This window comes from Spea bombifrons, chromosome 5 (assembly GCF_027358695.1).
Source record: "Spea bombifrons isolate aSpeBom1 chromosome 5, aSpeBom1.2.pri, whole genome shotgun sequence".
NCBI lineage: Eukaryota > Metazoa > Chordata > Amphibia > Anura > Pelobatidae > Spea > Spea bombifrons.
Window position 1 is genome coordinate 107,781,612 of NC_071091.1, and position 70,521 is coordinate 107,852,132.

The window sequence follows — 70,521 nt, forward strand, 5'->3', positions numbered from 1 at the left end:
GAGCATTAGTAACAGTACTTTGCTGACTGGTTGTATCCTCCTGTGTAGTATTAGTTACCAGACTGGCAGTGAGTGAAATTGAAGTATTAGGTGGCAGACTGGAAGTATCTTCACTTTTAGTGCCTGTTACCAGACTGGTGGTGGGTACAGTCCTGACTGGAGTCAGTCTACCAATCAGACTGGAAGTATTTATTATGAGACTAGTAGGAGGTATAGTAGTAGCTCTGGTTGTTGGAAAGATAGAAGCCCGACTTGTTGCATTAGTTGTCAGGCTGCTATTTTGTATAGTTCCAGTACTGGTGGGTAGTAAACTAGTCACTGCTTTAGTGGTTGGGTTAGTTACTGGCTTGGTAGTTGGTACAGTTGTAGTACTGGTAGGTATCAGACTAGTCACTGCTTTAGTGGTTGGGTTAGTTACTGGCTTGGTAGTTGGTAGAGTTGTAGTACTGGTAGGTATCAGACTAGTCACTGCTTTAGTGGTTGAGTTAGTTACTGGCTTGGTAGTTGGTAGAGTTGTAGTACTGGTAGGTATCAGACTAGTCACTGCTTTAGTGGTTGGGTTAGTTACTGGCTTGGTAGTTGGTAGAGTTGTAGTACTGGTAGGTATCAGACTAGTCAAAGGTTCAGTGGTTGGGTTAGTTTCTGGATTGGTAGTTGGTAGAGTTGTAGTACTGGTGGATAATAGGCTAGTCAAAGCTTCAATGGTTGTTTTAGTTTCTGGTTTGGTAGTTGGTAGAGTGGTAGGTATTAGGTTAGTTGTAGTTTGAATGTGTGGATTCGTTTCTGGATTAGTAGTTGGTGGAATTGTAGTACTAGTAGGTTTCAACATAGCCAGAAATTCAGTGATTGGGTTAGTTTCTGGATTGGTAGCTGGTACAGTTGTAGCACTGGTGGATATAAGGCTAGTCAAAGCTTCAATGGTTGGCTTAATTTCTGGATTGGTAGTTGGTAGAGTTGTAGTACTTGTAGGTATCAGGTTAGTCGTAATTTGAATGGTTGGATTAGTTTCTGGATTGGTAGTTGGTGGAATTGTAGTACTGGAGGGTTTCAAGCTAGTCAGAGATTCAGTGGTTGGGTTAGTTTCTGGGTTGGTAGTTGGTACAATTGTAGTACTTGTAGGTATCAAGTTAGTTGAAGCTTGAATGGTTGAGTTAGTTTCTGGATTGGAAATTGTTAGAGTTGTAGTGCTAGTGGCAATGAGACTAGTCAACACTTCAATGGTTGGGTTCGTTCTTGGATAGGTAGTTGGTACAGTTGTAGTACTGGTAGGTATCAGACTAGTCACTTGTTTAGTGGTTGGGTTAGTTACTGGCTTGGTAGTTGTTAGAGTTGTAGTACTGGTAGGTATCAGACTAGTCAAAGCTTCAGTGGTTGGGTTAGTTTTTGGATTGGTAGTTGGTAGAGTTGTAGTACTGGTGGATATATGGCTAGTCAAAGCTTCAATGGTTGTTTTAGTTTCTGGATTGATAGTTGGTAGAGTTGTAGTACTGGTGGATAATAGGCTAGTCAAAGATTCAATTGTTGTGTTTGTTTCTGGATTGGTAGTTGGTAGCGTAGTAGTACTGATAGGTATCAGATTAGTCGAAGCTTGAATGGTTGGGTTAGTTTCTGGTTTGGTAGTTGGTAAAGTGGTAGGTATCAGGTTAGTTGTAGTTTGAATGTGTGGATTCGTTTCTGGATTAGTAGTTGGCGGAATTGTAGTACTAGTAGGTTTCAACATAGCCAGAGATTCAGTGATTGGGTTAGTTTCTGGATTGGTAGCTGGTACAGTTGGAGCACTGGTAGATACAAGGCTAGTCAAAGCTTCAATGGTTGGCTTAATTTCTGGATTGGTAGTTGGTAGAGTTGTAGTACTTGTAGGTATCAGGTTAGTCGTAATTTGAATGGTTGGATTAGTTTCTGGATTGGTAGTTGGTGGAATTGTAGTACTGGAGGGTTTCAAGCTAGTCAGAGATTCAGTGGTTGGGTTAGTTTCTGGATTGGTAGTTGGTACAACTGTAGTACTTGTAGGTATCAAGTTAGTTGAAGCTTGAATGGTTGAGTTAGTTTCTGGATTGGACATTTTTAGAGTTGTAGTGCTAGTGGCTATGAGACTAGTCAACACTTCAATGGTTGGGTTCGTTCTTGGATAGGTAGTTGGTACAGTTGTAGTACTGGTAGGTATCAGACTAGTCAAAGTTTCTGTGGTTGGGTTAGTTTCTGGATTGGTAGTTGATCTAATTGTAGTACTGGAGGTTATCAGACTAGTCAAAGCTTCAGTGATTTGGTTAGTTTCTGGATTGATGGATGGTGTAGTTGTAGTACTGGTGCCTATGAGACTAGTAACAGCTACATTTGTGGTCTTAGTTTCTGGTCTGTTAGTTAGTATTGTTGTAGCACTAGCAGGTGTTGCATTCCTGGTAGCCTCCTTTGTGACATTAGTTATATGATGATTTATACTCTTACTTGTACCAGTCACTAAGTTGCCTGCAGCTGTAGGTGCATCATTAGTAAGCGTGCTAATAGTTTGATCATTGAGAGTGTTAATAATAGGACTTGTCTGGTGTTTAGCACCATTTGTCATATTATTAACCACCACATTTGGACTGATTGGTACACCGGGTGTCCCACTGGGGGTGTCCTCAGCTGCGGCTTCAGTTAATAAAATACTGAGGTGTTCAGTTATTTTAGTAGAAGGATTGTTAATCTCGGTACTGGCTTTAGTCATTGCACTAGCAGTGGGCTTAGTAACAGTGGTAGTTACTAAGAGAGTTGTAACTTCAGTTGTGGGGTTCCTCATGTTCTTTGTGGTTGATCCAGCTGTAGTATAACTGACCAGGCTGCTAGATGCTGATATAGTTTCAGTTTTAGATGCGGGTTTAGTTGTATCTGTTGGAGAATATGTCATTTGCATTTGAGTAGCCTTATCAGCACTACTAGTTACCAGAGTACTAGTAATTTCAGGTGTAGTAACAGTTACTTTAGTTTCAATTGCTTTATCTGTAGTAGTATCTAACAAAATAATAGTGGCTTCAGTCATAGGACTAGTAATTTGATCTGTCGTGTCTTCAGTTGAGCTACTAGTAACTAAACAATCAGCTTCTTGTGGAGTAGAACTAGTTACCAGGCTAATAGTACCTAAAGTTGCAGTATCTGACACATCAGATGTAACAGTAGACATTAGACCATCGGTAGCCTGTGGTATACTACTGTTCTCCAAGTTGTAATTCACTTCTGTTGCAGAATCAGTTAACCGGTTTGTTGAAGTTTCAGGTGTAGTACCAGCCGAGTCCTTAGTAGTAGCTAACGTTTCTATATCTGTTACACGATCTGTTCCGTCACTTGTTAAGTTAGATGGGGGAAAGGTGGTGAGCGTAGTAGTGTAGCTAGTAGATGGTTCCATTGAAGTACTATGCAGGACACTAGTAGTGGCTTGAGTAGCCCGAGTTACAACGTCCATTTCAGGGCCGTGTCCTTGAGCTGTTGTATCAATGATCAAACTGGAACTAGTTGGCGCTATAGCATCAGGTGACAGACGAGCATTGCTTTCAGTTGTAGTGTCCACTACAGGTTCTCCTGGGACATTGATTAATGGGATGGTGGTAGGTTCGCTTGTCCTGTGAGTTACAAGGTTAGCCTCAGTTGTGGTTCTAGTTACTAAATAAGGAACTGGTGTCTTGATTATTGTACTGCCAGGCTTGACAAAATTCTTAGTCACTTCAAGCTTGGTACTGATTTCCAGTGTGGAATCCATGAGCGCCTGTGTTGTATTGGTTTTTGTATTATTACCAGTAGCTGGAGCGTCAGTTTCCATGGTGTCACTTGTTTTCATTGTGGAGGTATGAGATACAAAGTTATAAGTCTCGGTGTTGGTGTCTCGTGCTGTCTCTGATGTCAGGGTTGACGCAGTGTCAAAAGTTCTATCGTTTGATGTTGTAGCTGTGGTGGGAACTATTGTATCTGGCCCTGTGGTAGTTCTGCTCTCAGATATTGTTTCGCCCTCCAAAGCTGGCTTAGCGGTGCTAGTCTGTGGAGTCCTATCTGGTGATGTACTGGTTCTTGCTGTGGCTTCCATGTCTGTTGTAGTAGTACCAGTATTGATTGCTGTATCAGGCTCCATACCGCCACATTGTTTGGCCTCTGTGGCTACAATGGCACTGGCCTCAGCTGTATTTGGTGCAACAGTTGTACTAGCGTTGGTTGGCCTGGCAGGTACTATAGTGGTACGGGTACCAGATGTGTTACCAAGCGCCACAGCTATATTGTGATCTGTTGCCATGGTTACATCTGGATCAGTTGTTGAATTAATAGGGGCTTCCATGGTCATGCCAGCATTAGTTGTTGAATTGGTATTGCTTGCTATGGGTATGTCAGCAGAATTTGTTGAACCAGTTGCCATGGTTGCACCAGTGCCAGTCACATCCATTTCTGAAGTGTTGCTGGTGTCAGTTACCACCATAAGATCACTGTCAGTCGTCTCAGAGACATTGCTGTCACTTATTGTAGCTGTTGTCATGGTGCTACTGCTATCACTTGTCGAATCAGTTACCATAGTGATACTGTTGTCACCTGGGGCATCAGCTACCATAGTAACACTGCTGTTGCTTGTGGGATCAGTTACTGTGGTGAGAGTGTTGATACTTTTGGCATAGGTTTCCATGGTGATAGTGCTGTCACTTGTAGGATCAGTTGTCATAGTGATGCTGATGTCACTTGTTTCATCAGCTGCCACGGTAATAGAGGAGTTGGCTGGGTTTTGATTTGCTACAGTGATCTTTGTGTCAGTTGTTTTATCCATTTCCATAATGATAGGGTCTTCAATAGGTTTGCAAGTTACGATAGGAATACCGTTCTTAGTTAAACCAGTTGTCATAGTAATAATGATGTCAGTAGTTGTATCAGTTGCCACAGCAATGCTGGTGTCAGTAGCTGTATCAGGCAACACAGTGATGGTGGTCACAGTAGCTAAATCAGTTACCATAGTGATACTGGTGTTGATAGCTGTGCCAGTTGCCATAGCAATGCTGGAGTCCGTAGCTGTATCAGTTCCCATAGCAATGCTGGTGTCAGTAGATGCAACTGTTGCCATAGCGATACTTGTGTCAGCAGCTGTATTAATTATCATAGGAGTGCTGGTACTGGTAACTTTATCTGTTACCATAGTGATGGAGGTGCCAGTTGCCATAGCAATGCTGGAGTCCGTAGCTGTACCAGTTCCCATAGCAATGCTGGTGTCAGTAGATGCAACTGTTGCCATAGCGATACTTGTGTCAGCAGCTGTATTAATTACCATAGGAGTGCTGGTACTGGTAACTTTATCTGTTACCATAGTGATGGAGGTGCCAGTTGCCATAGCAATGCTGGAGTCCGTAGCTGTATCAGTTCCCATGGCAATGCTGGTGTCAGTAGATGCAACTGTTGCCATAGCGATACTTGTGTCAGCAGCTGTATTAATTACCATAGGAGTGCTGGTACTGGTAACTTTATCTGTTACCATAGTGATGCAGGTGCCAGTTGCCATTGCGATGCTGGAGTCAGTAATTGTATCAGTTGATCTAGGCATGCTGGTGTCAGTAGCTGTATCAGTTAACATAGGGATGCTGGTGTCAGTAGTTGTATCAGTTACCATAGCAATACTGGTATCAGTAGCTGCATCTGTTGCCATAACTATACTGGTGTCAGTCGCTGTATCTGTTGCCATAACTATACTGGTGTCAGTCACTGTATCTGTTGCTGTAACTATACTCATGTCAGTCATTGCATCTGTTGTCATAATGATGCTGGTGTAAGTAGCCATAACTGTTGCCCCAGTAACACTGGTGTCAGTGGTTGTATCTGTTACCATAGTGATGCTTGTGTCAGTTACTGTATCTGTTGCCATTACTATACTGGTGTCAGTATCTGTATCTGGTACCGTAACTATAATGGTGTCAATAGCTGCATCTGTTGTCATAGTGATGCTGGTGTCAGTTACTGTATCTGTTGCCATTACTATACTGGTGTCAGTAGCTGCATCTGTTGTCATAGTGATGCTGGTGTCAGTGCCTGTATCTGTCACCGTAGTGATGCTGGTGTCAGTGCCTGTATCTGTCACCATAGTGATGCTGGTGTCAGTCACTGTATCTGTTGCCATTACTATACTGGTGTCAGTCGCTGTATCTGTTGCCAAAACTAAACTGGTGCCAGTAGCTGTATCTGTTGCTGTAACTATACTCATGTCAGTCGTTGCATCTGTTGCCATTACTATACTGTTGTCAACAGCTGCATCTGTTTTCATAGTGTTTCTGGTGTCAGTCGCTGTATCTGTTGCCATAACTATACTGGTGTCAGTAGTTGTATCTGTTGTCCTAGTGATACTGGTTTCAGTAGTCGTGTCTGTTGCCCTAGTGACAGTGGTGTCAGCAGTTGCCATAGTGAAACCACTCTCAATCACTGTATCAGTTGCCGTGGTAAAACTGGCATCAGATTCTGCATCAGATGTATTGATAATGCTGCCGGTTGGCTCAGCGAGCCGTGTGTTACCGGTCTCCATGGCTACAGCTGTTATGCCTGGTGCCGTAGGCCCGTTATTTGTAATTTGTTCTGTAGATGTATTATCTGGTGTAATAATCAGACTGTTTTCAGTTGTTGTATCAATGGCGGTATTGGTACTGGTGTCAGTCCTGGTGACAGGGGCTGTAACTCCTGCTGTATCAGGTGCATCAGTTTCGGCCAAGCTGGTAGCTGCATTTTGTCCATATATGGGCATAAAGGCTAAAGAAAATTGAATATATCGATATATTAATCAGTGCAATATTTCTCAGTTTCATACAAGTAACTGTACTGCTGCCTCATGCTAAATACTACATGTGCCCTTTGCCTACCCCGACCCCCCGTAAATACCCAGCATGCAGTATAGTTTAGGTTCCATGAAATGAAGTAAATCCTTCTGTATTCGTCATTTAGATATAAGAGAAGAAATTAGCCTGGATATCATCTCAGGAGCTTACATGGTTTACAAGCACCATGCCAGGCTCCAGGTTACTTTAATAAAGTTCCTACAGCTGCCACCTGGCCAGTTCTTTTGCTTCATACTAACCTTCTAGAAGCAATAACCACTTTTGTTAAAGGTGGCAGCCTTATTTTTTCTATATCTAATGTCTTGGACATACGGTGGAGTAGAGGTCTACCTAAAAACCATAATTTCAGCACAAATTACCCAGTGGAACTCTCACCCAAAACAGAAGATGGTAAAGAGGAACCTTGGCAGGTCTTGGCAGGTCTCAGCTTGAGGACACCTTAGAAGTTCCTCAAGCACTCCAATGTCTAGGACGTCCTTTCTGTGCTACCCCACCATCTAGTACCCTTCACAACACAACTTCTTTTTCCTCCATATCAACTAATAACCATTGGCCATCTTTAGCAAGGTTCTGAAAGAAGCGTAATCACCGTAGAGCTCTACTCCAGTATTGCTCCGTGGCTCGAGTCTCTACAGCAAAAAGGTGGACGGATTTCTTCAACAAACGTTATTCTTCCTTGTTTAGTGCACAAATTAGCACAATCATACAGGAATTACTAAATTACAGGGTGTCTTGCTAAATTCTGGTGGCAACCCTAGTGCACATGGAAGGACCACTAACATGAAGGGTTATGATGTCATGCTGTGTGTCCATATAAGGGAATCTGATGAGGACATCACGTGTCCAGTGATGAAATGCAACATTTTAATAAAACATTTAATGTAATGTTCCTGGAATTGTCCCCTAAGGTCTAATCTAACCCATCATAGGTCTAAAAGTTCCAAGAAACCATTTTTTTTCTTTTATATTGTTTAAATGTAGAAGTAAGAAGTTCCTACCATAATCAATGCCATTATAAAAAATATCAAGTAAACATTTTATTTCATTAGTTATAATTAGGAAGTAATATATTAGGATCCATAATCTGAAATAAATACTTTAAGCATGCTTGGTTTATGTTCCTATTGGACTAAGGACATAAAATGAGCCGCATTCATGCTTGCGCATGCTGATGTTATGTATATATATATATATATTTGCATATACTTGTATTATTTAACCCCTTAAGGACAATAGGGGTTTTTACTCGTAGTATATTGTGGGACAATGGCTCTTTTAACGTTTTTCAGTGTTACTGTTTAGCTGTGATTTTCTTCTCTCTCATTTCATGCTCCCACACATATTATATATTGTTTTTTTCAGGACAAACAGGGCTTTCTTTAGATACCATTAATTTTATCATATCATCTAATTTACTATAAAAAAAAATGATAAAATATGGGGATTTTTTGTTAGAAAATTACTTTTTCTCACTTTTTAAACAGAAAACTTTTACTCATCTGCAAAAACGAAAGAAAAAACCTGCTAAATAGATTCTACTATTTGTCCTGAGTTTAGAAATACCCAATGTTTTTATGTTTTTTTGCTTTTTTCTGCACGTTATGGGGCAATAAGTACAGGTAGCGTTTTGCCATTTCAAAACCTTTTTTTCCAAATCTGGTAATTCTTCCCCCCATGTGCCATTTCGGGTATCTTTGAAGCCGGCCAATGAAATTTACCCCATCAAATCATATATTTTTAAAAACTAGACACCCCAAGGTATTTGAAATGCTGGTATTTTAACCCTTTCAATGCACTAATTTTACCACTACCCTTTGTGAAACTTTATGGTAGTAATTCTTTTTGTATTTTTTTCACACATGTTGTATAAATTTATCGCTCCTGGTGTATGTCCGTGTCACACAACACCCCAATATGTGTTCAGTAACATCTCCTGAGCGCAGCGATACCCCACATGCATGGGTTTGTAGGGTTATATGGGAGGTAAAAGGCCGCCTTTGTGAGGTGTGTATTTTTTTGCCATTTAGACATCTGCCCCATGTCCCATATTTGGGACATCTTTGAACCCGGCCAATTCAATTTACCCCATCAACTCATATATTTTTTAATACTAGACACCCTATGGGCATTTGTAATGCCAATATTTTAACTCTTTCCATAATGGAATTTTTGTAAAGATATTAGGACATATTTTGTAAAAATTTTAGGACTTGCTTATTAAAAAATTTTTTTTTTTTTGGTGACAGTGGGGATTTTTACATGTTACCATATTTTTGACATTTTTTTGAAACATTTTTTAAATTTTTTTTTTTTTTTTTTTTTTTTTTACTAGTCACTCTCACTAGTGAGCTGCATTACCTGCATTCAACCTGCAGGAGGAGCTCGAGAGTTCTCAAGAGGGTCTGGATAGACCCTCTGTGAACTGATATCTATTGTTAATGCCATCCTGTGAATGACGGCCATTTTTCTTCCGGGGAGGGCTGCCGAGGGCTGCCCTCCCCGGATCCACGGTCAGCCTCACTTGTGAGGCTTCCGTGGATGCTGCAAAGCCGCCGATCGCGGCGCTGCAGCTATTTAACGGCAGCCCGTACATGTACGGGCATTGTCGTTAACCCGTTGCACGGCAACCCCGTACATGTACGGGGATTGTCGTTAAGGGGTTAATGTCTTTAGTTGGTGTCAGTTGGTCCCTGGAATTCTAATATGGATAATGATAATGCGAAATGCGGTAACATATGCCTTATTTCTTTGACTGAGTTCAGTGACCAACTGCAACAAGGTAGACATTCGGGGTGGAACAACTCAAATGAACACATTTCTGTGCATATGTACAGTCTGGTCATAGCTACCAACAGTCATGCATTTTGTGAGCTGTAACGTGCTAGAAGTTCTCCTGGCCGATAAGATTTATTTGGTGAGCCCATGCTGGGGCTGGGAGGTGTTTCTTGTGGAATGATAGAAACGACTGTGTTATATATTGTTACATGTTGTTTTATTATTAGTAGTAGCATTATATATTATTATTATTATTATATTTTATTTACGCAGCGCTTCTTACGATATATATATTTAAGGGGTCAAAACTAGAACTGACAGACTAAGACAAACCGATAAATTAAGTAGAGAGGGCCATGCTCCCGAGCTTATGTATATATATATATATATCTATATATATAAAACACTTTCAAAAGATGGTCAGCACTCCAGGTCTTTAAATTGACAATTTCATTTTATTCAAAGTCAAGTCGACGTTTCAGTCATTACTGAATTTCATCAGGACCTATATATATAATGTATACAGTACTGGTGTGAAAAATGCTGTAAAGTAAGAAAGTATGCGAGTGAACCTAGAAGAACTGATGCTGTTTTGAAGGCAAAGGGTGGTCTCATGTCTTTTATCATTTTTATAATTTTATATTTTCCCCCACACCTGCCTATAACTTTTGCACAGTGTGCTGTGTATATATATATATATATATATATATATATATATATATATATATATAATATATATATGTATCGCTTTACAGCCAGTATTGTGTTCGTCCACCAGGTGGCGCTGTACCATATTCCGTAAATCTGTGGATTTTAATTTCATTTTAATTCCAATAATTGGACATTTTTTCAATTTTTTTGCTTATAATCTTGGTGTATCTGGGCTGTTTCCAGAACATATTTTGCTTACAAATACAAATAATAATAATAATAATAATCTTGGCTCTGTATAAATGTCTCAATTATATTCAATGCCAACACAATAATAACTCTACCCGGTCTTCACGCTTTTTTATCACATTTTATCTTTAAGGACAAAAAAACTACATAAAACTACTGGATTTGCCCTAAATAATGCAAAGTATTAAAAAAAAACTACAGGTGTTTTCAGACTTACAAAAAAAATCTGGAACCGTAAAAGCTTCATCATAACTTTCGGGGGGCTCTGACCCCCACTAGTGTTTTATGCACCACTCAAACCCTAAATCCATTATATTGTTTGTGAGCAGAGTATTCACTAAACACACCTCATTCCCACAACTTCTACGCACATTAAAGAAGCAGTTCCACTTACTCTGCTGAATTTAATCTGTCATTTAAGGCAGCTGAATGTTAAAAGTTGCCCCCTTCATTAATGACTTAATTATTACACCACGTAAAAGATGATTCCATCTGATTAAACTCTGAGGGTAGTAGATAAATAGAACCGCCTCCCAGCAGAAGTGGTAGAGGGTAATCCAGTGAGGGGATTTAAACATGCATGGGGTAGGCATATGGCTCCAGACTAAGATGGGCCGAATGGGCCAGCAGATACTATGTTTCTATGTCATTAAGTAACAATAGATGTTAAACTTACCATTAAGCGCCAGAGCGATCACCGTGAACCGGTAAGCTATGGTGGTTCTCCCACAAGCCATGGCGCAGAGGTCCAAACTGACCCAATGGAAGCCGTCCTTACGATGTCCTCATCAGACTCGCTGCCGTCCGATCGGCGGACGCCCCAAACAGCCCACTACCTCGCACATCGCTGCGCTAACTGGGAGACAAAGGAGGCTTCGCCGTGACGCTGCATTCTGCGAAGGGATAGAGAGGAGATGATCCATAAACGGAATGAATGTAATTCTATAAATATGACGTAAAGAGGACACCGTGGTGCGGCCGGGCGGGACGGGGAACCTGCTGGGAGTCTTATATATGATCACAGCAGGGGGGGAATAGGAAGGAGTCACCTCCAGACTGTGTGACCCCGAGAATCTACCCCTCCACCCTGAGATTGGGGCAAAAACCTGAGACTCCGGGTCAAACCCTCAGAGTTCCGAGGTATGCGGTACAGATACTGAATGTTATGAGGCAGCTTATATTTTCAGATTTCAGGAGTTCCTTTACTTCCTCACAAAACGATATTTTATTAGGGCAGCTCTGGAGAACGCAAAAAAATTACCCAACGCGTTTCTTGCCTGAGGGTTATATTACTGTATACAGCGCTGGGGGTTATATTACTGTATACAGCGCTGGGGGTTATATTACTGTATACAGCGCTGGGGGTTATATTACTGTATACAGCGCCGGGGGGTTATATTACTGTATACAGCGCTGGGGGTTATATTACTGTATACAGCGCTGGGGGTTATATTACTGTATACAGCGCCGGGGGGTTATATTACTGTATACAGTGCTGGGGGGTTATATTACTGTATACAGTGCTGGGGGGTTATATTACTGTATACAGCGCTGGGGGTTATATTACTATATACAGCGCTGGGGGTTATATTACTGTATACAGCGCTGGGGGTTATATTACTGTATACAGCGCTGGGGGTTATATTACTGTATACAGCGCTGGGGGTTATATTACTGTATACAGCGCCGGGGGGTTATATTACTGTATACAGCGCTGGGGGTTATATTACTGTATACAGCGCTGGGGGTTATATTACTGTATACAGCGCCGGGGGGTTATATTACTGTATACAGTGCTGGGGGGTTATATTACTGTATACAGCGCTGGGGGTTATATTACTGTATACAGCGCTGGGGGGTTATATTACTGTATACAGCGCCGGGGGGTTATATTACTGTATACAGCGCCGGGGGGTTATATTACTGTATACAGAGCTGGGGGTTATATTACTGTATACAGCGCTGGGGGTTATATTACTGTATACAGCGCTGGGGGTGTTATATTACTGTATACAGCGCTGGGGGGTTATATTACTGTATACAGCGCCGGGGGGGTTATATTACTGTATACAGCGCCGGGGGGTTATATTACTCCCTGGGTGTTTTTGCAGAGTGGGTTTAGTCACGCGTCACGTAAGTCTTCTTTTGTGAATATTCCCCGTCTGCGGATTCTCAGACACCCCGCCCGCTCCGCTGAACGCCCGTTAAACGCGTCTGAAGTTCTCTCCTCCGCCGTTCTGCTTGAATAAAGAGCTTTGTTGCCGTTTCTTTGCATTCCGAACGTCTCTGTCCGCACTTTGTCTAAATCAGCTCAGCCGCCAGTGGAGGGTTGTTTAGATTTTCTAACCCTCTTTAACCCTTTTAATACCTGTGATGTCAACACCATACAACAGAAAAAATTGTATTTACTAATATGTCGCTTTCTCCCCAAATCCTACATTTTGCAATAATATACAGTAAATGGCCCCACGTAACTGAGTTTACAGACCTCTGGTTAATACGACGGGTTCATGGCTCCATGCTGACGGACGACGTGTAACCTGCAATACCCTCCTCCATCTAACCCACAACAACCGAAGCCCAAGCAAACCTCCATACTTTGCTAAAAGGTATACAGACCGGACCAAGAGATCTCCATAATTACCGGTTATTGTTTTCTGTATTGTTATCATCATTTTCCTGTTTCTGTGCCCTTTTCTGTCTATCTGTGCGCGACGGCCTAGAATGCCCTTACTGGGAGTTGCAGCATTTTTGTCACTGATTGTTTTATTTGGTAAAATTTATTTCATGCCGGTCACTACTTAAGTGTGTTATATTTTACTTTCTATCTTTCTGCTCCACTAACCCCTTATCTCCTATATCTGCCCTCTTACTGCCCCCGTCCACTTTAACCGTATTTAACCCTCTCTATTACAGCCCTCAAAGCCTGCAATACACTCCTCCATCTTCCCCACAACAACTGACTTTTTGCCTGCCCCTCTCCCACCCGCCCCAGTGTTGTCCTAAGATAGATAGATAGATAGATAGATAGATAGATGGATAGATAGATAGATAGATAGATAGATAGATAGATAGATAGATAGATAGATAGATAGATAGATAGATAGAAAGATGACAATTACCAGATCTATGTAAACGCGCCAGTAGAGGGCACCAACTCTTTGGATCTCTTTAGTACCCACTTCTCCCCATTAAACCAAATCCCATCCCTCTCCATCTCTCTGCCATCACAGCTATCCCAGCACCTCTACACTAACCTTTATATGTGAAACCTGCCTGTGTTTGCTCTGCTACTCCCGTCCCCCACATAATCCTCCCTATTCCTATCACTCTCAACCAACATGCACAACCTAACCAATCTTATTCCCATTATCTCCAACCATAAACTCCCTCCAGTCCTTAACTGTTCCCTAACAAAGGCTCTCCTCCTCACTCATCACCTCTTCCTCTTCCCGTCTACAAGATTTCACTCGAGCTGCCCCCATATCTCTGGAATCTCCCCCCGAACCTTCAGCTTTCACCCTCCCTCCCGACATTCAACAAAAATCCCAAAACCCACTTCTTAGCTGCTAGAACTTCCTTGTCATCGATACTCCCACCACACTACCTCTCACACGTCACTGATACCCCCACACTACCTCTCACCCCACACTACCTCTCACCCGTCACTGATACCCCCCGCACTACCTCTCACCCTTTCTCTGTGCCTTATACCCCCCACACTACCTCTCACCCGTCACTGACACCCCCCACACTACCTCTCACCCGTCACTGACACCCCCCCACACTACCTCTCACCCGTCACTGATACCCCCCGCACTACCTCTCACCCTTTCTCTGTGCCTTATACCCCCCACACTACCTCTCACCCGTCACTGACACCCCCCACACTACCTCTCACCCGTCACTGACACCCCCCCACACTACCTCTCACCCGTCACTGATACCCCCCGCACTACCTCTCACCCTTTCTCTATGCCTTATACCCCCCACACTACCTCTCACCCGTCACTGATACCCCCCACACTACCTCTCACCCGTCACTGATACCCCCCGCACTACCTCTCACCCTTTCTCTATGCCTTATACCCCCCACACTACCTCTCACCCGTCACTGATACCCCCCACACTACCTCTCACCCGTCACTGATACCCCCCACACTACCTCTCACCCTTTCTCTGTGCCTTATACCCCCCACACTACCTCTCACACGTCACTGATACCCCCCGCACTACCTCTCACCCTTTCTCTGTGCCTTATACCCCCCACACTACCTCTCACCCGTCACTGATACCCCCCACACTACCTCTCACACGTCACTGATACCCCCCGCACTACCTCTCACCCTTTCTCTGTGCCTTATACCCCCCACACTACCTCTCACCTGTCACTGATACCCCCCACACTACCTCTCACCCATCACTGACACCCCCCGCACTACCTCTCACCCGTCACTGATACCCCCCGCACTACCTCTCACCCGTCACTGATACCCCCCACACCTCTCACCCGTCACTGATACCCCCCGCACCACCTCTCACCCTTTCTCTGTGCCTTATACCCCCCACACTACCTCTCACCCGTCACTAATACCCCCCGCACCACCTCTCACCCTTTCTCTGTGCCTTATACCCCCCACACTACCTCTCACCCGTCACTCATACCCCCCGCACCACCTCGCACCCTTTCTCTGTGCCTTATATCCCCCACACTACCTCTCACCCGTCACTAATACCCCCCGCACCACCTCTCACCCTTTCTCTGTGCCTTATACCCCCACACTACCTCTCACCCGTGACTAATACCCCCCGTAAGCTTGCGAGCCGGGCTCTCTCCACCTAATGTATCGGTTTGTCTTAGTCTGTCAATTCTCGTCTTGTCAGACCCCTTGAATTTATGGATTGTATTAAGCGCTGCGTAAACTGTTGGCGCTATATAAATAAAAGATAATAATAATAATAATAACTGCGCTCAGCCACTTACACTCCGAAGAAAGACTAAACGATGTAAAAGTTTCCGGGGATCTTTGATGACCCCACGTCCTGCCGGCAGATCACAGCGACTGATCAGCAACGCGCTGCTATAGAGCCTTGCAGGCATGGGATAGACATCTAAGGATCCCCTCAAAGGTTAAAAGGGCGACCAAATGGGATGGATTCTGTAGGTATGATGGACAAAGTTCCCCTTTAAGAGGCAGAAAAGTCTGTTCATTCCTGCAGCTATCTTCTGGCACATAGACCTCCCGACAGCTCAGACTGCCGGAGAATGATTGGAATTAATGAGAACAGATGTACCGTTACACCTGGCCAGACACGAGTGCCAGAAAAAGCCATTCCCAGTGATATTCTAACAGCACTGTGCAAAAGTTATAAGCAGGTGTAAAAAAAAGCCTGTAAAGTAATAATGTTCATTTTTAGCATTTAACAAAATGCAAAGCGAGTGAACAGAAGAGAATCGTAAATTGAATGAATATTTGGCAGGACCACCCTTTTCCTTCAAAACAGAATCAATTCTTCTAGGTGCACTCGCACAAAGTCAGGGATTTCGTAGGCATATAGTTAGGTGTCTGATTAAACAATTACACCAAAGATTGCTAGCTATCATCAATTTAATATGTAGGTTGAAACACAATCATTAAGTGTAACTGAAACAGTTGTGTAGGATGAATGAAACTGAGTGAGGAACAAACAAGATGAGGTTGCTGAAGATTGCTGCTGTTAAAAGTCATACACCATGGCAGCACTCAGCACAGCAACAACCCACAAGGTAGGGATACCTCATCAGCACGGTCTCTCCCAGGCAGAAACATCAAGGGAGACAGGCGTTTCCAGATGTTCTGCCCAAGCTTGTAATGTTTGTAATGTAAAATTCTGCATTCATAGCATTAGGCACCATCGCTTCTCCACAGCTTTATGCCCGGTGAATGAATTGGTTCAATATACTTGGGCTAAAATCACAGAGGGCCAGCTTGGCTCCTTAATGGTGGCAGCCCTTAAGTAATTCGCCAAAGCAAAATGCCCCTCGTTTTACCCCTCTGTCTTTTATAAGGAATTGGGAGAGTATTTCAGAACTTGATGCACTTGTATCCTTCAACAACTTAAACGACTAACGTTATGTTAGGAATGTTAAGGAAAATATAAACTTATATAAGAAAAAAATATTTATTTCATAACCAAATATTACCATGGCAACCATAAGTGTTTTTTTTTTTGTTACAACAGCCCGATAAATAATTTAATCCGTGGAATTTCTTAACTCAGATCATGCATAACACCGTCCTCTCCACATCTCGTTACAGAGGTCCCACACAAGATCTCTCTCAAGCACACTAAGTTAAGACCACCCAAAAAAATATACATTAAAGAAAAAAAAATCTCATGCAGTCGACCCCTGGCTGACAATTGGTTCAAAGTCCATGTTTATGTCTGGATTGATACTTTGTGTCTCCCCCTAAATCCATTCCTCCTCCTCCTAACATCTGGATGTTGGTTCTTCACACCGTTTCACTGGACTGGTAGCACCGCAGAGTAATACCAGTGACCAGAAACACCTTTTGGACCGGGCCTATCCCGAAGAGGTCTTCTCAGTCATGGTTTTTCCAGCCCATGCTGAGAAAGGAAGGGGGTTTCGTGAACACAATAGGCAGTCTGTTTTTATTTCCAGAAGACAACGTTCCAGAGTTGCAACCAGCAAGGATAGGTGAAGAATGCAATGAACGGAAAGAGCAAGGAACCGTAGAGGTAGTGGTCCAGCATGCCCCCTGCGATGGCCTGGAGGAAAAGCTGCCAGCACTCTAGCAAGGTGACGGGGTACTCTATGAGCTCCCGGTACAGGAAGATACTTCCCAGCAGGATGGTGGCTGGAGTGACCAGGACGAGAAGAATCGCATGTAGAAACCTGCAACATAAAGCGATGGCATAACGTGGCAATTCAAAGGCTTTTCTGAGTTATACAGGAGCCCAAAGTCACAAAGCGCTACCCAAAACCCCTTCATATAAGTGATTCCTACCGCCAGCCTTAACGTTGTATCCATCTACAATTTTATAACCACACATATCAGAAAAATTACAGCTATATCCCGATCCACATTCTGATAACTCACTGATAAGCTGCACAGCTCCGATTCCTTCTATTACAGGATGGGGGTACCATGCTTCATACAGGGATGGGAACACTTACTTGGGTCCACCGGGTTGGACTACGGCTGCCACGGGGACAATCGTCACAGCCAGAATAAAACCCAGGGAGAAATTTATCACAGCAATGCAGCCCAGCTGAATGGCCAAGTACAGGAGAGAGATTAATTTCAGGGTCATCCAGCCTTGATTCGATCCGGCTCCCGTCAGAGCCCTGTAAAAAGAGAATCACCAGCGATCAAATTCAGCCACAGCTTGCGCGATGCATGGATATAGCACCTATACGACATCCACGGCCTGATTTTATCCTAAAGAAATGGGTGCTCAGCCAGGGCAATCAGCCAGGATTGAAGATAAAAGCAGGCCAATAAAAGACAAGAGGAGGTCCAAGGAAAAAAAGTTTTCCTCTTTAAGTGTTGTATCCAGTAATGCAGCGCAAAAGGAAAGCATGTTTTTTGTCCCAGCAAGCCCGTTATCTGCTGACCAGGTGGCCACCATTATCATTTTGGGTGTCTTTCCCCGTTTAAACACCACACCGAGCTGATGCTTTATGGCAACGACAACGAAGTCCGTCCCTCGGTAGACTTTCAATAGTCAGAGTACCTGGCTGGTTTACTACAAGGCAGTTTAAGTACTGAGCGCATTTCTCTAGTGGACTGGACTAATTTGCAGTCGTCAAAACACATTGTATTATTTAGAAATTAAATTGCTTTCAAACAGAAATTACAATATTTTAAAAGCTTATCGCAATAATAATTAAAAGAAATGTTGGGGGGGGTTTCCTATACTCAGCCAGTGTTGTTACATGCGTATAGAATCCACAGCTAGTGCTGCATAGTACTAGCTTCGAATCAATTTGTACGAGGGATGATAAGAGCGTGTAAAGGGTAGCAACCGAGTTACTTTAGTACCTGTGCGTGTTGTGCGGCAGGGCCAGACCAGCCACATATATAGCAATAGCGATGAGAACAACAGCCTCCGACTCGGAGACGGGAAAGTGGTCGGTCGCCATGTCCTGGCTCAGCGTAGGGAGGTAGTAAAGGCTGAGACCCGTGGCGTGGCAGATCACGATCGGGGTAGCCAGAGTCAGGAATCCAGGTCTTGAGTCCTAGTTTCATGATGTTGGGAGAGGAGAAGCAAGACAGATATGAAACCTTAACTCACCTTTTATATACTATAAATTACTGTTCTTTAAGGCAATGCTCCTGAACCGTCTCCCTCATGGCACACCTAACAGTCCAGGATTTAGGCATTACACAGGTGTGTAAACACAAAAACACCTTAGACACACCTGAGCGATACCTGAATCCTAGACTGTCAGGTGAGCCTTGAGGAAAGGGTTAAGGGCCACTGCTTTAAGGTTTGCATCCATACCTGCTCTGCTCCGTCCGCTGCGCCGTCTTCCGTCGCTCCTTCGGATCGGCTCAGTTTAATCCACAGATCCAGGGAGTGATCACAAGGTTAAGGATGACATAGGAAAGTTGTGGCGGTTATCACTTACACATTCTAATGCTGGGACCGCGTGGCGAGGAGTGCGATGCTATTTCACAGGACAAGAAGGATTCAGAATTAACTTAAACTATCATCTAAACGTTTGGGGTCACACAGCTGTTTTCATGAAAAACAAGGACATTTCTGGCTGTAACATAATTACAAAAAGGGTTTCTAACCAACAATTAGCCTCTTAAACTTAAACTTGGATCAGCGAACACAACGTGCCATTGGAACACAGGAGTGATGGGAGTGATAAAGGGCCATTGGAACACAGGAGTGATGGGAGTGATAAAGGGCCATTGGAACACAGGAGTGATGGGAGTGATAAAGGGCCATTGGAACACAGGAGTGATGGGAGTGATAAAGGGCCATTGGAACACAGGAGTGATGGGAGTGATAAAGGGCCATTGGAACCCAGGAGTGATGGGAGTGATAAAGGGCCACTGGAAAACAGGAGTGATGGGAGTGATAAAGGGCCACTGGAACACAGGAGTGATGGGTGTGATAAAGGGCCACTGGAGCACATGAGTGATGGGAGTGATAAAGGGCCACTGGAACACAGGAGTGATGGGAGTGATAAAGGGCCATTGGGACACAGGAGTGATGGGAGTGATAAAGGGCCATTGGAACCCAGGAGTGATGCGAGTGATAAAGGGCCACTGGAAAACAGGAGTGATGGGAGTGATAAAGGGCCACTGGAACACAGGAGTGATGGGTGTGATAAAGGGCCACTGGAGCACATGAGTGATGGGAGTGATAAAGGGCCACTGGAACACAGGAGTGATGGGAGTGATAAAGGGCCACTGGAACACAGGAGTGATGGGAGTGATAAAGGGCCATTGGAACACAGGAGTGATGGGAGTGATAAAGGCCACTGGAACACAGGAGTGATGGGAGTGATAAAGGGCCACTGGAACACAGGAGTGATGGGAGTGATAAAGGGCCATTGGAACACAGGAGTGATGGGAGTGATAAAGGCCACTGGAACACAGGAGTGATGGGAGTGATAAAGGGCCACTGGAACACAGGAGTGATGGGAGTGATAAAGGGCCACTGGAACACAGGAGTGATGGGAGTGATAAAGGGCCACTGGAACACTATACTGATTAGATTATCTCTTGAGCTTTTTATTCTGAAGATGGTTAAAACAAGTAAGTATTGGTGATGATCTCGTTAGATAACCTCCGCCCCGTGCAGATCTCACGGACATCTATTTTCAAAATTAAATCATTTGCTGGTAATACGAGCTGCTGAGAAGGATATTCGTAAAATCAGAATGAGGATGATGAAGCCGATGGCCGGCATGTAGATTCCAATGGACACAAAACGAGACAGGGACGGGAGGAGGTAGAAGAAGTAAGACTGGTGTAAGCGCTCCGAGAGGTTATTTAGTTTGCGGAACATCCCTTCGAGAGTCCTGCAGAGAACACAGAACAGGACAACAAAACTATTATCAATATATTATTGGTTTATTATTTGTATAATTATTCTACACAACTGGTGGCAGAAGCCCACATTAAAGGAGTCCTTTCTTACGTTAAACACGTATCGAAGCCCATCTCCCATGGACTCCTCTCACACCTATGCTGAAGCACATGTGAGACTGGCAGCTGCTTCAGAGACTTAAACGGGAGCGCTACGGAGCATGCGCAAGTCAACATACTAATGTATCCTGGCTTGTGTATACGCCAGCCAGACGAGGAGGAAAAAGAGACAGAAGTCTCATTTTTTATATCTAATAATTAAAGAATGCATGCAGTAACCCATTCTGCATGCATTTAACAGGGAAATAGGGCAGGGTGCAAAATACCATTTAGAGCAGGGGCGTCCAACCTGCGGCCCCCCAGCTGCTGCCGGACTACCCATAATGCTAAGCTAAGGGGCTGGCTGAGAAGGATGGGAGATGTAGTCCCTCATTGAGTTTGAGGATCATGACAAAGTTTTCAGCTCCCGGCTCTTCTTCTGATCTGCTTTGTAACTCTTGATTGCCGTCTAGTTTGGTATTAGGATGAGCAACAAAGCCTGATACAGTAATCAAGAATGAAGTGTGAGAAAAGAAGGACTTACTTTCCCACCGTACTCATGTCGTACTTGTACTGGCGGAAGCTGTTGATGCCGCGCAGGGTGATGGCCTCTATGTGGTATCTCAGAAAGAGCCCGTGGTCCCCCTGCGGCCGTCCAGAGCCCTGCTTGAGAACCATAAGCAGCATGGTCTGCAAGTTGTGAACATAGCCCGGGAAAGTGTCGTAGTCGTTGCGTTGCAGCTGCAAGAAACAGGCCCAGTAGTGTATTTACTAAACAGTAAGTTTGCAGGAGAATGAAGCATTTCAGGGGCGTACTAAAATAAACGGGGATTTTCCAGGAGAGATGGGAATTTCATCTCCCTGACGTCACTGTAAATGACAAAGGATCAAATTAAATAAGCTTCTCTTGCAGGAAGGACTGAGCCAGCCCTGTATAATGTATTGTTAAATGAGTGAGATTGTACGGGGTCACCTCAGTCCTTCCTGCAGGAGAAGATCATGGTGTCGATCCTACAGGATGCACAATGACATCCGGGAGATGGAACGTTCCACTCTCCTGCAAACCCTCGGGTAAGTGAATACACCCCTAGGATAAGAAAAGCAGGAGAGAAATAATGGGTTAATTAGAGGTAATCTACCTTGCCCTGGATGGTGCAGAGGAGGGCGTTCTTCATACAGAAGGCGTTGAACAGATTCACCATATCCAGGTTGGGAAGTTGCCCGTTTAGTCCCTCCACCACCACATCGAAGCTGGTGATGACATCACTGTTCAGCTCGAGGGAAACGGCAGCTTGGATGGCGCCAGCTCGCCCCATCATCACCGAGGACTTTATCTCTGCAAGAAAGACGTACCCAAGGTCAGAGTCCAGCGCGGCAGCTGCGATGGAGTCCGAATCAGCATCGTTAATTGAACCCACGGTTCCATTATTAACAAAAAACACCAAACATATTTTTGGAAAAGCTTTGGGACGTTCAAGAAGAATAACTTTTTTTAAGCAAGAGGACGCAAAACAGCACATTTAACCCCTTCCCACCTGGTCATTTGTACAGTTTACTAAACGCCTCTCATGCCACTCGAGCTGATAAACTGACTCTGTTGAGCATTTGTCTCTCGGTATCGTTACCTGTCACGTTCACGTCATGATAGCCCTCCAGCCAGGCCTCCATCCCAATCAGGTCGTGCTCGTTCACCAGGAAAATGATGTCCTTTGCCCAGTAGATCTGCCCTGAAGGTGCACAAAAGCCAGCGAAACTAAGCAAGTCAGATTATGCCGTTCATATGGGTCACGTACCAATCCAAATGCACCATTTGAGCCAGGTGTTTTCTCTGGTCCACAGAGCTTACAATCAGCACAATAGAAGCTGCATATGTTTGGTCTGTTAGTCAATGTTAAAAAGGGATGACTACATGAGCATGTGGTGTTAGCGTGTCTGTAAGCGTATGTTTGTGTATGGTGTTAGAATGAGTGTGTGTAAGTGAATGGTGTTACGATGTGTGTGTCAGAATTGAGCCCAAGGTTAGCGGCGGAGGGGCCGGAGACTGATGAATGTGCGCAGCATGGGGGGCATTCAGCATCACGTGACCCACGCAAGCACGAAAGATACACAGAACAGAAGCGGCAGGCGCAGGTAGATTCATATTACTTTATTGATGTTTAATAACGTACTAATGCATTTATCAATTGCATTGATTTTTCTCCATTTAATGTATTTAGCAATTTATTTAGCAAGGTAAAACTTACCAATTATTAACTTGATTTACCAATAATTTATTAGTTTATCAGCTTATTAAATTTAAATAAAAAAATAGTGTTTTGCTGGCTCCTAGATCCAAAGCAAATTTGCCGAACCCTGTACCAGTGATCTATCATGGAAACAGCAGAAAATGGCTTTATAAATTAAACTGTGTAACTTTTAATAGGAGGGGTATCCTAATTCCTCACCTCGGAAATAGGAGGCCAGAGCCAGAAGGAGCCCCGCAGCCTGATGGTTGTTCTGACCCTCACTGCAGGGGACGCTCAGGACCAATGACTCGGTGCTGGCTGTGCGGGGGGCTCTCAGGATCCCATAGACATTTGTACCTTTCACCATCTGCAGCGGAAAGAAAACCCAAACAAATAAAGCGGATGTGCTAATTTAAAAACCACTTTAATTTAAAATAAATGACAGTAAGTGTATAGGTCAAAAGATTTCTGCCTGTATATAACCAACACCAGTACCGCTGTCTTTACAGCTGCAATGCCGCCTATATGTCAGACAACAATGTCAAAAAAAAGTCATCTGTTGCACTCTATGAACTACAGCGACAGCTCTGTGAGTGAACTCAATGGATAAAATCTTACAGAAAAAATGTATAGAAAATAAAACCACAGGTAAAATCATTATTCTCGCCGTGACTTACATATCTTTCTGTGGCTTCGTCTGGGAAGGGCAGCGTGCGGACAAAGGTCTGCGTGTAAACCTCCAAGCCCAGGCTTCGCATGGTCCTCTCCAGCCAGGCCACCGGAGAGCCCCTGAAGACAGAGAGACACTCAAGGTAAATTAAGACGCAACAACAAAGCCTACGCCGTTGACTGGAGCAGGGGACGTTTTTGTCTGACCCAAGACAAATGTTTGGGCTGATCGTTAGCTTTAACCTTGCTTGATACACTGAAGTCCTTCGATCTGCGCAGCTACAGGGGGAAATCATGTTACCTATCCAAATTTCAAACCAAGAGTATGACTGCCGCGCTTTACAAATACCTTTTGCTTTTAAACCCAAAAATCTTAAAAGACTATATGGGAGTCTATATTTGGAATTACTTGAAGATGGAGGTACATAGAACCTTTCCTCAAAACACTCTCAGCCAGCATCCTAATCAAGCCATCGACCAACTGCCTGCACAGTTCATCCTGACTCGGCCAACTCATCCCCATCCAAGCCGTCCTGTCCTATTGCTTCACTTCCCCCTCAACCGACTAGATTGTAAGCTCACAGGAGCAGGGACCTCTTCTCCTTTGGTACCGGTTTGTTATTGTTTGAGATTTTATCCTACCGATAAATGTAATGGCATGTAATACAGACACAGACTCAGCTAGGTTTTGCTTACATGTCTCTAATGTTTACCCCAATCCTTACCACTAGGTGGCAACAGTGAGAGCACCATGCCTTATTTTTTACCCACAGCAGCTAATCATAGTCATCTATATACCATATTTGATTGATTATAAGATGACCCTTTTTATAAGACGAATATAAGAGGACCCTATAGGTACATAAGTGTACGGGTAGGTAGAAATGCGGGGTGGTAATTGAATATATATGTCATGAGTACAAAATCTTGTATCCTCACCGTCCCATCAGTCAGCGGCTCAGTGATAAGCAACACACCTTTAGGAACAACATGTCCCATGATGCTCAGTCAACCTTAAGGCAGCCTGAGAATCATGGGATATGCAGTCCATACAGAGTTGCTGCTATTTAAACCAGTTCCTCTCAAACACTTGGGAAGAGGAGCACAGACTAACAGGCAGGACTGTGGGAGACGATGCTGCGTTATGCAGCATACACTTTGTGAAGATTGGGACTTAGCGGGGGTCGCGGGGGTGCATAGTTTCTTGCAGTTCAGAGTCTGGCAAGTCTTTGGATGCCCCCCAAGCGTGCGTATAATGTGTCCGCAGAAGTACGGACAAGGTCTTATAATCGAGGAAATACCTTTTTACAAAGATGAATATCCCTAGGTTGTGATCTTTGACACGTCTCGCTGTTGCCCATAAATCACCCTGCCTGTTTTGCAAGCAGTCACTCACCCAGCTGCCTTCTTGTGTGCCGCAAACTCTCGGGCGTACGAAAGAGCCCTTTCTCCCGAAACAAACTGCTCCTCCACCATGGTGGACCCCATTGAGTTCTCGGATATATAAGAGCGCAGCGTGAAGGGATGAAACGCCAGGCCTAGGAACCAGCCTATGCCAATCAGATAGCTGATGATACTGTAAGAGATGGGAAGGAAAAATATTAATATTATAGATTATTGGAATTCTGTTGACTGTATCCTTATGGCAGAATGTGTTGCAAGCAATGATGGAATCAGGGCAAAAATTCCATATCTGAAATTATATTTCAAAGGGAAATCCCATCAATTTTTGTTAGTAGTTCCAGGTAAGAAATATGGTAATTTTTTTTTTATTATTCTAGTTTTTGCATAATAAAATATTTTAAGGCAGCTGCACATTTGTTCTCTCTGTTATCTGACCCCAATCTAGTAGACAAACACCCCGACTCCTTATCATACTGTCTGTGGGAAACAATAGAATGGCTCAGTCTTAATCACCCAGTCGGACTCTCTGACTAATAAAAGTCTATGGAGGAATGGACTTCATTAGCATCACCATAAAGCTCAGCTCAGTGTGGTGTTTGAGCCGGGAAAGTCACCCAAAATATCACATGATTGACAGCGATGGCGGCTCCAGGTCTGCAGATAAAGGGGGTTTATTGGAACAAAATGAAACCAGGTTTTTTTCTGTCAATGCTGACACAATATTGAGACGTTTTCAGTCTGAGACATTTACTCACCAAAGAGGAGTGTTCAGCCTGGTGACAATCCGGGACAGAGCCTGTCGGCGGTTTGGGTCAGAGAGGAGCCCCATAGCCAGGCTGTCTCTCGAGTCTCTCACAGGAGTAACAGGAGAACTGGAAAGTAGAGGTTCAACGTGGGTTAATCCGATTGATAACATGCATTAAACATTGCTGCCTGATGTGAACCAAAATGTCTTATTTTAGCTCATTTTAATCAAACAGTAAAATAATAGCAGATTAGATTACGCTTCTAAGAGTAATGCAGTCATTTGTTTCAAATTTTACCAACAAATTCCTTCATGACGCCAAAAGCCAATCTTAGAAGAAGCTCTTAAATATTAATGTGTATTCTATTATTTATACCCCTGTATGCTCTGCTTTTACCCCTTTTTGGAGGCATCCGTTGGATCTGTTAGAACCTCCTCTCTCTTGACAGTGGATTCTTTATCTTTACGGCCCTCACTGTAAGGAATCCCTTCCTTTGCGGTGTATGAGATCTCCGCTCTTCCCGTCTCAGAGGACGACCTCTTGTTCTTGGTACATTTCAGTCAATGAACAGATCTCTAGAGAGCTCTTTATATCGGCCCTACATCCCCCCCCCCCGTCTCATAGTCATCAGACCATGCATTGTGAGAGACATGGTATACATTTTGTCTTAGGGCGTAGCCTAGAAGTGTAACGAACCACCAACGCAGAGGTTTATTTGGTAAAGCAGGACTAGGGCTAAGCTGGGAGCGATCGCCATAATTAGTAAATGCTAAATTTCAGTTGTCTGTCCTAAATTTATGATTTGGCTGCCAGCATTGCCCGATGGGGGCATTTAGATAACGAGCCGTTGTATTGTCAGGACAGATCCAAGGCTCAATAAATCCAAGAATTGAGGGACAAAGCGTTGAATATAACGGTAGCCTCCACTGCTTCAGCTGCAATAAGAAATCAACCCACATCAACCTCAGCAATGCCACCACAGCTGTAATGATGGGGGTCTTAGTCTCTGATCCCATCTCCATATTGCTCGATGCCCAACGTCCCTAGTTACTGACACCTATCCACGCAAGCCCTGTGGCAACCAGACTACATTCATTCATTCCCACGGTCCTCATTCATAGAGATTAACCCTTGGGGTGTCAGCCTGTACAGAGGACGATATATGATACTCTCTATGTAACCCCAGTGCCATGTTTATATGAATGAACACCTATTATAGCAGGCATTACTACACCGTCTGTATTAGTAGATAGAATAGACAGATGTGCTTTGTGTATAATGACGCACTGTGTATTACCTCACGGCACAGGGCACTCCCTGTATAAGGATGAGCTCTCTGCATTAGCAGGCAGGTCACATGGTCTGTGTACCGGGACACGCTCTCTGTGCGAGGAGGCCGCACGCTCACTCTGTATTAACACACAGCACGGGGCTCTGCCGGTACACACTCTCTGTATAAGCGCACAGGTAACACTTACCGCCTCTCGCTGCTGTCACTGTACCTGCAGCGACTTCCGGATCATAGAGCGCGAGCAGTAACAGCACAGAGCGGTACCAGAGAGTGACTGGGAGGCTGGCAGCGACACCTGCTGTCCGGCGGAGTCAGCGCAGGCTGTAGGAGAATAGAGACTTATGTGGCGACACCTACAGGCAGCTGTGGGTAATGCAGTCTGGGAACCCCGGTCTGTATCGTCTCAGATGGAGCCCCAGCAGTTATGTTACCACAGGGAGGGTCTTCAGCTGGATCAATCTAATCAAGCACAGTAAGTGAATGCAGATCGTGATAACTCCCAACATTCAGAGCCAGCCGACAAATACGAAGGTGGCGATAAGGAAAGAACTGCATTATGCAGGGTTTGGACCCATCCACACTTTGGTGAATAAACCACAATCTCTCCATCCTGGTTACTATATCTTTAACGGTGGAGAAGATGCCAAACGGGTTTATTCAGAAAAGGGAGAGCTTGAAGGGCCAACACCGGCAGGTTTCTCCAGCAAGGCTGAGCCGGCCCTGTACAATGTATACTTTAATGGATAACGTGACTGGGGAAAAAAAGATTTGAAAAAAACATTCTAAATGCAAGCACCACACTGAGCTGATGCTTTATGGCAGAGCTTATTTAGTCCCTTAGTGCAGACCTCCATTAGTCACACAGTCTCTCAGGGTGATTAACCATTTCTCTAAAAGAAATATATATATATATCCATGTCAACATTCAGAAGACATAGCAGGTCCTGCTTTGTTTGCAGAGACAGGGAGATCTCCCCAGCGCTGCGTAAAGTATCAGGATAATGACGGTCTGCACTCTCCGGGTCCATGCCGACAGCTCGGTATACTTTACTCCTCAAACACCTGATCCTACGATCAAAATCCAAGGCTGGAGGAGCGCTGATCACCGGCAGATTCCCCCTACTACGCGATTGGCCATTTTCCTGCCCAGCTCCTTGGCTTGGGAGGTGTTTTGGGTTAAAAATTCAATTTAGACCATAAAAACTGACCAGCCTGCTTCTTCAGCAGATGAAGGAATGGACCCCTGCGTGCAAATATATACATGCTTTATTATTATTATTGCTTAATAGAGCACCAACATATGCCGTAGCGCTGTACAATGGGTAGACAGGACATAAGTAGTATATAACAAATATTTGACTTACAGAAACAGATCAGGAGGGCCCTGCTCAAAGGAGCTTACAATCTATGTTGAGACGGCTGTCTTCCCCCCCCCCACTTCCTCTGGTGACAGCAGGAAGCATACTGAAGTACACTTCCTGCATCTGACCTGTGATACCCCCATTTAAAGGAACAGTCCAGCATCCATGACATACTGTAGAATACAGTACTCTGATTAACCCCCTTTACCTTTTGTTTCTGTACGTCGTTATGTTATACACTACATTATGTCCTGTTATCCCATTGTACAGCGCTGTGGAATCTGACGGCGCTATATAAATCGATAAACGCGAACGAATCCTCTGTGAGTACTTCAATATGCATCCTGATTGGCTGCTTAAGCTGTCAGTACTTTCAATGACACCAGTGGGAGTTTGTAGAGTAACTGATTGACAGCTTAAGCAGCCAATCAGCTGCAGGAAAGTGCTACCATTTAAATCAATGGTTAAAATGCAGTGTTCAGATCTGCAGAACGCCTCTCTTGCAGGGCATTTAGCTGGGGTGGGGGAGGGGAAACGGGGGCAAACGCAGTTAGGTGGATTCTGCAGAAAGCAAAAAAGGACCACACAAAAATTTTAAGGGACCCCGCACTTATACGCATTAAATAACGCGTCCCATTAAAAAAAGAGCGACAGACAACTGCATATAGGCCGGCCGAATGCTTTTCTACCCCGCCGCTCTGCTTCAAGCAAGTATTCTTTTTAACTCCCCCCCCCCCTTGTCGTTAGACCCCTCCAGAGCAATAAAACAGAAGAAGGGGATCCGGTTACTTAATCCAACCTAAAGGCGAGTATCGCTAACCCACCAGAGGCTTTCAATGCAAAATCCTTAAAAATAAAAAAAATTCTTAATTTTTATTTTAAAAAGAACATTTATATGCAGCTATAGTATAAGAAAACACAACAGCGTAGGAGGAGGGGCTCCGAGTCCAGCATGAATAGCTTTTGATATTTTTTTTACAGCCGTTTAGAGATAAACGCCTCCTCTCTGCCCAGTATGGTCGTTCTTCACTTTTAATTTTTTTTGGTCAGTTTGGCGAGTCCCCAACGGAGCTTCAGCTTCTCCCACACAAAGCGCGTGAAGCCGCTTGCCGGTCTCCTCTTTGGCAGCACTCCTTAGAAGATAGCTGGGTTTGGTGGCCTTCACACGGTTCCTCGGTCTCCCACCAGCATGCTGACCTCCTGAAGGTGCTCTCTCACGGCCTGGTCCAGCACGGTGTAGACATCCTTACAGGCCTTGCTCGCCGCGTCTATCACTCGCTCGAGGTGGTCCTCGTGGAGCCGAGAGTTCATTTCCAACAAGGCGATCTGGTCGGACTTGGGAAGCAGCGCCAAAGCCAGCTGAGGTCCGCCGGCTGTCTCTTCCACGTAGCTGAGGTCGGCCAGCGGCGTGTCCTCGATGAAACCGGCCGAGCATGCGCAAACGTAGTCCCGCATGGGGATGCCGGCATCTATCACCGCGAGGGTGGCGGCGTTGACGCTCGTGCAGTAATTACCACCATCGGCCTGAAGGATCTGGGCAAGAAGAAGACAGAGAAGACTATGTTGAGACATGCGAGTTCCGGTTGCATTAACCTCTCGAGCGCCCGCCCGCTAGCCTCACCTGTACGAAGATGTCTATCTGCGAGCGGGGATAGAGCTGGGTCAGAATGGCCGCCTCGAAGGTCTGCTTGAGGTGCAGCGTCATCTCGGTGGACTTGCGATCTCCGTGCGGACGCCGTTTCCTCTCGCTCGTGCTGAAGGTGGCCATGCTGAACTGGCAGTTCACGACGGCGCGATCGTGGAGCGCTTTACTGCGAGACCCCCTGATCTAGAGAGACGAAAGCCGACATTTACTCTTCTGAGCCGGTTAGGCGAGGAGAGAAGACAGAGGAGGAAGAGAGGCCAAGGAAACCGGCTCCCTAAAACCACAGCTTCGGGCCAGGAAGGTTCTGCTTCCTGTTGAGCTGCGCGCTGAAGTTTAAGCCTAGTGTCAGGGGGGCAGAGATGCTCCGCGCGCAAGGGGCGGCAGAGGGGGGCCAGAGATGCTCCGCGTCCACGGGGTGGCATCAGAGGGGGGCCAAAGATGCTCAGCACCCTCGGGCATCAGGGGGGCAGATCAGTGACCTGGGGTAGGTACTCTGGACGCACAGGTAAGGGAGGAGTAAGTACTCTGCCCGCACAGGGCACTGACATGGGGGGGCACATTCTTTTGACAGGGTAGTAACAGGAGGGTAGATACTCTGCCCGCACAGGGCAGTGGCAGGGGGGTAGATACTCTGCCGGGGGGGGCAGGGCAGTGACAGGGGGTAGATGGGTTACCTCCATGCCTCACCTCGTGCGGCCCATACACCACTGCCAGGGCCTTGGTGTTCCCCTGCTCTATGTAAGCAGAGCCATCAGCCTGAGCGAACACCCCCATCCGGGCCTGGATCTTGCGCAGCTCGCCCGCCTTTCTGCCATCCACCCGGTAGCCCTGATCCGACAGAAGCTCCAAACCAGCCATGGCGACCCACGTGAGTCCGGCAGCACTGGGAACTACAACTCCCGGCAGCCGCAGCGCTCCTGACTCACGGGACTTCCGAACCGTCTCTACAAGACGCAATGAGTACTACATCACCCGGCATGCTTCACTCCAAAACACTAGCGCCTGATGAAGAACGATGAGTGCGGTGCTTGCCGGTCAATGTAGTCCTAATCACTCACCAAGGAGGAAGGCATCTGAGCGTACGGAAAAGGCTAGGGGAGAGCGGTTTATGTGTAAATGCCATAAATATGTAAATAAATATTGTAAATATGATAGCATCATAATGATAAAATCCACATGAGAAAAGTCATATTAAATAAATTAATAAATAAAACAGAATTTTGGAAAATTTTAGATGAAGCCATAAACAAAGAAGCGGGAGGGTTTTGACGGCAGTTTGTTGACATTTTATGTTTAATAAAGTTTTTTTAAACTTCAGTTCAGCCATGGTATCATGTTTGATGGGTTGTCGCCGGCCGGGTCAAGGCCGAGTCCATCGGAATGAAGACTAGATTGTCAGCTCTCAAGAGCAGGGTCTTCTCCTCCTCCTGTAGCGAGTGTCTTAATCTGTGACAATGTTATTCTCAACGGCCGGGAATACCGGGCAACTCATGGGCTACGGGTACCCGCTGACGGCAGTGTGGGGTCCCGCTTATATTATAACTACATTATTTATTCACTGGCATTTTATTGGAACCCACAAAAAGAAGAACAAAGACAAGAAACCATTGAGAGATTGAGCCCTTTTGCACATGTTCTGGTGTGCAGAACTCCATGTGAGTGCGCTTGTTATACATTTAATTTTTATACTTGGTTGACATACTGCACCATTGGGTCTTTGCCTTTTTCTTCTAGTTCCGGTTTGGTAATACAAGATACATTGAGAATACGTTGATCTCATTATTGAATCACCATTGTCTATACTATTATGGTCTGTCTCTTTTCCTTTTTTCTTATATGAGCGCCCCCAAGTGGATTTTCCATGGCTTATTGGGAAAGGGCAGCTACGGCAAGGTCCTGCTGGCTGCCGACACCATCAGCAAAAGATTCTTGGCCGTTAAAAGGATGAAGAAGAAGCAACTTCTTGAGGAGGAACAGGAGCAGCACTATGGTGGAGAGGCGCGTGTTGGAAGCGGCAGTGGGGAGCCCATTCCTGACCCATGTGCACGCCGCTTTGCAGACCGAGGACCCCCTGTTTTTCGCCATGCAGTTCTTAAATGGAGGAGACCTGGATAAGCTTCGTTCGGCAGACTTGACCCCAACGTCACCACGTTATTCGCTGCCGAACTAGTCTGCGGTTTGCGGTGTCTCCATAGCAAGATCGTCCATCGGGATTTGAAGCCAGAGAACGTGCTGTTGGACAACTAGGGTCATCTTAAGATAGCAGATTTTGGTCTGGCTGTGGAGAACATGTTCGGAGAGCAGACGGCTGATGGTTTTGCTGGGACCCTGGGATACATAGCCCCTGAAATGCACCAAGGTAAGAGGTATAATGCCTCTATAGACTTGTGGGCCTACGGGGTTATACTGTATGAGATGGCCACAGGAGACATACCATTCTACGGCGGGACAGACATTAAAGAGGTGGCCAGATCGGTCATCAAGGACACACGGCTGTACCCTGACCATCTCAGCCCTGACACCAAAGACCTCATAGAGAAGATGCTGTGCAAGAAACCCTCCAAGAGGCTGAAAGAAGCTGCCGCCATCCACCTCCATCCCTTCTTTGAGTTTATTGATTGGGGAGACCTTGAGGTGGGAAGAGCAGCTCCCCCGTTCTTCTTCCTCCCAACGTCTCCGGAGAGTTTTTTGCTGACGTTGTCACAGAAGGAAGCATTTTTACCTTCTGAGGTTCCAGGAGCCCCCATTGGATCAGAATCTGTTCTGTGGGTTCTCTTACTCTAGTGCTCAATGGAACGATTCAGTGTCTTCTCGTGGATATGATCAGGAACCATCTAGCCTGTCTGCTCTCAACCTGTGGGAGAACATACAACTCACCGCCCTACTACCAGAGCTACACCCACCACTACCACCTGCCACAGCTACACCCATCACTACCACCTGCCACCCCACAGCTACACCCATCACTACCACCTGCCACCCCACAGCTACACCCATCACTACCACCTGCCACAGCTACACCCACCACTACCACCTGCCACAGCTACACCCACCACTACCACCTGCCACAGCTACACCCATCACTACCACCTGCCACAGCTACACCCACCACTACCACCTGCCACAGCTACACCCATCACTACCACCTGCCACAGCTACACCCATCACTACCACCTGCCACCCCACTGCCACAGCTACACCCATCACTACCACCTGCCACCCCACTGCCACAGCTACACCCATCACTACCACCTGCCACAGCTACAGCCATCACTACCACCTGCCACCCCACAGCTACACCCATCACTACCACCTGCCATCCCACCTCTACAGCTACAGCCATCACTACCACCTGCCATCCCACCTCTACAGCCTGGAGATTGTTGGTCTATTTGGTGTCGCCAGTTCCTCCGTTAAGGAGCAGAGTCAGCAGCACCGGATCCAGCCAAAACTGGAAACTTAAATAAACTTAAAAAACATCCTTATCTTGGGTTTCTTAGAATTAAATTGTTTATTCGGATTCTATTGCCGGATGAGAGGGGAGGAGCTTGTTTCTCGTTGTAGTAACGTATTGTAATGAGTAATAGACAGTCAATGTGGCAATATCTCTATGAAAAGCCATTGCTTGAGTTCCCCGTTGACATCTGTGTTAAAGCTCCATGGAAGCTATGCCAAGAGCTACGCCTCCATTGCTCCCCCTTTGGCAATTGGCGATGCAGGGCTATGGAGCTCTGCTTGCTGATCACAGCTCAAACAGATCAGGGTTCTCCCTTATAAATAAAAAATGGAGAAGAAATTATGTAAAAAATGAAATACATAAAAAAATTAATTGATTGGCAGGCTAGTGATGTCATCATGACATCACTGGCATAAAAAAATATATGAGAGATCTTCGAAGTGAGTTTAAGCCGTGCTGTGCTGGGAACAGTGCAGTTCCGCTATAAGTAAAAAAATATATATTAAAAAATCACCCCAAACCCCTTACACCAAAAATGTTATATAGGGTAATATGTAAAGCATGGATGCGGCCCTCCGGGTAACAAATACACGTTTCTGGACATAAATTGGGTCATTGTTCAGCTATGGCACTTACAGTATAGAAGAAAACTTAAGCTGTGATGTTTCAGCAAAAATGTGATTTCTTTTCTATTTTGGTATTGTTTTTAAAAAAAATTTAAATTCTATTTCTGTATTTCTATGATTTTCAAAGAAGGCCCTACTTTTCCAAAACAAAATGATGTGTAATTTGTGCGGTAAATATGGTAAAAAGACAATGTTTTGGTCTTTTGGATATGAAGGGGTTATTAGGGTATAAAACTATTATCCGATGTCTAGAGTCTAGTCTTGTCGGACCCTTTGAATGCAGGGACTGTGAGAAGCGCTGCAGGAATTGTTGGTGCTATATAAATAAAAGATAATAATAATAATAAAAGGTTCAGACCCTGCTCATCCTCGTGTCTCACTCTCCTTGTAAAACCCATGGGGTTGGGCGGTGCTTACGTTCAGCCAATCAGCAGCAGCCTGTAGGTCTGTGTCTGTTCTGTGATTGGTGGAGTGAGAGGCGTGTCAGAATTCTATGGCTGGAATGTGAGCCTGGATAAGGTGTTAACTCGTTGAGTACCAGACGACAGGCTGCCGGTGACCGCGCTGCTCCCGCTGCGAGGACGTCTTTGCGCTCTGTATGTATGCGTGTTTAGGATTTCTTTACGTCACATGTTTACGTTACGTGTTCACGGCTGCTTTTACGTAGCCATGCATTGGATTGTGACAAGCCGGCATGGGCTGGGGGGGACACTGCATGGGGGGGACACATTTGCAGGATCCTGGGAATTACTTGCCCTCGATCTGCAAGAAACTCCATTCTGAAGCCTTAGGTTGCACCCAGGAACCCAGGTCAGTCCAAAGGCATGGCAAGGGGGCAGGCAGGCAGGTAATTGCCCCCTGGGTTGCTCCGATTGATTTGGGGTCAATGTGTAAAGCCTTTTTTCATGTTAGTTGCAATTCCACATAATGTCACCAGGTCTGACTGGATCCTTACTCTGCTCCCTGTACCCATCCTCCATGCTGTCCCTTTTGGTGAATGTGCCCACTGCGTATATCGCCTGCTCAGGGCACTACGATGTTGGGGGCATTATATTACCGGGCTGAATGGTGCTGATCCTCCCCCGATAGGCACGGCTCATAGATGCCAACAAGGAACAGCTAATGGCGCTAACAAGGCTGGTGGATGCCAGTGCTTTTCTCACTGCTGGAACCCCTGCTTGAATACAGGTGACTTTATTCAGAATATCTTTACCGCCTGACAAGTCATGGTTTTCTTAAGGGCCGTCATCAAAACCACTTCGCTACAACAAAATCCTTGCGATGGCCTAGGAAAGGGTTAATGTTTAAAGCGTCTCAGGGTCCCCAGGTGCCAGCAGCATCGCGGTGAGAGTGGCAGCCGGCACCTGGCAGCGGCAGCCGTCCCGAGCCTCGACGTTTTTATCAAAGAGCCGTAGGGCGCGATCAACACCTCAGCCGGGATAACCAGAGGTCACTGAAGCCACGCGCCCAGCCACAAATACCCATTAGCCATGGCATGCGGACTACAACTCCTATCCCGCTCAGCCCGACAGGACTTCTACTCGACGGCAGCTGGAATGTGAATATGTCCGGCTTGGAGGAGAGAAGAGAGAGAAGGGATGGGAGAGAGAGATATAAATACATAAAGGGGTTTAGCAAAGGACAGGAGGGAAGTTTATTTCAAAGGAGGAGAAATTAGAGGGTCAGAGGCTGAGATGGAATGGAAGGAAGTTTACTAAGAGGGTGGTAGTTAAGTGGAACAGCCTCCCAGCAGAGGTGGTAGAGGGTAATACAGTGAGGGGATTAAACATGCATGGGATAGACATACGGCTCCTAAGACGAGACCAACGACTGATTAACTTTAAAGGCCATTAACAGCAGAACATTCCAAATATTGCTGTTTTAACCCCTTAATGACAAAGCCCGTACATGTACGGGCTCAAAATGCATTGTTTTCAATGGATTTAGGGACCGCCCACTGTCCCTAAGGGGTTAATGTAACTCCATTTATTGTTATTTTGTAAACATTCAGTTGAAGAAACAGAAGCTGATAGGTTGTTGCCGTATAAACGGAAAACGCTTCTTAAAAGTTTCTTTGTTGCCTCGTGCGATTAAAGCCTTTGAGGAGATCTGGTCAGGATGGAGGTTAATCATTGCTGTTACAGAATGTGCAAAATCATGTAAACGTGAGACTCATGTGACGCCTGGTACTGAGCTAGTTACACATCTCCTTATCACACTGGGTTTTTGATGGTCAGACCCCGGGTGAGCGGTGAATACAGAAATATCCGGAGATACAGGTATAGCCACCTTCATCTAGGATTTTGAATCAGACCTGTTCTCATACCTCCCAAGCATCCCGTTTTCACCAGACAGTCCCAATTTCTGGCCATTGTGAAGCCGTCCCATAGAACATTTGCGGGCAGTGGGGCTCCTTGGCCGGTTGGGGACTTTCACTGACCGGCCCGTCGGGCTTATAAAATGGATCGAGTTTAAGACATCATTTTTATGACTCTAAACTCCACTAACTATTAACTGAAGCTCACTCAATGAGTCACGGATTGCATGAGCGCGCCGTCCCGCTTTCCTTTCGGTTGCCACCGCTAGTGAGTCGCTACAGTAGGATCTCCACGATGGGCTATTAAAGGATTAATATTCGGAGTCTCAGGTAAGAGCCGGATCGTTCTGTACGGAGTCTTCAGGATCCCGTGGAAGGGGTTCGAGGAACTGGAGTAACGCGGAACGGGGGATGGGAAGACAGAAGGAGAAAGGGGTGTTTTTTTAGGTTTTCTTATCTTTAAGTCAAGTAGGTAATGAAGGAGGAGCTCTGCAGAACGAGGTCATTACGGTGCATTTTATATAAAATACTATTATTTAAATTAATTTCTGGATTATTGACAAATTATTGTTATTATTATTTTAATTTTATTATTATTATTATTATTATATATTTAGTAGCAGCATGTAGGAAATAGTTTGTACGTTATATAGAAACCCAGAACCTGTCGGCGGATCGGCCCCATTCGGCCCCCGTCTAGTCCTGCTGTAAAGACTCAAACTTTAATCAGTCATTGGTCTCGTCTTTCAGGAGCCATATGTCTATCCCATTCATGTTTAATCCCCTCACTGTATTACCCTCTACCACTTCTGCTGGGAGGCTGTTCTGCTTATGAACCGCCCTCTCAGTGTGATATCAGTATGATAATGGTGAGCATTAGAGGAGTTCACCAACAGCTGTAAGCCAGCTCTGCAGCATTAAATCGTCTTCCCGTAGAACCTCTGGAAAGTGTCCTCCTGTTCTTGTTTCTGCAGACAGAGGAGGTCCCGTGACTATGGATGGTCCGGATAAGTTTCAGTTTGCCATTGACCGTGGCGGCACCTTCACCGATGTCTTCGCGCGGTGTCCTGGTGGGAAGGTCCGTGTAATGAAGTTACTTTCAGAGGACCCAGCAAACTACCAAGATGCCCCCACTGAGGGCATCAGACGGATCTTAGAGGAGGTGAGAAACAAACGGTCCTGGGTAACACCAAAATAATGTCCATGTTTTAGCTTTAATAATAAATAGATCTCTCGAGGTGACATTTGCTGAAAACCACAATTTGGGGCAAATTCTTAATTATTCCCCTAAAATCTCAATACACATAATTTTGCTTCATAGAACCCTAGAACTCCGACCCATTTGGCCCCCGTTTCTCCTGCTGTAAAGACTCAAACCTTAATCAGTCGTTGGTCTCGTCTTAGATTCAGGAGCCGTATGTCTATCCCACGCATGTTTAATACCCTCACTGTATTGCCCTCTACCACTTCTGCTGGGAGGCTGTTCCATGTATTTACCACGCTCTCAGCAAAGTAAAGCTTCTTTATATAACATCTAGATATTTTTTTGGGGAAATCCTTCCAGTTGATGGTGGACACCTACTGTTTAATCCGATTATAGATTGCATAGAGCCAAAAAGTTGCCCGACGCTAATATTGGGTTAACGAGCATCAAAGAAATGAATATAACATATAAACGTTGGCGAGGGATTGGTTGGATTTGCTAACGCTGTGGTTCCTTATTGGTCAGGAGACGGCCATTAAATTCCCCCGCGACCAACCGCTGGACACGGACCGCATTGAATGGATTCGGATGGGCACCACGGTGGCCACCAACGCCTTGCTGGAGAGAAAGGGGGAAAGGATAGCTCTGCTCATCACACGGGGCTTCCGAGACCTCCTGCATATCGGCAACCAGGCGCGGCCCAAAATCTTTGACCTGGTGAGTTACAGATACCCGTGGAATAAAGTGGAATAAAGTTTATTTCGAGGAGGAGAAAAGTTACAACAAGAGACCGGAATCTAACACCAGAGGATCGGAGATTGAGATGGAATGGAGGGAAGTTTTACTTCGCTGAGAGGATGGTAGACAACTGGTGTAGCCTCTCAGCAGAAGTGGTAGAGGGTAACACAGTGATGCAGATACACCTGCAGCGGGCATATTCCAGTTTCATGGTGGGCTTCAGGGGGGGCTCCAGGAGCTCAGCTATTAAGCCAGACAAAGTATTTTCCATCATGGAAGTAACCTCCTATGACACCTCCATGGTTTGTCCTCAGGAAATCCAGATGCCTGAGGTTTTGTACGAGGAGGTCATAGAGGTTGAGGAGCGCGTTGTACTGAAACGTGACGGCTGTGGCCTACCCAAGGACCCTTCCATAAAAACCTTTGTAGGTGAGTGCAGGGGATATCAGCCATGCTGGATCTTGTTGAAGAAGTTACAATGTAACATTGGAGTCGATATGTGTTATTTTGTTCCCCTTCCATGAACTGCTTTAAATTTCCCAGCATGCACCTGACCTCTGCTCGATTGGCAGACCATGCCAGACCACATTAAATCATTATAAACAATCTTCATAACAGGTGCCAGAGTCAGGTGAGAGGAAAGAAGAGGTTAAAGTTTGGAATCGTGGCCTAGTTTTAAGAATTTTCCTAAACTTCCAGGTTCCTCTGGAGATTCGCTGGAAGTTTGGGAGCCGCTAAATCTGGAACATTTGAAACATGAGTTGCTGGGTGTTCTGTCTCGTGGGATCCGGAGCCTTGCGGTTGTCCTTATGCATTCTTACACGTGAGTAGAGAGCGGGGAATTAGGCATGGATCTCCCGGGGAACATCAACGTCCATGGAGACCCACCACCAAAGGAATGACCATCCCATGTCTATCTGAAAAGATATTTTCTGGGATGTGACATCTTCCATAATTAAAAGAAGTATGTTCTTCTCTATCTCAGGTGGTCATCACACGAGCGTCAGATAGGGGAGCTGGCACGCTCCTTGGGGTTTTCCCATGTATCCTTGTCTTCGGAGGTGATGCCAATGATTCGCATGGTGCCCCGAGGCTATACGGCATGTGCTGATGCCTATCTTACCCCTTGTATTCAACGGTATCTAGATGGGTTCTGCAGTGGCTTTCGTAATCAGTTGAAGGTAAGGGTCTACTGACATCTACAGGGGTCATATCGGGGACCCAGGAAGTAGGGAAACCATCTAACGACAGTTGGAGATTCTCATTGTTGACCATGAAGAAGTGACATTATGTAGATAACGTTCAGTAATGGGAGAATCTGCATCCTGTACAATAGAGCAGGGTGATAAAATAGTGAGGATAACTGTGGAAATGTCTCGCGTTTGCCCCTTCCACGATAATGTCAATTGCTAGTTACTGTCACGAGACACCACGAGACGTGGCATTTCATGAAAGGTCACAAAGTGTTGCGGTGTCTTGAGCAGTGGCATTTAACAGTCACCATGCATGTTAAAAATACAGCCCAAGTAAACATGTTTGTTCCATGTGCTACTTTCTGCCACCATGTGCTTTGGAAAATGGCCTAGATGGGCTATCAGTGACCAGGGACAAGTTTTGGTCTTCAAGAATTGACTGCGTCTCATAGTTTGGGCACCATGTAGGATCCATAGGAGAATGGGACTAATGATGGCTTCAGTGGTTTGTTAAGGCTGATTATATCTTCTGTACATTCACTGAATGGTGGAGAACAAAATAAGATCTCAAGTAGAAGACATATCTCTAGACATCGCTTATAGTACAGGAATCGATGTCTCTTGCTGTGGAACCAGGCCTTTCTTTTGCCTTCAGGACTTGCAGGTACTCTTCATGAGATCTGACGGAGGCCTGACCCCCATGCACAGCTTCAGCGGATCTCGTGCTATCCTCTCAGGGCCAGCAGGAGGCGTTGTGGGTTACGCCATCACCACTTATAATCATAAGCAACCGCAGCCTGTCATTGGCTTTGATATGGGAGGTAAGGAACAGAACAAAGTATCTTATTAAACGATTGGTTATTTGGATGTGTTGGGTAGTTAGCTGGATGGACTGGTCCGGTCTACCCCTCGTTAGCCAAACTCTTCAACTGGATCTTAACTTATCCTTTGATTTCCCTGTCAGGAACCTCCACAGATGTCAGCAGATATGCTGGGGAATACGAACATGTTTTTGAAGCCACAACAGCTGGAATCAGCATCCAAGCCCCACAGCTGGACGTCAACACGGTGGCTGCCGGAGGAGGGTCCATGCTCTTCTTCAGGTTAGGATGAAAAAGTTAAGAAAGCTCTTAAAATTAGGAAGGGATTCCATACTGTCCTCTACACGGTGGCACGTCAAGTAAGGAGGATGTTCTATATGGAGTTAACAGAGATTAAAGAAGCGGGTCTGTCCATTTTTTATGCCCCGCGATTCAGGTGCTTCAATGTGAAAAGAACAGGGTGCCAAAACGTGCCAAAAGTGCCACCGTGGATGCCAGATCCCTTTCTACTTTCCTTCGGGGGCCGCAGCTCCCCAAAGAGATATGTGGGTAAGAGGGAAGGGGCCACTCTTAGAACCACCTAACTCCTACCTCATCAGAATCGCTGGGCCCTTTAAGGGACCCAGCTCAAATTCCGGCGTTATTTACTCAAAATATTTTCCTGGTGAAAATATATATATTTTTTAAATGTAAACAAAAAAAAATCAAGAAACATGCGCACGGTGCAAGTAAAATGGTGCAATCATGTAAAAAAATATATATATACAAAATGTGCTTTATAATGGAGCCCCAGCCCTTAAGGCTTGTGTGATAAAAATGGATGTCCAGCCTAGGCCTGGAGCGTGGTCAAGGAGCTCCAAGAGAACCTCGGGGCTTCTCAGCTGTCGTTAGGCCAAAGGAACGAGCTTTCCCTCACTCAAAGGCACCCAAAAGGCAGAGAAGGGATTTTTTTTTTACAAAAAAAAGTACCGCGCATGAGCTCCAGAATACGGGGAGAAATGGAATGTATCAGTAGAAATCACAATGTGACGCTCGGTTTACAGGTCCGGTCTGTTTGTGGTCGGCCCGGAGTCGGCAGGAGCTCACCCTGGTCCTGCTTGCTACAGAAAAGGTAACGTCGCCCCCCAATCCACCGGCTAAAACCACTCCGAAAATATTTTATATACTTTAAAACTTACAGAAAGAATTCTGTTCTTTTAGTATTTTATATTAAAATAACTATTATCACAATCCCCAGCGCTAGAGTCTGTTATAACAAAGCAGGGAGAGAACAGGAAGTGGATTACAACTTCCTGCTTGGGCTGATGGGCGGATTCCAAAGCAGTCTGCACCGAGGGATCATTGGAAACGGAGGGGAACTTGAATTAAATGCCCCTGCAATGCCTCAGCGCTGTATACAGTAATATACCACCCCAGCGCTGTATACAGTAATATAACCCCCAGCGCTGTATACAGTAATATAACCCCCCAGCACTGTATACAGTAATATAACCCCCCAGCGCTGTATACAGTAATATAACCCCCAGCGCTGTATACAGTAATATAACCCCCCAGCACTGTATACAGTAATATAACCCCCAGCGCTGTATACAGTAATATAACCCCCAGCGCTGTATACAGTAATATAACCCCCAGCGCTGTATACAGTAATATAACCCCCCAGTGCTGTATACAGTAATATAACCCCCAGCGCTGTATACAGTAATATAACCCCCCAGCGCTGTATACAGTAATAACCCCCCAGCGCTGTATACAGTAATAACCCCCCAGCGCTGTATACAGTAATATAACCCCCAGCGCTGTATACAGTAATATAACCCCCAGCACTGTATACAGTAATATAACCCCCAGCATTGTATACAGTAATATAACCCCCAGCGCTGTATACAGTAATATAACCCCCCAGCACTGTATACAGTAATATAACCCCCAGCGCTCTATACTGTAATATAACCCCCCAGCACTGTATACAGTAATATAACCCCCCAGCACTGTATACAGTAATATAACCCCAGCACTGTATACAGTAATATAACCCCCAGCGCTGTATACAGTAATATAACCCCCAGCGCTGTATACAGTAATATAACCCCCCAGCGCTGTATACAGTAATATAACCCCCAGCGCTGTATACAGTAATATAACCCCCAGCGCTGTATACAGTAATATAACCCCCAGCGCTGTATACAGTAATATAACCCCCCAGCGCTGTATACAGTAATATAACCCCCCAGCGCTGTATACAGTAATATAACCCCCCCAGCACTGTATACAGTAATATAACCCCCAGCGCTGTATACAGTAATATAACCCCCCAGCGCTGTATACAGTAATATAACCCCCAGCGCTGTATACAGTAATATAACCCCCAGCGCTGTATACAGTAATATAACCCCCAGCGCTGTATACAGTAATATAACCCCCAGCGCTGTATACAGTAATATAACCCCCAGCACTGTATACAGTAATATAACCCCCAGCGCTGTGTACAGTAATATAACCCCCAGCGCTGTATACAGTAATATAACCCCCAGCGCTGTGTACAGTAATATAACCCCCAGCGCTGTATACAGTAATATAACCCCCAGCGCTGTATACAGTAATATAACCCCCAGCGCTGTATACAGTAATATAACCCCCAGCGCTGTATACAGTAATATAACCCCCAGCGCTGTATACAGTAATAAAACCCCCAGCACTGTATACAGTAATATAACCCCCAGCGCTGTATACAGTAATATAACCCCCAGCGCTGTATACAGTAATATAACCCCCAGCGCTGTATACAGTAATATAACCCCCAGCACTGTATACAGTAATATAACCCCCAGCGCTGTATACAGTAATATAACCCCCAGCGCTGTATACAGTAATATAACCCCCAGCGCTGTATACAGTAATATAACCCCCAGCACTGTATACAGTAATATAACCCCCAGCACTGTATACAGTAATATAACCCCCAGCGCTGTATACAGTAATATAACCCCCCAGCGCTGTATACAGTAATATAACCCCCCAGCACTGTATACAGTAATATAACCCCCAGCGCTGTATACAGTAATATAACCCCCAGCGCTGTATACAGTAATATAACCCCCAGCACTGTATACAGTAATATAACCCCCAGCGCTGTATACAGTAGTGTCAGTAAGGTGTTGACAAAAACCTAGTATTAATTAATCATTCTGTCTCAATAAACTCCCTTTATCCGCAGATCTGGAGGCCACCATTGTTGTCATTCATGTCAAACTGATGCTTTATGGCAATGCTAATGAAGTCCCCCCTCCATAGACTTCCATTAGTCAGAGAGTACGGCTTGGTGATTAAGACTAAGCCATTCTATTGTGTCCCACAGGCAGTATGATAAGGAGTCGGGGTGTTTGTAGATTCGGGATCAGATAACAGAGCGAGAATCATACAGATGGCTGATATGCAGCTGCCTGAAAACGTTATATTATGGAGTAAAAACTACAACATTTCAGAAAAAAGTATTTTTATCTGGTCCCCTTTTAGTGCTGGATTCATTAAAACAGACATTTATAGCAGATAGCAGCCATTGTGCCTATTTTTCCAGCTGATGTAAAAAAACCCTTAATCAGTCGTTGGTCTCGTCTTAGATTCAGGAGCCGTATGTCTATCCTGCGCATGTTTAATTCCCTCACTGTATTACCCCCTACCACTTCTGCTGGAAAGCTTCTCCTCTTATCTACCACCCTCTCAATTTGATTTTAGAAGTTTTATGGGACAGTTGCTCTTTAAATCTGCTTTTTCGATGTAAATTGTTTCATACCCACATTTTCTAAGAGCAGCCCTTTATTTTATATTTTCTCTCTCTATATATATATATATATATTCCAGGGGGACCTCTGACTGTGACAGACGCCAACCTCTGCCTGGGCCGCCTGCTCCCCGATTACTTCCCTAAAATTTTCGGCCCCTCGGAAGACCAGCCGCTTGCCCGAGATGACACCCTGCGCCTGTTTCAAGAGCTTACTGCTGAAATTAACCGTTTCCAGTCTGGGAGGCCGGGGGTAGGAGCACCACTGAGCGTGGAAGAGGTGGCCATGGGTTTTATTAGAGTGGCCAATGAAGCTATGTGTCGGCCAATCAGATCGCTCACTCAGGTACTTGGTGCGTTCGTATAACTCCGCTGACACTGCAGAAAAAGTAGCATGATTGAAGGGGAATGGGGCGGGGAATGGGGCGTGGCATAACCCATGACCCGGAGTTCCTCACTGATGACCCAGAGACCTGGAGAAGCCGCGCTCCAGCCGGAGTCTCTGGCCAAACTTGGAGAATTCCCACTTATAAACCTAAGGGCCAAAGGGGCCCCTGGAGGAATAAGGTTGGGTGTCTGGGCCCTAATTAGTACCAAGCCCTGGATTTATGTCTATATGTACGTTTGAGTCTGTCTTGGGGTTTGCAGTTCCCTTGGCCGTTTTCGGGTTTTGATCTCTGGGAGGATTTAGTTTTTTTTAAAATCAAACCAGAAGAAAAAAATGTGCTAAAAAACTATTATATTTTTCTTTGTAAAAAAATCACAAAAGGCTCTACTTTTTTTTTTTTTGGGCTTGTTCTTGTTTAGGCCAAAGGTCACGATACGTCCCGCCACGTGCTGGCGTGCTTCGGAGGAGCGGGGGGACAACACGCATGCGCTATAGCCCGTTCTCTTGGGATGAAAACGGTGTTTATCCACAAGTGAGTGTCCTCTCTGGGAGTGTGAGTACGGGTGAGCGACAGGCCCAGAGCAAATACGATAAATAAATATATATATTTATATATTTTTTTCTGTATGATTTTTGTGAATTTCTTTAGACTCCTATCCATTCCATACCCCGCTGTTTGCCCCTCATTCCTCTTCTCACCAGGTATGGAGGCGTCTTGTCTGCGTTTGGCATGGCTCTGGCCAATGTCGTGCATGAAGCTCAGGAACCCTGCTCCGTGGCGTACGACGCGGACTCGTTCCCGCTCCTGGAGGAGCGCATCGCGGCCTTGGAGAGGCAGTGTATAGAGGCGCTGCAGCGGCAGGGCTTCCACAGGTAAGATAGCCAATGATCATTCCTGCTAGCCGCTCCAAGAGCCTCATTCCATCGTAACAAAATGCACGTGACACACATATATCGAAGCTGCTGTTCCACTCTTTTAGAAGTAAGCACGGCATTAGAACCGCCATTCACGGTTTTGCTGAACGCCCTTCCAAGAGATAACTGATGAAACATGTAAAATTTTTGCTACATTCATCCTTTTTTGTGGGGATCACTTAATTGTCATGTGACACAAAAAGCAGGCACTAATAGGTGGTGCTTACTAAAACTCAGGAGAGCCTGATGTGTGTGACGTTTAGATTGTAAGCTCTAGTGCGCCTTGTTCAGTTTGGATATGTCATTGTTATGTCTTGTCCCTACATATCCTCTAGATTGTAAGCTCCTTTGAGCAGGGATCTGTTGTTTCTGTAAGTCAAATTGTTATGTTATGTCCGGTCTACCCATTGTACAGCGCTACGGAATTTGATGGCGCTATATAAAACATTAAATAATAATAATACCCTGGTTCAGATTGATGGTCGCTCTCTGTTAGGTCTCAGATCGACACTGAGCCGTTCCTTCATCTGCGTTACGAGCGAACAGACTGTGCCCTGATGTGCTCTGCAAAGGGTTACCCGGCCAGCGTGGGCTCCTGCCGCGTGGGTGACTTCCAGGCAGCCTTTAACTCCAGGTAAGAGCGGAGGGAAGACACAGAAACACGGGACTGATACGGCGTTGGTCTAGCAAAGGCTTGGGCATAGAATAAGAATCAGACACCTGGCTTAAGATTGTTTCAATGCAAACTCAAAAACTGGCTTGGAAGCTGGAAAAAAAACAGCAGCAGTTAAAGATTCAACTCTCCCAATTCACTAAAGCCAACTTTAGCATTTGCAAAACATAAAATACTCCACATTAAATGAGATGCAGTGCAGGCTTCTAACACTGGGGGTCGCTGTTGCACAGGAGTGTATATGAACGCTCCCGCGCAGCCACTGCCCGAGGATGGATTATTTGGCTTTTTGTTTTCAGCTGACTTTTTTTAGGTGGCGCATTTCCATGGGCTGAGAAATTTAGGGGGAAAACGGGTATGACTGTTTTTTTTTATGTTTCTTTAACTTAATCCCCTATTCCTGGTATAAGTACCGGGATTGAGGGGGTAACTTTGAACATCCTTCACCAAAAGGGTCACTTTTACCCTCATCCGACTGGGAATGGAATGGGTGATTAGAAGGAGGTACAGCCGAGGATCTATACTCATTAGCAGGGGAGGGGGATATAAAGGGGCATATACCCCAAGGGTTATTTAATTATGTCACCCATAAATGTAAGGGGTAGGGGAAGAGGAGAGGCAATTATCGTTAACGGGAGAGTTTATTTTGCGAGTTTCAGGTGAGGACATGCAAATTTGCATTAAACTGACATGCCCTCGCTTGTAACTTCCAAAGAACTTGCAGATTAACAAAGGCCATAGTCCAATCTGGTCAGTTAAATTAACCCTTAGACAATAGACTCAAAAGCAATCAGCCTTGTCCATATTGTGACGATTAAATAATGTTATCTTTTGTGTCAGTGCATGCATATAATCCCTGGTATATTTAGTGTAATCTGAAAGAATCTGCGTTAGGGGCCCGCTGTGACCTCTCTCTCCTCTCTCTCTCTCTCCTCCAGGTATCTCACAGAGTTTGGCTTCACGATTCCTTCGAGGGTGATTGTCGTTGATGACATCAGAGTACGCGGGACTGGAAGCACGGGCATCCGCTGTGAGAGCCGGATTCAGCCCGGCGGACAGCCTCCCCGGCTCGAGGCGGTAAGAGCCTGTGAAAAAGTTCCTGATTGTGGCCTCGCTGCCGCACCGGGCACAGTCCTGAAGGCTCAGCACTCGATGACCTTTGACATGACCCATGGCATTTTAGAGGGCAAATCTTTATGACGTTTAAATTAATTATTAAATTAATAAATATTAAGATGAATAATATTGAAGAAATAAAAAATATAGAAAAATATTCAATTAATTTTATTTAAAATTATATATATATATATATATATATATAACCAAAGGGATAAAAAAAAATCCTATATAACGTCTAAACCCAGGATTTCTAAGGGGCCCTGAGGAACTGGAATGGGCACATTCGATGGCCAAATGGTTGTGCGAGCAAATTGTTAAAAACGATGAGTTTGTGTTTTTCTGTCATCCCCAAACAGGTCACTAAATGCTTCTTTGAAGAAGGGTATATGGACAGCAATGTATATCTTCTGCAGGACCTCACCTGTGACCACGCCATCCCTGGCCCGGCTATTATTATCGACAGAAACAGGTCCGGCTAAGAGTCACGTGCATGCATTATAATTACAAGTTTATTCAATAACCAAGTTTTATTGGGATTTTAGATTTTTGGGTGTCTTTATGTAAAAGTTGTACATTCTTAAAAAAAAAAAAAAATTTAAATGGACTCTAAAAAAAAACCATGAAAAAGGTATCAATTACACTTTTAAAATCCTCTTAATTGTTTTCCTTTTTGAAGTTTTTGTATATGGATTTTCAAATTTCATTAACAAACCTAAAAAAACAAAAGTATTATTTGAAATGAAATCAAAACAACTTCAAAACAAAAAATAGTTTTGCTGGTAATGTCCCAGCGATGCCACCACAGACATAATGATTATTATGACCTCGTACTAACATTTAAAGGCCGAGCCAGGACCTCAGGGCCCCAGTGCGAGAAGCGCCGGCACCCGAGACAAACACCTCACGCTCCCAACACTGCACTCTGGGCAGCGCTGAGGCAGGCGGCGGCAGCATCCTGGATTTCTGTCAGTCAGGGTGGCCCAAGAGTTGCCGAGCGGTTGTTTTCAGCAACCGCTCGGCACCCCTTGGGCCCCCCTGACTGGCAGAACTCCAGGGCCCGGTCGCAGTTGCGACCCCTGCGACCCCGGTAGTTGCGCCACTGCTTATTGGGGACTGCAATCTGCAGGTTAGCTTTTGAGGGCCACAATGTTGATTCTGTGGAGGACAGAAAGTGTCTTTGTTGTCGTCGAGTAATGGAGTTTTAATATTTATTTAACTAACTTTATTTCCATTCTTCCAGCACCATCCTGGTGGAGCCCGACTGCAGAGCATCGGTTACCGAATACGGAGATATTCAGATCTCGGTGGGCAGCGGGCGTCCGCGAGAAATCGGGCTGGAGTTGGACACCATCCAGCTCTCCATCTTCTCTCATCGCTTCATGAGCATCGCAGGTTATTAAAGACTCCTTCCCCTTCATGCAAAGTGCCCTTTTTTCTTTCAACTAAGTCCTCCCGGACTCACAATCCGGTCTGAATTTTCCGTAGAACAAATGGGTCGTATCCTTCAGAGAACGGCCATTTCCACCAATATCAAAGAACGTCTGGACTTCTCCTGCGCCCTTTTTGGACCCGACGGTGGCCTGGTCTCTAATGCCCCTCATATACCCGTACATCTGGGAGCCATGCAAGAAACCGTCCAGTTCCAGGTGAGGCTAGAACCTGACTTTGGAACTGGTTGGAGAAGTGGAGAGCGGGTGCTTCAGACGCAGATGTCTAGGGGTAGAATTAGATGTTCCTTCAAATATTCAAATAAATATTTTTTTGGGACTGTCCCTCTAACTCGTTTCTTTTGCTAACATCACAGATCAAAAACCTACAGGATGACCTGAAAGAAGGCGATGTGATACTGAGTAATCATCCATGCGCCGGAGGGAGCCATCTCCCTGACCTCACCGTGATCACTCCGGTAGGTGCTCATAGTCATGGCCACCAGCAGTAGAGCAAGGACTTCTGCTTTGTTTGGGCGTTTCTCGGTGTCATAAATGGCAGATATTGTGAATGTATGGCTTTTTGCACAGAATCGTGTGTATAATGTTTACATTCTGGGCCATGTGGTTCATGTTTTAACTTTCAGGATCTGCGCGATGATTCCTCCCAGGGAGAAGAAGGGAGAGAACTTCAGGACATGAAATCAGTAATGCCGGCTCTGCCACGCGCTGCCACTGATCTCAACCTCTCCAACTTAAAATAGTCCCCTACTTTTTACCCAAATTTACCCAAAACAATTTTAGTGATTGACACGTAGTTGTGGTAGTTTTAACTCTTTCAGTGATAGATGTAGTTATGCTAAAAGCCGTAATGGCAACAGTTCCACTCTAAGGGTGTCTGTGAGCAGGTTGATAAGAGGTCTTTAATATGCCATTAGATCCCCGATGTTTGTGCATCGATTGTGCTCATTTTTATTTGGTTGCCCACATCAGGTTTTCCGGCCAGAGGCTCCGCGCCCGGTGTTCTTTGTAGCCTCCCGCGGGCACCATGCAGATATCGGAGGGGTGACCCCTGGCTCTATGCCCCCCCACTCCAAATCCCTGCAGGAGGAGGGCGCCGTCTTCACATCTTTTAAGCTGGTGCAAGGTGGAGAATTCCAGGAGGAAGGTGAGGGGGCTGCCCGTCAGATCATGAAGGGGATGGAATAAAAAAATGTGTCTAGGGGCCCCTGATCTCTGGCAGCTAATAGGGATAGTTTTCGATTAAAAACAGAAAAGGGAGATTTTTTTACTTAATATATATATATTTTTTTTTGTAAATTGAAACAATTCTGCTGATGGAATAAAATGTAACGTTCTAAGAAGCCCCCTCAGTAGTGAGACATGTGGCCCCAAAGTGTCCAAAAGCAAATTGCCAGCTCGTTGTATATTTGTTTCATTATGCTGTATATTGGTCCCATACTCTTTATGTTATACTTTAGTATACATTGATAAGTTTTACTCACCGGGTGCTTTATTTCTATATATTTAATCCATTTTTGTCCCCATTAAGAGCTGGATTATAATTATTATTGGTGTTTTTGTTACTTTCCCCATTTCCTGCGTCTCTGCAGCCGTCACCGAAGCTTTGATGGCTCCAGGACTTATCCCCGGCAGCAGCGGAACCCGTAATCTACACGACAACTTATCCGACCTTCGGGCCCAAGTGGCAGCCAATCAGAAGGGCATCCAGCTGGTTAACGAGCTCATTGATGCGTACCGGCTGGAGGTTGTGCAGGCGTACATGGCTCACATCCAGGTAAGGACTAGGGGTTAGGAACACCTAGCACCCAGCCGGACACTCTCAATAATGAAAGTCTATGGAGGAACGGACTTCATTAGCATCGCCATAAAGCATCAGCTCAGTGTGGTGTTTGAGCCGGGTTTGAGCACCCAAAATATCACATGACTGACAACAATGGCAGCCTCCAGGCCTGCAAATAAAGGGAGTTTATTGGAACAAAATGAGATAAAACCAAGTTTTTGTCAATGCCGACAGACATTACTGTATACAGTGCTGGGGTTTAGGCTCAAGAAGAAATATTTTTCTTCCCCTTTTTAAACCATCATGGTTTTGCCGAATGCCTCGTTTTACCTTTCCCGGCTGCCTTTGCGGGTGAGTAGACATTTCACATCAGTATTTTAATTTAATTTTACACAATGTCGCACTTTCAGGCCAACGCAGAGGTGGCGGTGAGGGAGATGCTGAGAGAGTTTGCCGAGCGCTGGCAGCGTCAGACAGGTGCATTGGAGGTGGAGTCAGTAGATCACATGGACGATGGGTCACCAATCAGATTGAGGGTGCAGATCAACAAGGAAGAGGTAACGCAACATTCTTCCCGTGGAACACAGGAAACATCACAACGTTTGTCTGTTAAACTGAGGTTCCCTGTGCTGCTGGGGTCCTGCAGAGTTCCTAAAACTTTCAGCAAATGTCATCCCTGTCCAACCTCAACCTCTGTAGAAGGTATTGTAGAAGCACCTAGAGGGTAAACTCTGTTGCTGTCTGGAATTAGGAAGCGATTATATCAGCTATTTATCCTGAAGGAACCCAGAAGATCAACTGGGCATTAGACCTGCGCATGTGAACCAAAAACCATTCATATTACATTTTCATGGTCCATTATTTTTGACAAATTTCTTTTCCTGCCCTTTAAATTAGGAGGGCTTTTTTTGGGCACCAAAATGAGTTGTTTTCACTTTCATTCATTCGCTCTCTCCCCCCCACCTTCTCCGACAGCTGCTCCCCGTTTCTTCTTCTCCGCTGCTCGACCTCAGATTCTGCTTCTCCTTCTCCGCTGCTCCATCTGCATTCTTCTCTCCTCTCTGCAACAAGCTTGAGCCTCCGCGCACTCCGCGTGGGAGAACCTCTCCCCTATTCCTCCAGAGGCTGGCCCCGTGGTGCGCGCGGACTCTCCAACCTGTTTCGGAATCCCTCTGAAGAGGAGAGAAGAATGCAGACAGAGAAGCGAAGAAGCAGCGAAGACTGATCGGAGATGAAGAAACGGAAAACGGAGAAGTGGAGATGGGGAAGCGGTTGCCGGAGAAGTAGGGAGAGAGTAAAAAAACAACAACAACAACATTCTAATGAAAACTCATAGCTTTCTCCTTCATTCTTGTTTGTTTAGTTAGGGGTCGCTCCTCGTTTTTTGGGCATTTGAGGAATTAACAAATTTAACATATTCCAGTATGGCAAAGCGATCATAGAATGAAAGTATTAAGGAACTTTATAGGGGGGATGAAAAGACTTTGGGTCTCCTGTGCCGTCTCGCTCTACGTTTTCCGTATCCCGAGAGACAGCTGATTCCTGTTTTGCAGGGAAGCGCCATGTTTGATTTCAGTGGATCAGGATACGAGGTCTTCGGGAACTGCAATGCCCCTCGCGCCATCACTTTATCTGCTCTTATCTACTGCCTTCGGTCCATGGTGGGCCGGGACATCCCCCTCAATCAGGTGGGCATCGCATGCACTCCCTCGGCTTCCCCGTCTCCGGCTGTGTCGTGTAATCGGTATTCTTTGCTTCTTCTGTTCAGGGCTGCCTCGCGCCCATCAACGTCATCATCCCCAAAGGATCCATCCTGGATCCCTCCCCAGACGCGGCCGTGGTCGGCGGCAACGTACTAACGTCGCAGAGGATCGTAGATGTCATCTTCAAGGCTTTTGGCGTCTGTGCAGCATCACAGGTGAGACGGTCAACACAAAGCACTGATCCAAGCGGGATCAAAGTATGGGATTAGATGGGCCAAACGCCCCTCCCTTTCTATGCATCTTCACTTCATGTTCCCCTAGGGCTGCATGAACAACATTACCTTTGGGAACCAGAAAACTGGTTATTATGAAACGGTAGCCGGCGGCGCAGGAGCGGGGCCACGCTGGGATGGGAGGAGCGGCATTCATACCCACATGACCAACACCCGCATCACGGACCCAGAGATACTGGAGAAACGGTACGGTGACCTACGAGGACTGTGGGGTTAGATAGAAAATGGCCGGGGGAACCAATAGTAAACCGCCTTTCCCCTTTAACGTCGCCTTTCTTGGTTCTCAGATACCCCGTGGTTCTGAAGCGTTTTGAGCTGTCCCCCGGTACCGGTGGGGCCGGTCAGTTCTGTGGCGGGGACGGGGTGATTCGGGAGCTGCTGTTCAGAGAAGAGGTCATCCTGTCTGTGCTGACGGAACGCAGAGCGTTTAGACCCTACGGACTGCAAGGTGACTTCCTTTGTCCAAACAAGTTTTACTTTACTAGATAAGTGGAAGGGCCTCCCAGCAGAAGTGGTAGAGGGTAATACAGTGAGGGGATTAAACATGCATGGGATAGACATACGGCTCCTGAATCTAAGACGAGACTCATTAAGGTTTGAGAAACGGGTGACTAGACGGGGCAGAATGGGTCTATGCAGATTTAATTTTTTTTGTTCCTTGTAAATAGTAATATAAAAACGATCGGATTTTATTTCCTTCTACGCAGAGATGTCTTGATTTCATAAAACCTCCTCCCAAAATGTCTAGTAAAAGATACAGTGAGTTGATTCTGTTCCAAGGAGTGGATCAGAACAAGCGAGAATGATGTGGTTCCATATAGTCTACAAAATACCTATTAATAAATCTATTAAATGTCATCGTATTTCTGTGCATTGCTTTTATTGCCTTTATATCGCTTTTTTTTTAACATGACTGAAAATCGTGTCAGAAAAAAAAAGTAGTTGGCTATTATTTGAAACATGAAAGGAGAGCAGGGAGTGGATTACTTGAAGCCCTCCCTATTCCGGATGATGGTAGGCAGCCCCGCTGGCACCAGTGGTCGGTCCTGCTGATGTCGGTCCCATTGATGCCAGTGTTTGGTCCCGCTGATGCCGGGATGCCAATCCTCAATGCATGTGTATATATATATATATGTATATCTGTATCACTCTCTATGTGCCCCTGCTACTCTACTGAAGTTGATCCCTGCTATTTCCTTGTCCTCAGGGGGGTCTCCAGGGGCGCCTGGACTGAACCTTCTGCACCGCAGGGATGGTAGAACCATTAACCTGGGAGGGAAGACATCGGTTCCAATACAGCCTGGGGTAAGAACTTACCTGCTACAAGCAGAGTACTGGCAATATGACAAAATAATGTGTGAACGTGACGTGTGACGTACAGCATAGAATGATGTGTATGGAGTGTGACAACTAAATGTCTACCGGAGCCAAACTGCTGCTTTGGGGGCAGAAAGTGTGATGAGAGAAGGAAGGAGGCACTTTTATGATAAGGAGCAGCTTTGTTGTATGACTTATTTCCGTGTAATACGTTCCGTTGATGGAAACGGGTTTTGCTTCTTCTCACAGGACGTCTTCGTTCTTCGCACCCCGGGTGGGGGAGGTTATGGCAAATGTGAGGAGAGAGAGAAAGCCCAGACGCCTTCCAAAAAACACAGTCGTAGCTTTGCCGAGAGAGGAAGTGTGTTTGACTACCGAATGGCTCAGGAGACCGTGTGACCTCAGACCTCGTGTCTGTGTCCTACACATACGACACGGGCTGTCAGGGAAAAAAGGGACCCGCGAAGTAAGGGCACAAACAATACCCGTCTCCGATGTCCGACGTCAAATCATGTGGAAGCCAACTGAAACTGTAAATCCTACAGCTCTACAAAGCATTCCTCAACTCGGATTGGCCCATTGGGCATACTGGGCAAATGCCTGGTTGGCTAGGGGCCCAACAGCACCTCCTACAATTTGTAGAGCGCAGTAGCACCCCTGTGATTTATTGGCTGCTGGCCTTAAAGACACAGGGCCAACATTACTACTCCAGTTCTGTTGAGGACATGGGTCACATGCTAATCAGCCCAACGTCTTTATTTGATTATAAGACAACCCCCCCCCCAAAATCTGAATATTAATTTAGGAAAAAAAGAAAAAGCCTGAATATAAGATGACCCTATAGGAAAAAAGTTTTACCAGTAAATGTTAATTCATGTAAACTATTTTTTCATATTTAATAAAAGCTATGATTGAGAAAAATATTTTTTTTGTTTTTATTTCCTTTTATTTGTCAACCTGCCCCCCCAGTTATGCACATCTGCCCCCAGGCTTGCCACTGTGCCCCATGATATGCCTTTTAACCCCCTATATGCCACTCTGGCACATGCTGGAACCTGGGCATGATAAGAGTGTGATTACAGCCTCCCTATGCCATGTTTACGCCCCCCCTTACACATCCATGCTATCACACACACACACACTCATTCACAAACTTGTGCAGGGGCCCTGCTGCTTCCTCTCGAACAACTTCTCTGGCCACGCCCCCAGGGGAAGAAGGAGGGGAGCAGAGTCACATGATGTGCATTCACGTGACTCTGCTGAGTTCCTTCCTGCTTTTCCTGGCCGGTACAAGAGACGCTGTGCGACCAAAGCACCGGTAAGCATCCCAGCCATTTTTTTTTTCCGGCATTTTGCGGATAATGCCCTTTTCGGCCGATATATTTCAGCCACCGATCTATCAGTACATCCCTAGATCCTAGTCTTGTAGTCAGACCGCTATTTGAGGTCTGATTAGAAGACGACCTCGATTATAAGACGAGGGGTATTGAACCCAGCACTGTATATACGTTGGAGCCCAATTTGGATTGACTCCAATGATTTTACTCCTCTCTAACAGGTCCATGTATTTCAATTTTACTGACTTCCTTATCGTTTTGCTCCTATCGCCTTCTTGCTGAAGGCAATTATACAATTCAACCATTTACCAAAAATTAAGGGGGAAAAAAACCAAGACACAAGCAGGGGAAGGAGGACTCCAGCCTTTCCTGGAAGCCATAGTCTAGAAAACCACAGGGACCACCTGGGCCTCAGGGTGGGAAAACACTGTATGATGGCTTTCACGTGGTTGCTGTTCCAAATAAACCTAAATGTCAATAAACATCACGTATACATCTCAGAGCAGCAAGGTGACTCTCTAATGTAAACACAATAAACACTAAAACATTAACCAAGGCGTATGACGTGCCTGCCCCTGAAATATGGTTCAGGAAGAGTGCTTATGGTCGCAAATCCTAATAAATAAAACATAAACATACATGAGGAACACGTGTTCCAATTTTAAAAAAGTACCTCCAAAATCCTATATGCATGATGTTAGCGTTAGTGTCAGCATACGGCATTAGTGAGTGTGTTTATGTCAGTATTTGGTGTTAGCGTGAGTGGGTGCGTTAGTATTTGATGTCAGCATGCATCTGTGTGGGGGGTTAGCCGAGGCGTAACTAGAAAGCACAGGACCCCCGTGCGAATATTGCCCCGGGGGCCCCCAAACAGCTGGTCTGTCCCTTCTTTGCCGCTTGCCCCCCTTCCAGCACACACATACACGTGTGTAAACACACATACACAAATCACACACACTTAGTCGTACTCACTAACACACATTCCATCTCAGCGGCTAAAAAAACATTTGTTTTTGTTACTTTTATTATTACTTTTAAGTATTTTTCCTAAAATATCCTGTGAAGCCATCCGTGTTATTCTTTAAACAAGATAACTATGAAGAGCTTAGCCTTTCCTGAAAAGCTGAGGTATCATTATTATTATCATTATTATTATGATCATTATTATTATTATTAAGGTCTCCTGCAACTGGGAAACATCCACATCCACTTTGCAGTAAGTATTTTTTTTTTTGGTTTTAAAACGTCATAATATAAGGAAAATTATATAAAATATGGTTACAAAATGCACTGTAAGTTACCGTATTTGCATGATTATAAGACGACCCCGATTATAAGACGACCCCCCAAAATCAAAATATTAATTTAGGAAAAAAACAAAAAGCCTGAATATAAGACGACCCTATAGGAAAAAAAGTTTTACCAGTAAATATTAATTCATGTAAATATATTTTTTAAATTTCCTTTTATTTGCCAACCTGCCCCCCCCCAGTTATGCCACTCTGCCCCCAGAAATACTTTATACCCCCCCTATTTGCCACTCTGCCCCATGATATGCCTTATACCCCTATATGCCACTCTGGCATATAGGGGGTTAAAATGCATATCATGGGGCTGAGTGGCATATAGGGGGTTAAAATGCATTTCTGGAGGTATATATATGCATATCATGGGGCTGAGTGGCATATAAGGGGTTAAAATGCATTTCTGGAGGTCCAGAAATGCATTTTAACCCCCTATATGCCACTCAGCCCCATGATATGCCTTTTAACCCAGCATGTACTGGCTGCCTTGGCTTGATAGGAGTGTGATTGCTGCTAACAGCAATCACACTCCTATCAAGCCAAGGCAGCCAGTACATGCTGGAACCTGGGGATGATAGTAGTGGGATTACAGCCTCCCTATGCCATGCTACAACCCCCACCCCCCTTACACATCCATGCTATCACACACAAACACACATTCACAAACATTTAAATACTCATTCATTCCATTAATCACACATACTTCACACATTAATCACACATACTTACCCAAAAACCCTCCCCCACCCCCTTACCTGAACTGCAGATCTCTCACTCGAAGACTTCTGCAGGGGACCGGCTGTACCAGCAACTTCTCTGGCCCCGCCCCCAGAGGAGGGAGGGGGAGATAGAGTTCTGTGAGGAAGCTACAAGCTTCCTGTCCTCCTGCTTCTAACGGAAGAGACGCTGCTCGCGACCGGTAAGCAGCATGGCCCCAGCCATTTTTTTGGGGTCTGATTAGAAGACGACCCCGATTATAAGACGAGGGGTATTTTTCAGAGCATTTGCTCTGGAAAAAACCTCGTCTTATAATCGAGCAAATACGGTATATATTTTTAATTACAAATTGCGTATAGTAAAAAAAAACACTGTGATGAATAAATAACCAAAGATGTTACAATGCAGTATAACGTACAAACAAGATAAATATAAAAATGTTATATAGTCACAAAATCTTTTTAATCATATGTGGAAGCTCTTTGGGTTTGGCCCGGAGTCTCCTGGTGAAGCCCGACTTCCCCAGGTCTCCGAGTCAGTTTCTTCTTTCTCTGGGAAAGGGTACGGTGTTTATTCACACCTACTGCCCCTCCCTTCCCTCCTACACTCCGCCTACTTCCCTCCCACTAAAAGTTCATTATCTGGGGCAAGCCCCACCTCCACACATTGATAGCTCCACCCATGTACACGGATAGTCCCACCCCCACAAGTTAGTCACACCCTGTCCATATCAAAGCCACTCCCCTAGAGGAGGGAGAACTCTTGAGTAGCCTACCCTGGGACGTTCCCAGGTCTGGAGGTAATTTGAGTTCTGTAGCAGAGGACCCAAAATGGCTGATCCAGGGCAGACCCTTATTATGGGTCTGTGATAATCTATTGCGATGATCCAATAAATGCTGTCCAATCCAAACAAATACACTGATCTCAAATAATATACAGTTAATATATTAGTTCTTGGTTAAAAGGCAACCCCCGTCACCAAGGCGCAATTCACCGATGTTCTGGTTGCTCCCCAGGTTAACGTAACATTCCCAAAGTGAGGCTTCAGGCGAAATAAGGAACACGTCTACAGAGGAAAGAAACATAACCAAGATTAATATCATGTAATTTGTAGTTAGTAAGGTCTGTGCTGATGGGAAATCATCATATTAATGGATATTGGGGTGGCCAGGGCCGGCAAATGCCTGGGGGGCCACTGGCTGTATATGCCCATCCGCATGCTACACTGCAGCCACTGGTATTCAGCCGTCAGCCGCACCTACATCATCAGGCGGCCGCTGGCCTTAAAGTGCCAGGGCTGCCTAAACATCACCAGTCCGGTGCTGGGTGAAGAAACCCAACCTTAAGACTCCGGCCACCTTACAGCACACGACTTTAACGCATCACGAGATGGTCCCGTGACGGAGATGTCTGCTGCAACAACACAGGCCTCTATCGGTTTCACAGGATGGTGGGTACATAAACGGGGGACAGTGCATATATTTGTCATTTAAACTTGATGGGCTTTCTGGACTATTAAGATCCTGCGATAAGCCCAGTGAGGACTCATGAGGGCTACTTATAAAGATTCAACAACAACCAATGGAATGTGCCTACTAATAGGACCATTCCATGGGTTGCTATGGTGATAATACCTCATTTAAAATGACTTGGGTGCAAAATAAGAGAAAAATGCGTTTAATGAAGTTACATGGTGTATGTCACCTTCCAGAAAGTAAAAGTAATACTATAAGCCATGACCCTGTATTTACCAGTCGCCGCCGGGCAGGGCCCAAAGAATTCTGTGCTCCACTCCAACTATGGGGGTCTTACACATTGAGTAATGGCGTTTCATTCCATGAAATTACCTTTTGTATGAGAGCGTCCATTAATCGCGCGTAGTTGGTCTCAGAGCTCTGTATTTTAAAGTTCAATACAGAAATTCCTGTTAAAAGGGAGTAAAAAATGTTAACAACAAGAGCAATTCACAAGCTGAGGTTTTCAAGGGGAAGAAAAACAGCAAAGTAGCCGAGCCATAAAGCCATACCAGGGAACTTTTGGGCTCCGGCTACCCGGAGCTTACCCTCGCAGGATGCAGCCAGGACTGCCCACTGACATTGGTAGGTGGTCCAGCTGACATCGTGGGAAACAACCCCATTTAAAGGGGTAACGGGCGGGAGTGTTTGGGTGATGACTCAGAGAATCAGAGAGTCATCGCTTCTCCAGGAGTTCCCGAGTATGCGTATGTCTCTAAGGTATAGTGTATTACTGCCCCACTCTTGCACCTAATTCACAAAATGGGGGCCGCACAGGGCAAGACAGACATTTCATATTTACTGTTGTCCTTATGGCTGGACAGAAAGTGATAATCTGGCTGCAATTCAATTTATATAATCAGGCCATCACTAGTAAACCTCTAGTACCTCTACTGGAAGGCTGTTCCATTTGTCTACCACCTTCTCAGTGAAGTAAAATGCAGAAGGTTTTTAAGCTAGGCCTAAGACCTGGAGCAGCATAACCAGCGGCTGCCATTCTCCCTGCTGAGTGCTGGACATACTTTGCAACTTTGTGCCGGACAATGCTGATTTAGCCACTCTATCCTGCTGCCCCTTGGGGGCGGAAGTTGGGAGGTATGGGGTATGATGTTATATCCTGACAGATGACAGCTGTAGAGGAAGATCATGGTCGGCCAAAGCATAATGTGTGGCACCTGGTAGAGATATCATAGTTGCCTCCATGGTGTAAATGGGTCAGTTACAAGGGAGATCCCGGTTGGCCAATTAAACAGCGGCACAATGGGGAGTCCATCACCCAACAGGACAACCTGCCTCAAGGGCCTGCTACCCAATTATCAGCCATTATCCACCACCGGAGACGAGCTACAGAGAAGCACTCATCAACCGAAGACTATCATGAGGGTGCCAAGGGACCTCTGCTCTCAGGCAATGCACGTGGATCACATGCAGTATTCGACTGATTTCACAAGTTCACCAAATCCCACCCTTCTGTCTTAGCATACTTATTTTACCTCTTATTCACCCCCATACCACCCATCTGTACTGGCTGGTTGGGTCTTCTCCATACAAATAAATTGTAGTGGCTCTCCAACATCTCTCATGGGCCCCTGAGAATTGCCCTAGCTTAAGATAGCCCTAAAAATATACTATTTTGAATAAGACTTACCTCCTGTGACTGTGGAGTTAATTGTAGTGCTGTTTCTGCTGGTAACACTCGGCTTCATACTGGTATAGCTTGAAGAAGTAGAATTGGGGGCCTGTGTGGTGGTGGGTGCTGTTCTTGTTGTAGTAACCATTGTGGTATTGGATTGTGTTGTTGTTGTAGTAACGGGTATTGTAGTAGACACATTTGTATATTTTACTGTATCAAAGGGTGTAGTATGTGCAATTGTACTTTCCATTGTAGTAACTGATGCTCTAGAGGGGGAAACTGTAGTTTCTGCTGCAGTAGCTGATGTGTTAGCAACTGTTGTTTCCATTGTAGTAATTGACGCTGTAGTGGATGCATTTGTTATTTCCATTGTAGCAACTGAAGCTGTAGATGGTACAGTTGTAGTTTCTGCTGCTGTAGCTGATGTGTTAGCAACTGTAGTTTCCATTGTAGTAACTGATGCTGTAGAGGGGGAAACTGTAGTTTCTGCTGCAGTAGCTGATGTGTTAGCAACTGTAGTTTCCATTGTAGTAATTGACGCTGTAGTGGATGCATTTGTTATTTCCATTGTAGCAACTGAAGCTGTAGATGGTACAGTTGTAGTTTCTGCTGCAGTAGCTGATGTGTTAGCAACTGTAGTTTCCATTGTAGTAATTGAGGCTGTGGTGGATGCATTTGTTATTTCCATTGTAGCAACTGAAGCTGTAGATGGTACAGTTGTAGTTTCTGCTGCAGTAGCTGTTGTGTTAGCAACTGTTGTTTCCATTGTAGTAATTGATGCGGTAGTGGATGCATTTGTTATTTCCATTGTAGCAACTGAAGCTGTAGATGGTACAGTTGTAGTTTCTGCTGCAGTAGCTGATGTGTTAGCAACTGTAGTTTCCATTGTAGTAACTGATGCTGTAGAGGGGGAAACTGTAGTTTCAGCTGCAGTAGCTGATGTGTTAACAACTGTTGTTTCCATTGTAGTAATTGAGGCTGTAGTGGATGCATTTGTTATTTCCTTTGTAGAAACTGAAGCTGTAGATGGTACAGTTGTAGTTTCTGCTGCAGTAGCTGATGTGTTAGCAACTGTAGTTTCCATTGTAATAATTGAGGCTGTAGTGGATGCATTTGTTTTTTCCATTGTAGCAACTGAAGCTGTAGAGGGTACAATTACAGAGGGTGCAACTGTAGTTTCTGCTGTAGTAAAAGATGTACTTGCTGCTGTTGTGTATAATGTTGTGGGTTTTACTGGTTTTCCAGTTGAAACAACAGATGTATTAGGCGCAATTGTCAATTCTATTGTAGTAACAGGTATTGTGGTACACACTATCGTGTATTCTCTTGTATGAAACGATGTAGTGGGTGCAATTGTACCATTTGTTGTAGTAACCGACGTTGTAGATGGTAAAAATATAGTTTCTATTGTAGTAGCTGATGCTGTCGTGGATGGAGTTGTAGTTTCCTCTGTAATAAATGGTGTGCTAGCAGCTTCTGTTGTACTTGCTGCTGTTGTGATTTTTGCTATAGTCTCAGTTGAAGCAACAGGTGTATTGGGTGCAACTGTAGTTTCTATTGTAGTAACTGGTATTGTAGTAGACACAATTGTGTTTTCTGTTGTATGAAAGGAGGTAGTAGGTGCAATTGTGCTTTCTGTTGTAGTATCCGATGCTATAGCAGCTTCTGTCGTACTGGCTGCTGTTGTGGTTTCTGCTACAGTTTCAGTTGAAGCAACAGGTGTATTGGGTGCAACTGTAGTTTCTATTGTAGTAACAGGTATTGTAGTAGACACAATTGTATTTTCTGTTGTATGAAAGGACGTAGTAGGTGCAATTGTACTTTCTGTTGTAGTTTCCGATGTCGTAGATGTTGCAATTGTAGTTTCTGTTGTAGTTACAGGTATTGTAGTAGACACAATTGCATTTTCTGTTGTATGAAATGACGTAGTAGATGCAATTGTACTTTCTGTTGTAGATTTTGTAGATGTTGCAACTGTAGTATCTATTGTAGTAGCTGATGCTGTAGTGGATGGAGCTGTAGTTTCCTCTGTAATAAATGGTGTGCTAGTAGCTTCTGTCGTAGTGGCTGCTGTTGTGGTTTCTACTACAGTTTCAGTTGAAGCAACAGGTGTATTGGGCACAACTGTAGTTTCCATTGTAGTTACAGGTATTGTAGTAGACACAATTGTATTTTCTGTTGTATGAAAGGACGTAGTAGCTGCAATTGTACTTTCTGTTGTAGTATCCGATGCCGTAGATGTTGCAATTGTAGTTTCTGTTGTAGTTACAGGTATTGTAGTAGACACAATTGCATTTTCTGTTGTATGAAAGGACGTAGTAGGTGCAATTGTACTTTCTGTTGTAGATGTTGTAGATGTTGCAACTGTAGTATCTATTATAGTAGCTGATGCTGTAGTGGATGGAGTTGTAGTTTCCTCTGTAATAAATGGTGTGTTAGCAGCTTCTGTCGTACTGGCTGCTGTTGTGGTTTCTGCTACAGTTTCAGTTGAAGCAACAGGTGTATTGGGCACAACTGTAGTTTCCATTGTAGTTACAGGTATTGTAGTAGACACAATTGTATTTTCTGTTGTATGAAAGGACGTAGTAGCTGCAATTGTACTTTCTGTTGTAGTATCCGATGCCGTAGATGTTGCAATTGTAGTTTCTGTTGTAGTTACAGGTATTGTGGTAGACACAATTGCATTTTCTGTTGTATGAAATGACGTAGTAGGTGCAATTGTACTTTCTGTTGTAGATGTTGTAGATGTTGCAACTGTAGTATCTATTATAGTAGCTGATGCTGTAGTGGATGGAGTTGTAGTTTCCTCTGTAATAAATGGTGTGTTAGCAGCTTCTGTCGTACTGGCTGCTGTTGTGGTTTCTGCTACAGTTTCAGTTGAAGCAACAGGTGTATTGGGCACAACTGTAGTTTCTGTTGTAGTTACAGGTATTATGGTAGACACAATTGTATTTTCTGTTGTATGAAAGGACGTAGTAGCTGCAATTGTACTTTCTGTTGTAGATGTTGTAGATGTTGCAACTGTAGTATCTATTGTAGTAGCTGATGCTGTAGTGGATGGAGTTGTAGTTTCCTCTGTAATAAGTGGTGTGCTAGCAGCTTCTGCTGTACTTGCTGCTGTTGTGGTTTCTGCTAAAGTTTCTTTTGAAGCAACAGGTGTATTGGGTGCAACTGTAGTTTCTATTGTAGTTACAGGTATTGTAGTAGACACAATTGTATTTTCTGTTGTATGAAAGGACGTAGTAGGTGCAATTGTACTTTCTGTTGTAGTATCCGATGCCCTAGATGTTGCAATTGTAGTTTCTGTTGTAGTTACAGGTATTGTAGTAGACACAATTGCATCTTCTGTTGTATGAAAGGACGTAGTAGGTGCAATTGTACTTTCTGTTGTAGTTTCCGATGCCGTAGATGTTGCAATTGTAGTTTCTGTTGTAGTTACAGGTATTGTGGTAGACACAATTGCATCTTCTGTTGTATGAAAGGACGTAGTAGGTGCAATTGTACTTTCTGTTGTAGATGTTGTAGATGTTGCAACTGTAGTATCTATTGTAGTAGCTGATGCTGTAGTGGATGGAGTTGTAGTTTCCTCTGTAATAAATGGTGTGCTAGTAGCTTCTGTCGTACTGGCTGCTGTTGTGGTTTCTGCTACAGTTTCAGTTGAAGCAACAGGTGTATTGGGCGCAACTGTAGTTTCTATTGTAGTTACAGGTATTGTAGTAGACACAATTGTATTTTCTGTTGTAGATGTTGCAACTGTAGTATCTATTATAGTAGCTGATGTTGTAGTGGATGGAGTTGTAGTTTCCTCTGTAATAAGTGGTGTGCTAGTAGCTTCTGTCGTACTGGCTGCTGTTGTGGTTTCTGCTACAGTTTCAGTTGAAGCAACAGGTGTATTGGGCGCAACTGTAGTTTCTATTGTAGTAACAGGTATTGTAGTAGACACAATTGCATTTTCTGTTGTATGAAAGGACGTAGTAGGTGCAATTGTACTTTCTGTTGTAGTATCTGATGCCGTAGATGTTGCAATTGTAGTTTCTGTTGTAGTTACAGGTATTATGGTAGACACAATTGCATTTTCTGTTGTATGAAAGGACGTAGTAGGTGCAATTGTACTTTCTGTTGTAGATGTTGCAACTGTAGTATCTATTATAGTAGCTGATGCTGTAGTGGATGGAGTTGTAGTTTCCTCTGTAATAAGTGGTGTGCTAGCAGGTTCTGTTGTACTTGCTGCTGTTGTGGTTTCTGCTACAGTTTCAGTTGAAGCAACAGGTGTATTGGGCGCAACTGTAGTTTCTGTTGTAGTTACAGGTATTGTAGTAGACACAATTGTATTTTCTGTTGTATGAAAGGACGTAGTAGGTGCAATTGTACTTTCTGTTGTAGTATCCGATGCCGTAGATGTTGCAATTGTAGTTTCTGTTGTAGTTACAGGTATTATGGTAGACACAATTGCATTTTCTGTTGTATGAAAGGACGTAGTAGGTGCAATTGTACTTTCTGTTGTAGATGTTGCAACTGTAGTATCTATTATAGTAGCTGATGCTGTAGTGGATGGAGTTGTAGTTTCCTCTGTAATAAGTGGTGTGCTAGCAGGTTCTGTTGTACTTGCTGCTGTTGTGGTTTCTGCTACAGTTTCAGTTGAAGCAACAGGTGTATTGGGCGCAACTGTAGTTTCTGTTGTAGTTACAGGTATTGTAGTAGACACAATTGTATTTTCTGTTGTATGAAAGGACGTAGTAGGTGCAATTGTACTTTCTGTTGTAGTTTCCGATGCCGTAGATGTTGCAATTGTAGTTTCTGTTGTAGTTACAGGTATTATGGTAGACACAGTTGCATTTTCTGTTGTATGAAAGGACGTAGTAGGTGCAATTGTACTTTCTGTTGTAGATGTTGTAGATGTTGCAACTGTAGTATCTATTGTAGTAGCTGATGCTGTAGTGGATGGAGTTGTAGTTTCCTCTGTAATAAATGGTGTGCTAGTAGCTTCTGTCGTACTGGCTGCTGTTGTGGTTTCTGCTACAGTTTCAGTTGAAGCATCAGGTGTATTGGGCGCAACTGTAGTTTCTATTGTAGTTACAGGTATTGTAGTAGACGCAATTGTATTTTCTGTTGTATGAAAGGACGTAGTAGGTGCAATTCTACTTTCTGTTGTAGTATCTGATGCCGTAGATGTTGCAATTGTAGTTTCTGTTGTAGTTACAGGTATTATGGTAGACACAATTGCATTTTCTGTTGTATGAAAGGACGTAGTAGGTGCAATTGTACTTTCTGTTGTAGATGTTGCAACTGTAGTATCTATTATAGTAGCTGATGCTGTAGTGGATGGAGTTGTAGTTTCCTCTGTAATAAGTGGTGTGCTAGCAGGTTCTGTTGTACTTGCTGCTGTTGTGGTCTCTGCTACAGTTTCAGTTGAAGCAACAGGTGTATTGGGCGCAACTGTAGTTTCTATTGTAGTTACAGGTATTGTAGTAGACACAATTGTATTTTCTGTTGTATGAAAGGACGTAGTAGCTGCAATTGTACTTTCTGTTGTAGTATCTGATGCCGTAGATGTTGCAATTGTAGTTTCTGTTGTAGTTACAGGTATTGTAGTAGACACAATTGCATTTTCTGTTGTATGAAAGGACGTAGTAGGTGCAATTGTACTTTCTGTTGTAGATGTTGCAACTGTAGTATCTATTATAGTAGCTGATGCTGTAGTGGATGGAGTTGTAGTTTCCTCTGTAATAAGTGGTGTGCTAGCAGGTTCTGTTGTACTTGCTGCTGTTGTGGTTTCTTTTGAAGCAACAGGTGTATTGGGTGCAACTGTACTTTCTATTGTAGTTACAGGTATTGTAGTAGACACAATTGTATTTTCTGTTGTATGAAAGGACGTAGTAGGTGCAATTGTACTTTCTGTTGTAGTATCCGATGCCGTAGATGTTGCAATTGTAGTTTCTGTTGTAGTTACAGGTATTGTAGTAGACACACTTGTACTTTCTGTTGTAGTAACCGATGTTGTAGATGGTGGAAATGTAGTTTCTATTGTAGAAACAGGTACCATAGTACACACAATTGTGTTTTCTTTTGTATGAAAGGACTTATATGGTGGAAATGTGGTTGCTATTGTAGTAACTGATGCTGTAGAAGGTACATTAGTAGTAGCTAATGTGGAACCTGGCTCTTTTGCAAGTGATGTTGAAGCGAGTGGAGCTGTAGGTTCTGCTATGGGAACTGGTGTGCTAGCAGGTTTTGTTGTACTTCCTGTTGTAGTAAGTGTTGTCATGGGTTCTATTATCATTTCAGTTGTAGCAAATGGTGTTGTATTGGATACAGCTGTAGCTGTTTCTGTGGGCTCCACTTGAGTTCCTGTTGCAGCAGCTGCCGTTGTATTGTCTGCGACTGTAGTTTCCATTGTATCGCTGGGCGCTTGAACTACTGAAGCTGATGATGTGGGGTCTGCCGTAGTTGATGTAGCAGATGAGGGTCCACAGCCTATGAAAAAAACAAAACTATTAGTTTACTGCATCAATCAATCAACATATTACAAACACTTAAAAAAACTAAAATTGTAAATTTGTAAAACGCAACACAAATTTTAAAACAGAAAAAAATGTAACCACTTTTTAGATGTAGATTTTTTATATATTTTTAAAAAAATTATACACTATTTGCCCATAAAAATGTTTAGCTGAGAACGTACAGATCTTACGGCAGGGCCATACATTTTAAAAATAAAAAAAGATGGCTTAAAAAAAAATTCTCTTTAAAAAAATGAAAAGCTTTGAAAATATTTTTATTAAAAATAATAATAAAATTGCTGCGTTGCTATGCTTTTGTATTACAATTCTATATTTGGTCTTATTATAAAATGAAGATTCCGTTCCAGTTTCTTCTCATAAATGTTATTTTGCCGATGTTACCAATAAGGGCAATTATTGTAGTTGCGAGGGTTACATTAATAAGGGGCAAAGCTAGATACGTTTTGAAAGAACCACTAAAAAAGCAGCCGCCGACAATAATCCCCCCAGCTGCTCTAGAACAGCAAACCCAGCTATAGGAAATTAGGTGAGGTTAATGGGACCACCAGCAAAGTAACTTATTGGGTAAATTTCCACCAAATTTTACACAATATTTTTTTTTCTTTTCTTAGATCTGTGCCAGATGTTTCCCCATAGCAGGCAGTTACGCATTTTCACCTTTTATTTCACCAAAGGGTAAAATTAAATAACTTTCTTAAAAACTCCCACCCCATTAGTAAATGTATGCAATATATGTGGTTGCACATACATATATATTGTATAGATGATAGCACACAATGTAAAGTAGTTTAGGCACACATATAAGGGGGTATGAATATGGTGGTCGGAGGATAATGCCTGTGGTTGGGTATTGAAGTTAATTAGGATGATGATGGTCAAGGGCAGCTCTACACTAACACATACATACACACATACATACACACATACATACACACATACATACACACATACATACACACATACAGCCACTCTAACACCATGAACATAGATACATATCCCCTAACACTTTACACATACATGCATACACACTCTTACAACATATACTGTGACGGGACCCTCCATCACTGGGGCCACTGGAGAGGCCTGACTGCCAGCCCCCTCCCTATTGACTATGGGCCCTGAATTTGTTAAGACTTCTGTGGCTACCCCCAGCAGTATAATCATGTCATCGCTGGCTAAGGGGATTATCTCCGGCAGACAACTAGGATCTGCAACCAGGGAGTGACCGCCATCGTTTCAGTTTATTATCAGATCCCCCCCCCCACCCCATGGTGCATTAATGTGTTGTATAAATCGTCTAGCCTTGTTCGAAAGCAAAATGGATCTGGTCAGGGTGTAAATGTCCTGTTACTGTAAACACCTTTATAGACTGTATATAAAATTGCAATTAATTTTACTCCCCAAAAACATTAAAAGACAGTGACAGTAGAATATATTTTTGCCTGCAAGGTGGGTAAAGAGCTATTTGGATCTATCGGCAATTCTGATTGCTGTACAAGAAGGCAAGAGGCAGAATTATTAAGTGTTTAATACTTCTCAGAAGTCAAGGGGCAAGAAGTACCTCGGCATCGGTCTATATAACAACTGATGCGTTGTATAAAAATGGGGAAAAAATAGGGAATTTTTAAAATAAATATAGAAAAATGGGGCCAAAAACATACATTTTGTGTTTCCAGCAATTAATATCTTACCATGAATTCCCAGCAGGATGAAGAGCATTGTTGCAAGAAGCCAGCGTCTATTCCACTCCATAGCGATATATAGGAGAGATTTACTAAAGTAACAGTTCCCCGGCTGACGGGCTGAACACCTGAAGGGAGTCCCATAAGGCTTGGATTTTTAGACTAAGTCCTGATTTGCATCAGGGGAGGAGCAGCTGCCGGCAGAAAGCAGAATTACTTCTCGTGTAGCTTAAGGGACAAAAAGGTTACAAGACAGAAGTTCCCCCGCGACCAGGAAATTACCTTCTATCGTCCGTTCCTCAGGCTACCAAACCTGAAACGGGGAGAGAATGTCGCTGTGAGCGCTACTACAACTAAAACAAATTAAATAGTTATCAAAACAAAACAATGTTTTTTAATTTTATCTATTTTTTAAACTAAAATAAAAAAATAGCAAAAATATATAAAAAATCTTCAAATATTTCTCACTTTTTGATTCTTTAGCCAACTCCCTTATTTGTCCATCCCATATTTTTTTAATTTTTTTTTTTAATTTTTTTTTTATGTGTTTGCATAATGTTTATTTTATTGCATGATTGAAAAAGTGAAGTGGCACAACGAGACATTGTTTCCTGATCATGAGTTAATATATATCTTAAGCCTCAAAGCAAATGTTTACCAATTCATGTTTATACAAAACCCAGAACCTGCTGGCAGATCGGCCCCATTCGGCCCCCATCTAGTCTCCCGTTTCTCCTGCTGTAACGACTCAAACCTTAATCAGTCATTGATCTCGTCTTAGATTCAGGAGCCGTATGTCTATCCCGTGCATGTTTAATCCCCTCACTGTATTACCCTCTACCACTTCTGCTGGGAGGCTGTTCCAATGATCCACCACCTTCTCAGTAAATGAAAACTTTATTCAATATGTATATACTGTATCTTTGCACCTGGACATAGCAAATGTCCCTTAAGATCTTCTGCTGGAGAATAACGTGTCTAAGAGGGGTTTAGAGATATGAGAGAGAAATATGAAGTTTTAAATCTAGGGTTTGCCCCGAGTCTGTGGAATGTTATGTTTTGTCAAGGTCTCGGAGTCACATGTTTTTACCCCAGTCTTGAGGTGAAGGGGCAGATTCTTAGGATTTTTACCCACAGTCTCTGGGTGAAGGGGCAGATTCTCAGGGTTTTTACCCCAGTCTCGGGGTGAAGGGGAAGATTCTCAGGGTTTTTACCCCAGTCTCGGGGTGAAGGGGCAGATTCTCAGGGTCACACACTCTGGAACCGACTCCTTTATATTTTCCTCTGATTTAATGATATCTGAGCGTCCTGATTGGTGCTTTTCTCCCTGCTTTATCACAGCTGGAATCCCTGCTTGAACACAGGTGACTTCATTTAGAATATCTTTACCCCCTGAAAAAATGGTCTCAAGGTCAGAGACAATTTGCTGAATGATTTCTTTGCTGCAGGTCGTAAATTTGTTTGTCTCTTTAAATCACTTGAGTGTCGGCGACATCCCATCTCTGGAATCTAAGCTCAGGAGGACTGAGGCTCAGGATGGGCTTGAGACTATATTTTGGCTGGCTGAGGATCATGGGGCTGGGGGGGGTCATTCTCTGCTTGGGAGAATAGTCGGCCCGCTCGGCCCCTGGATGGTTCTGGGATAACAGTCTTTAATACTCGCAGTTGGTTCCTCGTGACAGCCGTAGCGGCTGCTGGGGGAACTGGTTAAACTGGTCTAGCAGCCATCATCTCTATAGCCTCACCCCATTTATCATGTTTATCTTGAGCCTCTATCATTAAACACGGAATTTCAGCGACAAAATGTGCAAAAAATGCCAAAAACACATTTGTCCCGCAGCCATCGGTAATTCCCTACATGTAGGTTTTAAGCTGAAGGAGGTAGACGGCCCCAACTGCATTAATCCAGGTGTGATCAGAAACCAGTAGAGAGCTGCTAACGAGCAACAACCTCAACGCCAATCATTTGGGCCATCATCGGATGTCTCAGCAAGGCTTATCCCCTTGCCTGTAAAAGTTTCCAGCCCTGCAAAGGTTAAATGTTTTAAT

The 70,521-nt window shown here is 44.5% G+C and overlaps 4 protein-coding genes across 8 annotated transcripts; 1 reads left to right on the forward strand and 3 right to left on the reverse strand.

Moving 5' to 3' along the window:
• Positions 1-16,636: 16,636 nt before the first annotated feature.
• Positions 16,637-27,242, reverse strand: GPAA1 (glycosylphosphatidylinositol anchor attachment 1). Of its 3 annotated transcripts, none has more exons than XM_053466579.1 (14): positions 27,170-27,242; positions 25,701-25,817; positions 24,938-25,117; positions 23,550-23,661; positions 23,092-23,239; positions 22,273-22,374; positions 21,787-21,983; positions 21,192-21,388; positions 20,388-20,541; positions 19,005-19,079; positions 18,542-18,738; positions 17,674-17,844; positions 17,036-17,391; positions 16,637-17,000 (listed from the first exon to the last, which is right to left on the reverse strand). In XM_053466579.1, the coding sequence occupies exons 2-13, from the start codon at positions 25,772-25,774 to the stop codon at positions 17,148-17,150; spliced, it is 1,851 nt and encodes a 616-aa protein (XP_053322554.1). In that variant the 5' UTR covers positions 25,775-25,817; positions 27,170-27,242; the 3' UTR covers positions 16,637-17,000; positions 17,036-17,147. The 3 variants fall into 3 exon arrangements, with proteins under 3 accessions (XP_053322554.1, XP_053322555.1, XP_053322553.1); XM_053466580.1 differs by lacking the exon at positions 27,170-27,242 and adding an exon at positions 26,088-26,259; XM_053466578.1 differs by lacking the exon at positions 27,170-27,242 and having other exon boundaries at positions 25,701-26,073.
• A 1,971-nt stretch (positions 27,243-29,213) lies between these two features.
• Positions 29,214-30,885, reverse strand: EXOSC4 (exosome component 4). The gene is made up of 3 exons (XM_053466562.1): positions 30,676-30,885; positions 29,965-30,171; positions 29,214-29,876 (listed from the first exon to the last, which is right to left on the reverse strand). Exons 1-3 carry the CDS (start codon positions 30,844-30,846, stop codon positions 29,505-29,507), a joined length of 750 nt encoding a protein of 249 aa, XP_053322537.1. The 5' UTR covers positions 30,847-30,885; the 3' UTR covers positions 29,214-29,504.
• A 3,724-nt stretch (positions 30,886-34,609) lies between these two features.
• OPLAH (5-oxoprolinase, ATP-hydrolysing) lies at positions 34,610-54,583 on the forward strand. 3 transcript variants are annotated; one of them, XM_053466672.1, is made up of 27 exons: positions 34,610-34,667; positions 37,363-37,550; positions 38,118-38,309; positions 38,645-38,759; positions 39,030-39,153; positions 39,316-39,511; positions 40,179-40,344; positions 40,488-40,626; positions 41,388-41,455; positions 44,206-44,471; positions 44,933-45,045; positions 45,216-45,386; positions 45,925-46,062; positions 47,040-47,178; positions 47,577-47,689; positions 48,461-48,612; positions 48,706-48,866; positions 49,025-49,126; positions 49,641-49,815; positions 50,261-50,445; positions 50,862-51,008; positions 52,005-52,139; positions 52,220-52,369; positions 52,476-52,633; positions 52,735-52,895; positions 53,655-53,752; positions 54,014-54,583. In XM_053466672.1, the coding sequence occupies exons 2-27, from the start codon at positions 37,383-37,385 to the stop codon at positions 54,161-54,163; spliced, it is 3,882 nt and encodes a 1,293-aa protein (XP_053322647.1). In that variant the 5' UTR covers positions 34,610-34,667; positions 37,363-37,382; the 3' UTR covers positions 54,164-54,583. The 3 variants fall into 3 exon arrangements, with proteins under 3 accessions (XP_053322647.1, XP_053322646.1, XP_053322648.1); XM_053466671.1 differs by lacking the exon at positions 34,610-34,667 and adding an exon at positions 36,112-36,350; XM_053466673.1 differs by lacking the exon at positions 34,610-34,667 and adding an exon at positions 36,596-36,732 and having other exon boundaries at positions 37,369-37,550.
• A 2,979-nt stretch (positions 54,584-57,562) lies between these two features.
• On the reverse strand, positions 57,563-61,005 carry LOC128497295 (integumentary mucin C.1-like). Its single transcript, XM_053467281.1, has 3 exons — positions 60,285-61,005; positions 58,970-59,046; positions 57,563-58,188 (listed from the first exon to the last, which is right to left on the reverse strand). Exons 1-3 carry the CDS (start codon positions 60,955-60,957, stop codon positions 58,081-58,083), a joined length of 858 nt encoding a protein of 285 aa, XP_053323256.1. The 5' UTR covers positions 60,958-61,005; the 3' UTR covers positions 57,563-58,080.
• Between the last annotated feature and the right edge of the window lie 9,516 nt (positions 61,006-70,521).

Excerpts from the sequence above, each read along its gene's own strand:
- EXOSC4 (XM_053466562.1), bottom strand. The coding sequence starts at position 30,846 with ATGGCTGGTTTGGAGCTTCTGTCGGATCAGGGCTACCGGGTGGATGGC. Across the intron at positions 30,172-30,675 it reads TGGTGTATGGGCCGCACGAG|ATCAGGGGGTCTCGCAGTAA; the intron begins GTGAGGCATGGA and ends TCGTCTCTCTAG. Across the intron at positions 29,877-29,964 it reads AGATAGACATCTTCGTACAG|ATCCTTCAGGCCGATGGTGG; the intron begins GTGAGGCTAGCG and ends CTTCTTGCCCAG.
- LOC128497295 (XM_053467281.1), bottom strand. The coding sequence starts at position 60,957 with ATGGAAATAACAAATGCATCCACCACAGCCTCAATTACTACAATGGAA. Across the intron at positions 59,047-60,284 it reads TAACTCCACAGTCACAGGAG|GAATTTCTGTATTGAACTTT; the intron begins GTAAGTCTTATT and ends CCCTTTTAACAG. Across the intron at positions 58,189-58,969 it reads TGGACGCTCTCATACAAAAG|ACGTGTTCCTTATTTCGCCT; the intron begins GTAATTTCATGG and ends TTTCCTCTGTAG.
- GPAA1 (XM_053466578.1), bottom strand. The coding sequence starts at position 25,861 with ATGTTATCAATCGGATTAACCCACGTTGAACCTCTACTTTCCAGTTCT. Across the intron at positions 22,375-23,091 it reads TCTGGCCTCCTATTTCCGAG|GGCAGATCTACTGGGCAAAG; the intron begins GTGAGGAATTAG and ends GTGCACCTTCAG. Across the intron at positions 21,984-22,272 it reads TCATGACGTGAACGTGACAG|AGATAAAGTCCTCGGTGATG; the intron begins GTAACGATACCG and ends TCTTTCTTGCAG.
- OPLAH (XM_053466672.1), top strand. The coding sequence starts at position 37,383 with ATGGATGGTCCGGATAAGTTTCAGTTTGCCATTGACCGTGGCGGCACC. Across the intron at positions 46,063-47,039 it reads CAGGCAGCCTTTAACTCCAG|GTATCTCACAGAGTTTGGCT; the intron begins GTAAGAGCGGAG and ends TCTCTCCTCCAG. Across the intron at positions 51,009-52,004 it reads TGCAGATCAACAAGGAAGAG|GGAAGCGCCATGTTTGATTT; the intron begins GTAACGCAACAT and ends CCTGTTTTGCAG.